A 51,264-nucleotide genomic window follows, 5' to 3' on the forward strand; every position below is an offset into this window, starting at 1 on the left:
GATATAGTTTTGACTTTTATTTAGAGAATTTATTCCGGAAGGTTTATATATATAATACATGTAAATTATATTTATAGAAATTAGAGAAAAGTTGATATTTTGTAATCAAGTCGTAAAAAATTATCGAGTGCTTACATTGCTAAAGCTGGCTAAACCTTACGAGATAGAACAATATAATGCACTGTGGAATTAAATATCTTTAAAAGAACTACAAAAAAGTCGGTCATAGTATATGTATATTTCCTAAGGATAACCCCTAGCAAGGCCGGGTACACGTCAACTAGCATTCAATAATTGCAAAATCACTTTATTGCGTCATTTTAATTGAAAGAAAATAAATAACTTAATTTTGTATTGATTTGTATGTGAAACTTATAATTTTGTACTCTTTTGTATGTGAAACTTATAATTTTGATTATTTTCAATTTTCGTACTGTTTCGTATGTGAAGCTTTTAATATTCATATCAAAATACCAATGTAACATTGTACCTATTAACTCCCATCTATGTATTGTAAGTTCCTCTCGTCCTACAATAAATTTTGTAACTCATCGGGATTGCTCTAACAAGAAATTAAAAAAATGTAAACGCCATACTATTTAATCAAAAGAGATCGACATGCTTCAAAACAATTACTTTCTTCGTGTATATTAATATATAATAAAAATTTGGTGATTTTCATTATAATTAACAAAGAAACCATTGGTTTTCAAACGTATGGGTCCTTTTTGAATAAATATTGGTTACAGTGTTATTTATTTATATTTATTTGAAACAATAACTTAATTTAAATTCAACTATAAATACTTATCAATAAACCTATAAATATATTTAATTTTTAATGATAAACTAATTGTTTTATAATAATAATGTTTTAAGTTTATAAGACGAGGTTTTATTCATAGCACAAAGGACAACAAATTATTATAAGCAATAATAATCAGCCTGAAAAAACATACAATTTGAAAAAAATCTCCCGAGAAAAAATAATTGCCGCTGAGGGTAATTGAACCCGCAGCCTTTTGATTGCCGTTCAGCTGCTTTACCAATATAGATATTATCTATAAAATGCTTTATTTTTTTAGAAAAATTGTCTTACTATTCGGAAAATTTTATGTCATGTGACCATTTTGATAATATGCAGCAAATATAGTTTACGGGACGCTGTTTTTTTTTTTTACAAATTGAATAATTATTGACATTATCAGGCAACTTGGGGCTGTTATCAATGAGTTATTAATTATGAATTGTGACGAAAAAAATACTTACCATGTGACGTATCATAAATAATATCACTGATGTTTTAAAAAAAATAATATTTTAAACATAATATTATGACCGAAAACTGATAGAGCTTCTAGCATGAGGCAACAAATGTATCTGAATTTACAGTGGGACAACACCTTGCATCATTCACACTCATACATATAAAAACTCACGTTATACAGGGATCGGTTCTGTCTCCGACTTTGTTTTTGTTGCACATCAATGACCTTTTGACATGTGCACCGATTCATTGTTACGCGGATGACAGTACAGTTCATGATAGCTTTTTGTTTGACAAGCCCCCAAAGGGCACACAAACTCCAACGTCTCGGAGGGCTTTGAAGCAGAGAATGGACGGTTATCTCGAGAGTATTTCCTCCTGGGGTAAAAATAATCTCGTCGAATTTAATGTTTCAAAGACCCAATCCTGTCTGATTACGTCTAAAAGGGATCCAAATGATAATCTAGTCTCCTTCAACGGAAGCAATCTTCCGAACAGGCCTTCCATTGATATGCTTGGTGTAAATATAAGTGACCAGCTCAGGTACGGGGGCTCCATCGAAGCCAGAGTAAAGTTGGCCTCTCAGAAGCTGGGCGTACTGTACAGGGCCCGCAGATACTTTAATACACAACTGCTGACCCTGTACAAATCGCAAGTGCGCCCTACTGTCGAATTTGGCAGCCATCTCTGGTCCGGAGCCCCTAAATACCTGAAAAAACCCTTGACTCTGTGCAGAAACGGGCGGTCCGTTTGATAGATTCCCCAATCTTAACAATCGGACTGCAATCTTTAGAGCACAGGCGTCAGGTAGGTACGCTGTCCTTGTTCTATCGGTATTACAATGGAAGATGCTTTGAGGAACTAGCGTCATTGATCCCTTCGGCACCGGTGCGTAGTCGGGTGAGAAACATGAGAACGGGTCGCTTCTACGATTCGTTCTTAGGTTCAACAGCTCGGCTGTGGAACGAACTGCCGGCCTCTGTGTTTCCTCCCTCCTACAACTTGGGACTCTTCAAGACCCATGTTCACTCCTTCCTCTCCACAAAAAGACCCTCCACAGAGCATCTCCAAAGATGACATAGGCCCTGAGGGAAATTATTTTCTTCAGGGCCTCCTGTGTGGAGTTAATATTAAAAAAAAACACGGAGAAAAATGAGTCGTATTTTACTAAAAGTATCAGTAAATCAATGAATTGATGAAATGATTTTGTTTTAAACCAATTTATTAATATAAAGTGATACATATAGGTCGACCGGTTTCGGTTGCACTCAACCTTCTTCAGGACAATGGAAATATAAATAGTTTACATTCCAATTTTTCAGTTTATATTTCCATTGTCCTGATGAAGGTTGAGTGCAACCGAAACCGGTCGACCTATATAACTCAAATAAAGTGGTTTAAAACAAAGTTTTTTTCTTTAAATTTTATATAATGTTAAGGCACAAAATGTTTGCTTTCTTTGATAATTTATTAATTCATTCGTTAATTCGTAACCGGATTACCAATAATTTGAAGAGATTTTTAATAAATTAGCATTACTCATTTTTCTCCGTGTACTAACTCTTGAAGTCTAACTCAATTATGATTAATTTGATCGTATTATGTGTTCCTTGGATATGTTTATTGTTATATACCCCAGATACTACATTCTCCGTCCATCTCCTCTACATGTCCAAACCATCTAAGCATCCCTTTCTCAAACTTATTATATTACACTTACAACAACGTGCGTACGTAACGTACGTTATTTTCGTAAGGCTCAAATTGTAAATTGCAAAGCCATAATGTAACTTACAAATTTTCACGAATATCTGATTTCTATAAGTATAAAAAATTAATCTTCCGCATAAAATAGATACTTATAATTTAAAAAAAACACACACATTGTAGCTCTGAGGTCAAGCGGCATTCTTTGGTTTCGTAACAAACCAGAAATATATTTTTTTAATCTCTTAAGAGTCGCGCATAGCAATATTCTTGAACGGGAATACAAAGAAAGGAAAATGGTAATGAAACGGATATGTGAATAACGAACAAGAGTCCCAACAGTTCCCTGATAACTGGAGTCGGTGAGATGATGGCATCCCTAGTTAGGGTATGTTGTATGGTTGTAGGTTATGGGAAAGGGGAAGTGGTAGGCGGGCAAGTACCCGGATATTCAGATCTGGTCACCAAACACGCCTAAAACATTTAGATTCTGAATGGTGTTCTTTCTGACAGATAAGTGGTGATTCTGACAGTATCACCATTCCCGTTTAATTACGTGTCACATGAAATGGATGTAGTTGATTCTGATCGTATCACCACTCAGGTTTACATGCGTGTGACATGGAATGGATTTATTTGATTCTGACAGTATCACCACTCCGGTTTACATGCGTGTGACATGGAATGGATATATTTGATTCTGAAAGTATCACCACTCCGGTTTATATGCGTGTGACATGAAATGGATGTAGTTGATTCTGACAGTATCACCACTCCGGTTTACATGCGTGTGACATGGAATGGATGCAGTTGATTCTGATCGTATCATCACTCCGGTTTACATGCGTGTGACATGGAATGGATTTATTTGATTCTGACAGTATCACCACTCCGGTTTATATGCGTGTGACATGGAATGGATGTAGTTGATTCTGACAGTATCACCACTCCCGTTTACATACGTGTGACATGGAATGGATGTAGTTGATTCTGATAGTATCACCACTCCGGTATACGTGCGTGTGACATGGAATGGACGTAGTTCATGCTGACAGTATCACCACTCCCGTTTACATGCGTGTGACATGGAATGGATGTATTTATTTATTTATTTATTTATTTATTTATTTATTTATTTATTTACGGACAAATAGTCCATTAACAACATATTAATTACACGAATAAGTTTTATAAACAGAGATGACAGTGAAAGGAGAGCATATATAAATGAGGAGCGAAGACAATAACAATGACAATAATAATATAAAAGTAAGAATGGGAGATAATAATAAGTCAAAGCATGAAGATGGTTCAAAGGGCATTAGAAATTAGACATTGCGTATTGACTGTCGAAAGTCATTTAGGCATATACCACAAAATTCAATGCTTTGACTTGACAGTGAGTTGACAAGTCTCGACATTCTGGACAAAGGAGAATGGTATCCATAATTGGTAGAATGTTGATTGACGAACAGCAATTCATTATTTCGAAGTCTACGGGAAGGGATGTTGAATTGGATAAGTTGCAACAAAGCAGGTGAGTCTGTAATACCTTTTGATTGATTTGATTCTGACAGGATTTTATCCAGAATCATAGTAATAATCTGATCATTTTAGAATATCTATTAAACGTGTTTTTTTTGCCGTTACAATTGGCCTCCCAAACCTTCATAAAAAACCACAGCAGTAACGCATTAATGTATTTCTTTATTTTTTAATGAATATTTGATAGCATTACTATTGGAGATTAATATAAAAAAGACAGAGAAAATTCCTTCACTTACGACCACGGCTCCAAAGATAGTGAGCAAAGATAGATGTCATTTTAAAATTGAAAACTGTGGAATTTTTTAAAACATGAAAAAAAATATTTTTTGTAACACACGGAGAAACATAAGAATTGTTGAAAACGGGATTGCACGGGATACTATGATGATTTACGATGTGCGAAAATATTAGAATATATTTATATATATTTATTATTAAAATTTGATTGATTAAAATCCGATTAAAAACGGGATTGCACGCCGTTTCCTATTATTTTTTTTAGTGCATTCCTAATAAATGTCAACACGTGTTCACGCGTCTGCATTAACGCTGATAATATGCAATGTAGCAATGCGAAAGAAATATAATTTTTATGAACACGTGTTCCGACATCACGATAAAATATTCGTATTTTACAAAAAAATTATTAGGAAACCCATCAATTCATTCCTTAAAGGCCTGCAATCCCGTTTTTAACCACACCCTTCGCATGACACACCCAAAGATAACACAGTCCTAATGGTATTTAAAACAGTGTAGGTATGGTGTTAAATTTAAAAAAAATAATAATTTCCCCTGACGTCCGAGAGGTCGCCACGCCACTGGATTTGACCCCGTATTAATAAATACTTTTGATGACATGATAATATGCCTAATAACTAATAACGTACCTATACGCATGATGAAAGAACAGTACGCTTGTTTCCAAGGAATTGGTTTGTTCCGGATTTATGAGTCAAAATAAAGTATAGTTGGTATGTACTTAAAAATGACGAAATATGTTATTTTATTTATTTTTTATTTTTTATAGTGTATACCTCACAAGAGCCCCAACTGCTCCCGTCTGGAGCCAGTGAGACTATGGCATCCCCAATTGGGGGATGTTGTGAGGCTGAAGGTAAGTGGGGAAGGGAAAGAGGAAGGTGGGGAAGTACCTGGCTATTCAGATCTAGTCACTAAACACGGCTAAAGCCATTTGGAGCAACGTTTCAATTCTGAATGGTGGTCTTACACCAGGGCGATACTGGTAGTATCTTCCACTCTGGAACGTGCCGCAAATATACTATATATTATTTTAAATAATTAATTGTGAAATAACACAAATTAATCAAATAAAATTTATTTGCGCACGCCGGGTTCGAACCCGCGACCTTCGGAATGGCAGTCCAATGCTTTACCACTGGACTATGCCGGCCGTCAATGATATATAAATGTATTTTTACTATCAATACGATATCGAGTATGAACTCGTCCGATACGGTAATTCTTCATACACGTAGAATGACGGCCTCTAACTAGCAATCTGTAGGTCGCGGGTTCAAGTCCCGGCGTGCGCAATTAAATATATATAAATTATAATCTCCTATTACCACCACAGTAAGCGTAAAATTTTGCTTGTGTTTTGATGGAAGATTTAGCCAGCCGAGGAATTGAACTCACTACGCCTGGGTGGGAGCCAAACGCGATGTCAAATCAGCCACAGACCGGACAATTTAATTTGATTGATTTGTTTTATCTCATTTAAAATAATATGTAATATATTTATGGCACGTTCCAGAGTGGAAGATACTCTCAGTATCGCCCTGGTGTAAGACCACCATTCGAAATCGAAACGTTGTTTGAAATGGCTTTGGACGTGTTTGGCGACCAGATCTGAATAGTCAGGTCAGCGCACCTTCCTCTTTCCCATCTCCTGTCCTTACTCACATCTCTCAGCCTCACAACATACCCCAGTTGGGGACGCCAATGATAGTCTCACTGGCTCCAGACGTTTGGGAGCAGTTGGGACTCTTGAGCGGTTTCACACATACAAAAAAGATACGGTCTCTTTTATCGTAGGACCGATGTTGCAAGGTCGTTGATATGTATGTAGAAACTTCATACATATATCACTTTTCATTCAGAGATATAACAATATTTATTTATTATTATATGATGCACGTGTTAATTTACAAAAGAGTAGATAATAATTTTCTCTACGCGAGGAGTTGTGGAGAACATTTTTCTCGACTAGATATTTTTAATTATTTTTCTAGATAAAAAAATGTATAAACCGTTAATAAAACAAATATTCACATTTAAACATTATTTTATTACTTTGTGATAATATTAAAAAAAAATATATATATAAATATGAAAATTATGAATAAAATTAGAAGCAGATAATTTTTAAAGTATATTGAAATTATTTTCTGTGCGTAGCAAAGTCCCGTGCTAACTCGACTGTTTTGCATTTCGTCTGTCTATAAATTTGCTAGTGCGTTCCATTTCCCTGTCAAGATGGTGGCTGTTTTAATAATAATAATAATTGGATGACTTGTATAGCGCCGTTTTTGTACAAAATCACCTCAAGGGCGCTGTACAAACTTATAATACATTTATACAGTCATCTATGTTATAACGATTTGGCTGCGACTGACATGACACATTACAACTATTTATACTATCCATAGGAGAGAAAGGGTTCGGTGATGGCCGAATGCATAAATTTTTGCGATAGCATTGCATTCTTTATATATATATTAATATTTGGATGATTTGCAAACGGTGTTTTTGTGCAAAATCACCCCAAAGGCGCTGTACAAATATATAATGCACTTCTACAATGATTTACTAACTATTTATGGAGATAATATACATTACAATACTTACCTGGTAGGTCACTTGAGATTAACACTTAATTAACATTATCTAATTGTTTATTAGCGAAATTTAGATACAGGATTTAGGACATAATTGGAAAATTGAATAAAACTGGACTCTCTCTTAAGAATGGTATATTTAATTTAAGGATACTACAGCTTAAAAAGGTAAGTTTTTAGTTTAGACCTGAATTCTGTGTTTAGAAAAGATTCTTTTTTCAAATTTGAAATCTTCGTGTGTATTTGGACTTTCTTATTCGAAAACTCGTCCTTCAGGGTTAAAATGGCCAAACACTTAAGAAAGGTAGAAATATTTGTGGTTTTTTTGATTTTTGATAATGTTGCTTTGGGCGCTCTAAGTCGAAAACTTGGATTATACATTGGGCCAATATCATAAATAACTCACCAAAAAATCGAAACTGGCGGATACGCAAGGTCTGATGTACATGGTTACTGGACTAATACTGCACCGCCATCTTTATTTATACAGACCGTGCTGCAGAAAATGAACTGACAGTTAGAGACCTATTTCGGACTTTTGCACTGGGTTTAGCAGTTTACTAATCCCTACCTATACTGACTATATTTACTAACCCAGTGCAAAAGTCAGAAAACAGGTCTCTTAACTGTCAGTTCATTTTCTACAGCACATCTTATATCATGTCTGTATTAATAAAACATGACGATAGATAGTGACCTCCGTGTGACCTCACTTCGGACAAATTGATACATAATTTCTTATTTAAAATAAAACGTGTAACATAAAATATATGGATTATAATTAAGTAGGTGGGTGTTTAAGTACCTACTTACAAAGATTTCACAGGAAATTTTTGTTTCGATTTCTTAAATAAGAGAAAATTGAAAACACAAGGTTTACTGTTCACATAACTACTTGTTATATTATAAAATAAGCGTTCACAATTTTTTTTACAGAAACATTTGAATTTTTAAAATGAAAACAAAAATGTAGAATTTGGAAATGGTTGCATAAATTCATGTTTGTATGAACCAAACTATTTTTATTACGTCGCAGAAAAGCTTTTATGGAAAGTAGGTACCTATAGATGCGAGCTTAGTCAAAACCATCTCAACCCAAGCCAGGACACCATTTAAGTTGGTCTTCTAGTTATATAAGATTCTCCTATTTAATTATGTTATATTAAGCCATTTGACCTTATAAAACAAGCTCATAATTTATATACTGGTATAATATATATGTACTAGTCATAATTACTAACTAACGAAACGCCAAAGTTAAGTCGCTCGCTTGGCAGAACAACAGCCGACACCGGGTAAATTGTTAATAGTGTTTGTAAATCCCGCACCCTTTTCAAATCTCGCGGGATTTCGGGATGTAATTTAGAAGTCTCGCGGGATTTGAGTGTGTTAAATTATAAAATAATTCTTACAATTTAGGAGGCGGGTATTGGTGTCGCCACCCCGAGAACCATTTATTGGATAACTAGCACCCCTGCCATAGGTCACTCTAACTGGTTTACTACTTTTGGGTTTGCCCACCTACTGCGTGGTGGGCCGGATGGGAAGAGACTGGTTGAGGGAGACCTTTTGACCTCCCCAGCCGGACCCATCACCTAGCACTGCAGTAAGAGGGATGGATTCATACGTCCGTCACACCTGAAGACATCGACCCCAGAATCCTACCACCCTCATACCTTTCTTCTTCTTTAAACATATTCTCCTTCCTTTCCCTAAAAAAACCTCCATACACCATCCCCAAAGATGACATAGGTTCTGAGGGAATTTTTATCAGTTTTTTTTTTATTATTCTGTATCAATCATCTTTGTTTGGTACCAGTAAAATTATTAAAAAACATTGAAGGGGTAAATAAGATGAATTAGATTAAAAAAAGATAATAAATACCATACACTATGGAGAGTCTTGCCACCAAATTTGTTCAAAAAGCCTAGTACTGCAAAACGCTTCAAAAGCTGGTGGGACTTTTTTATGTGAAACCGCATAAGAGTCCCAACAGCTTCCAATCGTCTGGAGCCAGGAGACTGTGGCATCCCCAATTGGGGAATGTTGTGATGTGGTAGGGGAAGAAGATGGGGAAGTGCCTGGCTATTCAGATCTGGTCACCAAACACGGCCAAAGCCATTTCAAGCCACGTTTCAATTCTGAATGGTGGTCTAACACCAGCGAGATACTGAGAGTATCTTTCACTCTGGAACTTGCCACAAGTATACTACATATTATTTTATTAAATTAGTAATTTACTTATTTATTTCTAATTTCACGCCCGGCTGAACTTTTACATGTTATTTTTTTATTTATTACAAAGAACATCTAAATAAGCACAACAAAATCAAAGCAAAATCAAAAAAACAAAATCTAAAAGAAAATAGAAGACAAAATAAAATACAACCTCTATAACAACAATCCACCACACAAGATGGAAAAATATAATACTAGGAAAATTACAAAACATTGGTAAGATAAACAGAGCTACGTAGTTTCTATAGTTAAATTATATTAAATTTGATGTTCTTCGTTCTGAAATAAATTGAGTAATAACTTTTTTATATTTGGTGAATGGTGTGTTGAATATATCAACAACATCTTATTATAGTCACTACCCAAATTTTGTATACGGTGAACGGGGGTATAGAATTGTGATTCTTTGTTGGAGTTGTCACAATAGAACGGTAGATAATGCCCCGATGTTGGTTTGCGATGTATATGTAAAGAAATCAAGTATAAAAATGAAATAACACAAATTAATCAAATAAAATTTACTTGCGCCCGCCGGGATTTTAACCTTCAAGAGCCTTACCCCTTGACCTCGGAGACCGTCAAAGATCAGAGGCAGAGCAGACAAAAAGCTGTGAGATATCTCCCACTGATAGCTCCATTCTCAAAATGGCCAACTCTTTCTTCAAAATACATTCCATGCTCTTTTTCCTAGCACTATTATATACACTGCTATTATTGTTAATCGTAAGCACGTGTAAATCAAAACAGCATGTTTTGGTGAGAAATCAGCTTTTTCAATCTTGCAAATCCACGAGATCGAATATTGCTGTAATCCCGCGAGTTTGCGGGATGCGGGATTGCGGGATTGCAAACCCTAATCGTAATAACTTCTAGTTACCATCGATGTTAACATTATCGTTTGTTTGTCACCCCTGAGCTGTCGATTAGGAAATGGAGAACCCGCTAATGCCAACAGTGACGAGGTATCTTCTTTCAGTAAGACCTAGGATCGCCTATCGTTCGCCCGTCCGCTCGAATAAGGCTTCAGTCACAAAGTAGTAAAGTTTGAGTGAATAGTTTCGGTCGATCTTTCACTGCTGAATAGCGCATGCGTGCGAATAGTTCGATTTCACTCGAGATTTAATCGACTCGGCGCGAGGAGATTCGCGAATTTTGATAAAGAGTCGGGATTTCGATAAAATGGCGTGTCCAATGAGGTGAGTTCAACGCTTGATATAAAATTATTTTAATTTAAAATGTGGTCTTGTTACTTAGAGCTACATTTTACCTCGCCTTTTCGTTATGCGCCCTTTATGAGAATGTGGGAAAGGTTACAACGGAAATACACATCTTTTTATTAATTAACTGAAATCACAGGATGCATTCCATAATTATTGTACGATTTGTGAAACTGAAAGTATTTAGGTATAAACAATTTGCCTTAAGAACCATTGCCTTTCAGAAACAAATATCTTCCATTTTGTTTATAATTATAATTATAATTTTTTTGTCGAATAATTAGAGAGACGGTCAGAAATTTATCTTTTGAATTAACACCTTCATAAAATCTAGTAAATAACGCTTTATTGAAAATTGAAAAGTGCAGACCCTTGAAAAATCATTCAAATTAAAAAAAAAGAAATACGCATTTCAGATATAGAATAATTTTTTTAAATCATTTTTTGGGAAAAACACTATGTTATAGACATGAACTTGTTTGAATTCTTCACACAATTAATTCAAATTTTGAAAATAACCATTAACGCATATACAGCCACAATTATTATGTTTGATGGTTGTTGGAAACTTATTAGGTAACCCATTTCGCTCAACCTGTATTTAAAGTAGACCAGCTTAAAAAATATTTGGTGACAAATTTTTCATTTTGAAGATTTACCCATCAATTTAATGTAATATATCATTGAAGAAGATGCTAATACTAATAAATTTAAACGAAACATGAAAAAGAACAAGACACAGAAAAATAAAAGAGAACGGTCACAACTAGGAATCGAACCCAAGATCTCTTGTCTTGCACAGGCGTCTTGAGAACCCGCATACCCAATTTCTACAGATTTAAAAGAAGTTTCTCGAAGTAACTCTTTTTGTTTTTAAGTTTTACAAAAAATATATGTTACTTTTGAAGATAATATCTATACATTTGACTACCGTAATACGGACATGTGTCTAGTGTGGTAGTCGAAAAGCATGTAAAAAACTCTTTTACAAATATATTTTACGAATAAAGAAAAAAAAAATTGTTTTGCCGAAACATTAATTATATGAAATTGCCTCGATAGAAAAACATCGCAAATTAAGGTCCGAAAATTATTTATAACACGTTTTTTTCTGTTATTTAATATGGTATAGGCATTAAAAAAATCACAGTGTATCTTAAAATGCTACTAAAGAATTTGTGTAGAGATTTTTGCTCTATTTCAAACGAGTTGTATTTTATTACATATTTTCACCATTTTCGCTTAAATATTATCATTTTTTTAATATTACCCCGCTCCCTCTAACATTCGTATTTCCATATCTCCCTTTCAAACCATCTTTGAACGCTTACTACGGGGCCTTAGCTACTCAATCATTGGGACCTATTTTTTAAGCGTCATATTTGTCGATATAATATTTCAAATTCAGAATAAACAATATCATCTTGCAACTAATTCCCATATTTTTGCAGCACCTCTTATATATGGTTACAAAGTTTCTAATAAAAGTGGTTTATAACCTAGACAGTGTCTCGGATAAACGTATCCGATTTTTATTTGTATGATTTTTTTGGGTTCGATTCCTAACTGTGACCATTAAATTTTTATTTTTCTGTGTATTGTTATTTTTCATTTATAAGTATTCTATTCTTCTTCAATAATATTTTATTTCTTCATAGATCAATTGAAAAAGATTCAACTAAAATGTGGTAATTTTTATAATGAAATAACAGTACCTACACAATAATTGTATAAAACTAAGAGCTCTGGAAGTGGCGGCATGTGAATTTTAAGTTTTGACGAAGAAAAATATTATTTTTGATTACCTGAAAACCTAAACCTGAAACGATGTTCCCAAAACCCAAATGATGGTAATCAAACCATACGGTCAAATAAAATTTGTGACGAAAAATAAATAAATCATTTATGTCAAATGATGCAACATTATGGTTAAACATGCTTTTACAATAGAGAACCATTTAGAGTTCCGAAGTGCTGAATAATTTAATTGGGGATACCATAGTTCTACTGGCTACGGTTAGTTCATGTGCGTTAGTAAAAAACAAAAAAAATATGTCTTTAAGAGCCTGCTTTATGTCCAGAAAGAATGATGATTGAAAATGTTGCTCGCATCGAGATTTTACCAAAAAACATCTCTTACGCAATATGCAAATGAAGTGAATATTTTTTCTTGTTTTCTTGTGATGGGTTATAATTGAGTTATTTATCACAAACCGGTCGATTATTTGAATAATTCAAACATTTCTAATCGTTAAATAATACATTACTTCAATCGAATCTATTAGAAATGGAAATTATTTGTGGAGCGCTTCCACTATACAAATATCAATCGATTATTTAAAAATTTTTATTTATCTTAAGTTCAATCACACATAATTATGTGGTTTAATTTATAATCTCGTGTGTAAATAAGTTAGTATTTACTGCTTAAAACAATCTCCTTTTAATCTACAAGTTTTATTTATTGGCTAATTTCTATTGGCGTATAACTATAAAACAGCGGGGTCCGCAACATACGTGATTTACTGGGGCGAATTATTATTTTTTTTTTTAAATTTGTTGTTCCGTGTCAGCGAATAAAAAAAAACACATGTATTTTATTATAATACTCTCAAGTTTGTTTACACAACATTAAAAACAAATTTATGTTGCGTTTATGTTTTGCAAATATAGTACATACCTATACACGGTGTCCGGAAACTCGTAGTGAAAGCGGGAAACTGATCAATCTATCATCACATGTAGATTCACCAGTTTTCACCACATCGTAATTTGGGAGGTGGTTTTGGGTACCGCTGCACCCGGGAACCATTAAATTGGATAACCAACACATATGTCATAGGTCACACCGAGTGGTTCGTTACGTTTGGTGATTTAGCAGGGATGCCCGGGTTCATCGGTTGAGATATGAGGCGTGGCGTACCAGATCGGGAAAGGGTGGTTTAGGGAGACCCTTTGACCTCTCCAACTGCTCTTACGCCGGAGCGAGAGGGGTATATTCATTCGTCCGTCACTCCTGGACACACTGATCTCTAGAATCCTACCCACCCCTCATACCTTTTTCCTTCCCAGAACTTCCTCTCCTTCTCTCCATTAAAAGACCCTCTACAAAGCATCCCCAAGATGACATAGGCTCCGTAAATTATTTACCTCAGGGTCTCCTGTGTGGGGTTAAAGTAAAATAAAAACACCCAAAAAACATTTTTTCGATACATTTTTTTCCATTTTCCTTCTGCGGGTCTGAGCTGGGTCTACGCTTCAAAACATTTTAAAAGACATTAAACAGCTGATATTAACCTCTATTAAAAAAAATGCATCTTATGACTCGATTTACTCGAAAACAAAATCTCAAATAGATACCAACCAATTTTGACAATCGATTCCAAATGTGATGTAGATTCACCAGTTTTCGGCTTGCGCTAGTTTTTGGAAGTTTTATAAGTGAGTTACTACTCGTGGCTCTACCCTACCGACTTTCTTTTGGGTATGCTCAGAATGAACTATCTACGGGTCAGGAGGGATGTACACATTGCTACACATTTCTTCAGTCTGATTTGTGGATGATTATGATTTTGGTATATCGCCGACAGGATAGACTGTTCTCCCAGCATGTAGAACTAACTTGCCAATGGTAATGCCTGTGACGAGAGCTATCTTGCTGTTGAACAGAATCAATTCGGATATCGACATTTTTAGAACAATGAAGCTACCTTTAAAAGGCAAACATTCTCATTACTAGTGTAGTTGGTATAAATAATGCATATATTTATTTTTTTCAAATGTGTTACACATGCAGTTGTTGAGGGTGGAAAACACCAACAGAGGCAGGAAATGTGAAGAGGATGAAGAGACTCCAATTCACCTTTGGTGCCAATGTCCCGCTCTGTTGGGAACAAAGCTCAGATACCTGGGAAGACACACTGTAGAATCAGAAGACATAGCCACATATACAGTGACAACCCTAGTGAAGTTTATAAAACGGACCGGATTACTGTTAAAATAATGAGGTAAAATGGAAGATAACACAATGGGTATATGGCCCAAGTGTTTATGGGAACTTTACGTCAACCGTCTTCTATATAAAAAAAATGTTACGTTTTCATCAAGACCCTAAACACACTGAAAATACCTACTCAATATAAATGAAATGACATACCTACTCAATATAAATGACATTTCCCTTCCTCCTACACAATTAAATCCCTTGTTAATCCACCTCACAACTTCGCCCAATGAGATTACTAAAGCTACTCAGTAGTGTCCTACGTGATGGAAGTCTCGTAGGACGGGTCGTTGCCGGGTTCCGGGTGCTGGGTGTCGGGTGTCGGGAGGTGTGGGGGGTGTCGAGTGGGTGATACCACTCGTTAGGCAGTGAACCGAGGCTTGGGGATCGCTTACACACATTGGCGCACTGCCACAGGGGCAAACTGTGGCAGCAAACATTCAGTCAAATACATCTTTAGAGAAATCTTAAGGCGACCCATCTCTATGTCGGGCGAAATCAAGAAGATTGAATTCCCGCTAAACACTGGTCGCCTGATATAAACAACATCAAAACTAGTACAGCGTTTTCCAATAAGAGGTGTTATTTTGAATAGCCCGCTATTTCGGTAGATGTTACTTTTGAAGCTGTCATTTTTTGACATTTGACAAGTAGAAACTACGCCATTAATAAAAATGGAACGATACACGCTTTAATAATGCATTGAAATTATTAAAATTCACTTGAGTGAATAAAATGCAAATCATTTTGAGTGATGAGGCCCATTTCCACCTCGGTGGCTTCGTCAAAATTATCGCATTGGGGCTCGGAATTACCCAAGAGTTATTGTTAAAAAGCCTCTCTATTTTGAACGTGTGACTGTTTGGTGCGGTTTATGGCCCGGCGGAGTCATTGGACCTTACTTTTTCGAAAATGAGGCTGGAGCAACAGTTACGGTGAATGGATTGCGCTATCGAGAAATGATTAATGATTTTTTATGGCCGGAATTGGATGGTATTGATCTGGACAACGTTTAATTTCAACAAGACGGCAATACGTGCCACACAAGCAACGAAACCAATGATCTTTTACGATTGACCATCAAAATAACACCTCTTATTGGAAAACCCTGTAGATGATGTACAACGTGGATATAAAACAGAACGCAAACCAAGATGGTGATAATGTGTCAGATTTTTACATGGCCGAAGTAACCAAAAGAATATAGATTGTTGGAATAAATCATAAAGGAGATTGACCTAATAAACTTAATGTCGTTTCTTTGGATTTACAAGTAGGAGTGTTGGTAAAAAGTGTGTTAGTTTAGTTTGTTTTGTAAAGCTGATAAAATAAAACATTGTTTTTTACAGAGCAACAAAAATATTTTATTAAGTAATCAATTGAAAGGAATTGCAGTACTATATTATATATATTTCGTGACACCGGTAGGTACGCATAGAGAATTTTTGTTGCTTTGTGCAGTTTTTTTGTTTTGGAGTTGATTTCGTTGAATTATTGTTAGGTATTCAAAGACGTTACTTTAATGATTTTGCATTTTTATTTATGTATTAAACGGATAAATATATTTCATTTATTTGACAGATAATTATGGAAACGCCATTGTAATCTGACAATACTTTTTTTGGCTTAATTCCGGCCGAAACATCTTGATAACTTCATGACCTAAAAGTTCAAAGCCCGAGAGTTTTTTTTTATGATTTCAAACAAACGACCATCTATTTTATTGTTAAGATAAGAAAAAATATTCATAAACAGAGTAATGGCTTTCCATAAAAGATACTTCTAGAAGCTTTAAGTATCCATTGCACAAACGATCAAAATACTGATACAGATTTTTAGCCTCTCAGGCTAATTTGTTCGCATTGGGGAACAGCTCATATGGGTCCCATAGAAATCGTTGTCTCCCTTGCTGTCATAAATATAATCTATACTGTGTTTAAAGAGAAAACACCACGCTTTATATTCAAATCTAAAAGTTGAACACAGAAGAATTAAAATATACACCTCCATGAAACCAAAGATTTCGATCGCAATTTGGAAAGATATATGAAACTTTAACGTTTGTAATACATTTGTCTAATAAAATGTGTGTGCATTTTTTTTTCATTATAAGTACCTAATTTTAAATAAACAAATGTAAAGTGAACCATTTTTAAACCTTTTTATTTTTGTATTCAGAATTTTTGTATTTTAAAAATAATATGTTTATTTCTAACAATAAAATTAGATAGCATATTTTATCACCTTTTAAAAACAGTTTTTAGTTTTCTGATTCATTGTATAGAAATTCTATATATATATATATATATTATTGCGAAGCGGGAATATTCCGACCAGAATTTATTAGAGGCCCGAGAGGTTAAAATGTAGATTATGTAATTATTTCTGATTCGACTCTGTAATCGCGCGAGCTTTTTTCCAATAGGCTGCGCAGAAAATAATAAGGATTGCATAACGCTATGTATTAATATTCATTTGATATAATAACAGATGAAGGTATGAAATATATAAACATTTTATTAAATATATAATTATATAAATATGATAATATATTTTATATAATATAGGTATGCTAATTTAAATTTATATTTTTGTTAAAAAACATCAATTGATTTGCTACTTTACCGCGTTCAAATAATTGCTTCATACTATCATTCCCGGCGTGCGCAAGTAAATTTTATTTGATTAATTTATTTTAGTTTACAAATCACTCATAGTAAATAACATTCAGTATACTTGCAGAACGTTGCAGAGTGCATGGAGAAAGCTTTCTGATATGAAATGCTGTTAACTTATTAAAAATCTATCAAATTATGACTGTGGGCCTATAACGAATGAATTGTAAGAGTTCTTAACAAAGTATCAGTCAAACGCGAAAGTTTTATGAGGACGTAACAAGTGTTCATACAAATACTGACATACCTATATTGTAGCATTCCGTCAAGATATATATTAGGAAAAAAACACGTGTTCTTGATATTATTCTGAGTAACGAATATTTTATCAGGAAGTTCGCATGCTGTCACTTTCTTAACATGATCATTTTTCTTCTTGTGGAAGATTCTCTCAGTATCGCCCTGACCACAATTCAGAAATGAAACGTTAAGGCGATGCACTAGGTGGTGTAATATTTTAAATTGAGCCGCTATCAATAACAACCCTTACGTAGATGGCGATAAGGTTTAAATTCCCACTTAACACCATCCAGCTGTTTTGATTTATGCAAGAAAAAAACATGACCAAAAAGTGCCTTTTATTTTATTTTGTGGATATTCTGGCATAAATATTTAATTTTTTTTCGATCATTTTATAAATAACTTACTTTTCCACATTATACAATAAAATTATAACCGCAAATGGGTTCGTAAGTAGGAGATTTTGAACTTTAAAGCAGTTTTCATAGGCCTTTACATTTTTTTTTCTGGGCTTATAAAAAGACTTATCTAAAAAACACTCGATTGTTTCAAAGGCCAAGGATGTATTCTACTCGCAGTATTTAATTAAAGCATCTGAAACATTTCAAACCAAAAACACATGATTTTGCATTACTACGTATGGCATCGCCTTAATAGAAATGCCTTTCGCCGTGTTTGGTGAACAGATTCTTCCAAACTTCCTCTTTCCTATCTCCTTCCCTCCTCAATACTTTCGGCCTCACAACATACTCAACATGGTGATGCCATAGTCTCACTCGCTGTAGACGGTTGGGAGCAGTTGGGACTTCTGAAACAAAAAAAAAGCTAATCCTCCCGATATTTTTAATTTTTACCACTAACCCAAGATATAAATTTATATTGTAATATCTCAATCGTTTTAATTTGTGATAAAGGACATAGCTTCCTTTTACAGTAGTAAATTGCAATACGCAAAGCAGTGCGAAAAGCTCGCCTGACATTATTTTAGCGGAGCAAAGTCCCGTTTTAACTCGACCATTTGGCATTTCATTTGTCTGTAAATTTATTTGTTACGTTCCTGTTTCGTTTTAAGTAGGCAAACTTGTTGGATATTCCCTTTATATCCCACCAGAGTTTACGCACGAGCCGTCCAATCGGAATAATCAATATTATGGTACTGGCCTAAAGAAAGTTAGAAAAAAGCATTGGATGGAAAGATATCTCAGGACAAATTGTATAATTCCCTAAGTGAAAAACAAATTAAGTGGATATGTATTTAAGTATCTACTTATACATCTTATGACGTGAGAGGAAATTGTGGTTTCGTTTTATTAAACAAGATGAAATAGCAAAGTATCCTGTTCACAGAACAACCATATGGGGTAAAACTAGGCTTTTTTTCTCCGCATTTTGGTTATATGAGATTTATATGAATGGAATTTTTTTTCTCATACCTATATCGGGGGCAAAATGCACAAAATTCAGGATGTGATCTACATGATGATAACCCACCTAAGCCTACAGTCAACTGGTTTGGACAAGGGGCGCCAAAACCAGACTCTGTTTGGATTAGGGCCGGCCGTGATCGTATCGCAATCTAGTCGTAATTCTATTAGCGAAATTTAACATAAAACTGTGTTAAAATCACATTATGAGCGGAAAATACATAACCAACCAATGATTCGTCATTAAAAGTGATGGCATTAAATCCTTGTCATCTATGCGTCTTGAGTGTTCACTCTGCATGTTTCGGAGTAAACAATCAAACATCAAGGAATCAAAACAAACATAGACAGTAGAGCCAGTTTAATTTCCAACAAAAGCTAGGGAAATGTTTTCCGAAAAAAACCTTAGAAGTAAAAAGCCTATACCCGCGTCGAGGATTCAGATTCTTAATAAATGTACGCCAAGACAATCTTAATTCGCCTCTTTAAAAACAAATTTGAGTAAATATTCCGAAAATACTCAAAAACTCGAAACACGCAACTAAAAACAAAAAATATCTACCGAAGTTCAAACAAATTTGGACTACATTTGAACAAAGAAAGTTCAGTGTTTTGCTTCTAAACTATACAAATTACCTTCCCGGTGAAACAAGACAAATACAAAGTTTGAATTAATTTAAAATCCTCCCAGTAAAAAATAAGGTTTAGCTAAATCATTTTAATTTGTTTTTAAGGAAATTTGACGCAGCGATGGGCATAAAACATTGTTCGTCGTTTTTTTTGTCAATTGGTCGCTTCAAAAACGGTAGATAGAGGTTTCACTGTATTTAATTATATTTTTCATTGTAGTTCATGGCACAGAAGCACTTTAGAGAAAACTACCACTGAGCCTGGTAGAAGGAAATGATTGAATGCACGTGTTTGGTAGTGTCAGACACCTTGAGGCAGTTATTACGTATTACGCATTCAAAATACTATCGCTTGTATATCTTAATGTCTCATGGACATCTGCCTATGCTTGTCCTCGTGAATGGACCTCCATGAGTTGTATAATAACTTATTTACTTAAATGCTAACGTGTTGGAATTTAAATACGTAAAAACGAGTATGCTACAAGTTAGTAGTGAGTCCGATGAATGAGCTATCATCACGTAACACGTACGGATATTAGTGGTCAGAATGAACCAGGGTCGTATTTAGGCCTTGGCAACCTAAGCAACATTCTAGGGCGGACATTTCAAGGGGCGCTTGTACCTCTTTTTACGTCAAAATATTTTTTCTACTGCGCTACAACTACAAAATTTTTATTTAAATGCTCCATAGTAAGCCTTCAAAAAGTAGAAGATTACTGGAAATGATTTATTTATTTATAAAATACAGGGTATTTAATTGACATTTACAAGACATTTATACATTGAATCAGCAAACTAGGCAACAACCTGTTTCACGGTGACCAATTTATTATAGTATTTTGTATGAAGTGTAAACAATATAATCTAAGATTTTGGGCCTTATTAATAAACGTGTCTCAAACCCTACACAATTGATAACCAACTCATATTGTAGAGTAATGATTGTTTCTCAGCTGCACAAAATCTAAAACACAGGCCTTGAGGGGGTAAAAACATACACATGAGTTTTGAAAGGAAGATGTGTAAATACGAATGGTAGATGTAGAAATTTAACAAAAAAATTGTATAATGTCAATACATTATTATAGTTGTGAAAATATTTAGTAATAAACGACTTATTTAACCCCTCAGTACTTTCAACACTTTTGTTTAGTTTGCAATGTTTTCTGTGTATTTAAAATTCGCTACACAAAATTTTCCAGAAAAAATATTGCTTTAAAATAAACATTACTATTTATAAATAATAAAATTTTAATTTCAAACGTGAAAAATTTTGTCACATTTTTATTTGATTTTTCATTACAATCGTAGAAAAAATAGTAGAACCGATATGTCGAAAACACATTCGTTGTGTTTGAGGAAGTCCTAAGAAAAATGTAGTTTCACTTTTATCTCGTTCATATAATAAAAAAATAATTTTGAAAGATTTTTAACAAGTTTCTCGTTAACTCTAGTTTTTGAATTCCAAATAAAATATTTGTTATTTTTGAATGTCAAAACGTTAATTATATGAAATTCCCTCTGATGTCCGGTCAGGTGCTCTGGTCTACTAAGCTACGTCGGCTTATTCTCAACCCACCAAATAATTCAATAAAATATATATATATATACATACATTTTCGGCTTTCTGTGGTGGTAGTAGGAGATTTTCAAACATTGTTGGGTTATTCGTAACCCGGGAATGTTTGTCTTTCTTTAAAAAAAAAAAAAAAATATATATATATATAATTATATATAATAATAATAATCAGTAACATCAGAAGGTGCGGGTTCAATCCCGTCTGCGGCATTTATTTTTACCCCGCAGATATTTTCAATTTGTATGGATATTTCAGGCGAGTAATTGATGTTTATAATAATTTGTTATCCTTTGTGCAATACATAAAAACCTTGTATTATAAACATTATCACTAAACAAAAAATAATACTTAAATACCTGTCTAAGTACCTACTTAATTATTAACAATATGTTTATTGTATTTTTTTTAAATAAAAATATATTAAACAGTTTATGTAAGAAAGTCATCTAAATGACAATCCTTTATTCAAGCTTGAAGAAAGTTAGGCCGTTAGGTACCACAATATTAACTATTCCGATTTGACAGCTCGTAGTTGGAACCACGACCGTGCGAACTCCGGCAGAATACAAAAGTAGTACCCAACAAGGCCGCCATTTTGAACCGGTAACGGAACGTACAAACTAATTTACAGTCAGATGAAATGCCAAATGGTCGAGTTTAAGGTTGACACAGTTGTGTTAAAGTGTTTGTTTGTTATTTTCAGGGACAACGGCTGTGAGGGGGAGGAGGGTGGGATGCTGTACGCAGAGTACCTGCAGCTGGACCGCGTGCTGGACGCGCAGAGGATGCTCTCGGCGCTTTCGGACCGTCCTGTGCACGACGAGCACCTCTTCATCATCACACATCAAGGTTAACAACCAATATCGTTATTATTTACTCATTCATGTAATAAATCAACACTTCAATTTTATCATTTTTACATCAAACCGAAAATATAACCAAGAAGAAACATAATCACTCAACTTGATCACTCAAATTGATCACCCAACTTGATCACCCAACTTGATTACTCAACTTGATCACTCAACTCGATCACTCAACTTGATCACTCAACTTGATCACTCAACTCGATCACTCAACTTGATCTATCAACTTGATCATTCATTCACAAGAATCACTAAACCCTAGCCTAAATAACAAATTTTTTAAAGTTAGAAAGAGAAATAATAATTATTTCCAGTTTGCCTCTAATATTATCATATATATTTATATTAAAATCATAAAAATAGCCAAAATGGATTATTAATGGATTCCAGTATAAAACCATTTTGGCTATTTTTATGATTTTATACTGGAATCCATTAAAAAAATCTTAAAAATAGCCAAAATGAATAATCCGTATTTCGCGCCGCTATCATCTATCGGCTTAACTTTAAAAAGAATTCTAATTTTTTAATAATAAGATTAAAGTTAAGGTACATTTTTCTTACGAATTCCCCAAACAAAACGAACGTGTTTTCGAAATATCGAGTTCTTTCAATTATGGGATAAAACATTTTTCATGTTTGATATTAAAATTTTATTATTTAGAAATAGTAATATTTGTTTACTTATTAGTTTCTAAAACAGCATTTGCTTATACGGAAAATTAAATATATAAGTATAGCAGATGAAATACACAGAAAACATCGCAAGTACTGAAGGGTTAATAATGTAATACATATATCATTAAAAATATATACATAAGTTTTATTTTATATAATTATGCGTAGAATTAATAAATCATTTAAAAATGATTAAAACCGTAAGTGACTTAAACGCTCTGTGGTTGGTCGGCGGGTTCTGAAAGAACTTACGCCGTTTCGTCACGCGTACCCCCTCAGATTTTGATCGTTTTGTGACAAAAAAGTACTGGAATTATAGATTTCCTCCTTGTGTTCTACTAGAAATTTCTACTAGAAATGAATAGAATGATCAGAACGGAAGTATAAAGAACAGAAACCATTATATTATAATATAATAAGAAGACAAATAAAATTCATAACAGAATTATAGACGGTTTTCGGGAACTCGAAGTACAAGCGGAAAACTGGTGAATCTATATTACATTTGGAGTCGATTTTATGGTATAATTTGAGCTTCGTTTTCGAATAAATTGTAATTTTTTAAATGGCTAGGAGGTTTATGTCTTTTAAAATTCGTAAACCGTTAGTTGCCAAAAAATAAGTTTAAAAGAAAGTTTTTTTGGGTTCTACATGATATAGATTCAACAGTTTCCGGCTTGAATTACGAGTTTGCGGACACCGTTTATAAACAACAACAGAAAATTTACTCATAACATGTCAGAAAAACACTCTCACAAATCATTATTATTACTCAGCACGCAATTGAAAATGTCCACATTTATAGTATCAATATTATCACGTTATCGTGATTAATGGTCTATTCAAGCAAGAATTTCGTTTACAGTTTGTTTCGCATTGATCCACTTTGAATAGAACAGAAGAGCGTGTGGAGCGCGCAGTATTATATATTTATTTCATTCTTACCAACCTTACTCTTCCTCATCTCTCAATATACCTTAATTAAGGTATCATATTCGCAATCACTCCGACAGTTGTGGACTTTTATTTATTATGCGCATAAGAAAAAACTGGATTAGAAATTTAAAAAAATGTAGACATGTATGTTAAAAGTGTTTCTGTTCCTCTACCCAAGTTTTCACTAAAATATGCCTACACACCCATGTGCACCAACACACAGCATTTCCGAAGATGAAATGCTAATCAGTGAAATGATTGTCTTCAGTGCCTCTTGTGGGAAGTTACCAAAGTTATTAGCGTAATTCTGCGCCTAACCCTAAGATATTAAGATAGTTTTTGCCTTGATTATATTGTTGAAGTTCTGCAGTACCAATATTTTTAAAGCTCTTCCTGGACGCATCAATAAACCATGAAAAAATTACATTTCAGCCTACGAGTTATGGTTCAAGCAAATCATCTTCGAATTGGACTCAATCAGGGTGCTATTTGACGTTGAAGTCCTGGATGAAAGTCACACCATGGAAGTCCTCAAGAGACTCAACAGAATTGTACTCATTCTAAAGGTAAGAACAGAAATCAACTTTCATTTTGTTTCCCTCGTCTTTCCCCTTTCCAAAGCAAATTAAATACTAGTTAGCATAAGCAGCTTTCTGGAAAACCGTCCAAAATGAATATGACAAGCTAATGATTCATTATTAATTAGGTATTCTTTAAAATATGTTTATTTTTATATGAATTTATTATTCATGTTAATACGTCATAGGACCAGATTTTCTAATGCAACACGATAATCTATACGTATAAATAAAATTGTTAGGACAAAATTGTTTTCAAAGTTAATTTTCAAGTTCTGTGAAAGTTTTTAACAAGTTTTGTTATTATTTCAGTTCTGTCAAGCAACTAGCCTATGATGATACAACAACAGAACGTGAATAAGACTTTCATAGAACCCGAAAATGAACTTTGAAATTTGAACAATTCATCAAATTTCAACGTTCATTTTCAAGTTCTGTGGAAGATTTTTTCGAGTTCTGTTTTTATTTCAGTTCTATCAAGCAACTAGCCTATAATGATATAAAAACTGAACTTGAATAGGACTTTCACAGAACCCTAAAATGAACGATGAAATTTGATGAATTGTTCAAATTCTCCGAAACAACCCGTCCTAAGTGTTCGTTTGTTCAAAATCTTAAATCTCCGAAAGTTTTTCAAAGATTTCTTTACGATTCTATTTCGATCCGATTTCGAATACGCGTGTGTTTTTATATACATATATTATATAGATGTAACCTATGACAGGTAGTTTTTAAAACTACGCCATCTATTGGACAAACATGCTTTTTTTAAATAGCGCCATCTGTTGGACGTAAAAGCAACACGCGCTATTATTTCTCTATCTGCACAGACAGACTGAGCCACAGAAACGCGTGGCGGGGTACAGCTAGTATTAAATAAACATTTAATTATAAGCATTAGGAAATTATAGGAGAAGTGTCAAATCTCAAGTGACCTACCAGGTAAGTATTGTACTATATATTTTCTCCATAAATAGTTAAGTAATAACATAGATCACTGTAGAAATGTATTATAAGTTTGTACAGCGCCCTTGAGGTGTTTTTGCACAAAAACGGCGCTATACAAGTCATCCAAGTATTATTATTATTATTAAGTGTCTCGTAAAAACAGACAATGCATATTTTAAAATTATAAATACATTTATTCCAGATCAGCAAATAAGTCGTAAACAAAGATTTTAGCTTACTTTCGATTTTCTTATTTCAAAGATAACCTTATGAAATTGTGTAAACCAATGACCAACCAAGTGCCTACACTACCGAGATGAAACAAATCAGGGGCTTAGAATCACAGCGGCCTAATTACAAAAACTGGTGTTTTCAGTTAAGCTTGGTTTCGGTAATCCCATAATCATATTTATTAGTAACACGAGGCTCTATCTCGTACATACAGTCGTTTAAAATATACAGTTGGGCATACATGAGGGCATATAAGCACTCCAATCTTTAATTGCATTTATCTCAATGTTTTCGTAGATAGGCCTCTGTGATCCTAAACCACCGAAATGCAAAGTAAAATGAATAAATAACGTAGTGCGTACCCAAACTTATGGCAGGGTAAATCAGTACTATTTTAAGCCCAACTTGGTTGGAATGTCGAGTTTAGAGCGGCTTGGAACATAATCCGTATTCGGGTCGTAAGTCTAGATATCACCAATATCCCAATTAGGTACTGTCTATGATTTTAATAGAGGAATGTGTTTCTTTTTTCTTTGTACAACAAAACTACTGTCTACGTGAGTGGTATATCTAGGCTCTCTACTGTCATCGGGAGACCGAGAGCTTTCAAAATGTCATTTACGTGTTGACTTTTGATAAAGTTCCCCACTTCAATCAGAATGGCGCCATATTCGAGGATACATATTTTAAATAGCATCTGTTTTGCTGGACTCTTCATGAAATTAATGAATAGAAATTAATCGAACTAACCGTTGAAAAAAAACTGTCTGACATTAATTGAATGACATTTTAAAAATCTTTTACCTTCCAGACTATTTTAGATTGATCGTCAATGAATAATATCGACAATCCTCATCGCTCGATGAATATAATAGCCCTTAGTCATTAATTCCCCGGCGGGATTGATGAGCTTAAATTTGAGCGAGGAATGTCAGGGACTTCAGCCAGTTGCTTGTAATTTCGTGACAGTTAGCAATTGCATTTTACTGAGAATGAATCAAGATTGCTTCTCACATTGCTTCATTATTAAAAAAATATTTATTCATTCACACTTGCCTTAGGCACTTTGCTGTAAAGGCCCCCTAAGAATAGTGCAATGCAATGTGCAAGTATCTGAAGTAATAATATGATTTTCGTAGAACCCCACGTAAGTTACGATGTTGATATTTATTAATATTGGCGCAAAGTCGGGGAAGCGAAGGATCTTCTGTCGCTAAGTCCCACTAAACTAGAAGGGATCAGTTGACAACACTCGGCCAGTGAAAGGGGAGAGGGAAGTGATTGACAACCATTTATTCGTAAACACATTATTATCAGTTAATTTACATTCATACACACTTGTATATGATCCGACTTGTATATGACTCGACTCTTGAGATGACCCGACTCAAATACTAGATGCACTCGATCGTTGATTGGCGCCTGAGACGTTTCACACTCACTATGCGCGTTACTATATTTTCAAAATTATTTTTCTTTTTTATACATCACATTGTATTTATGTCACTATATTTTCATCATTATTTATGTGTTTTATACATCACATTGTATTTATGTCACTGTATTTTCATCATTATTTATGTGTTTTATACATCACATTGTATTTATGTCACTATATTTTCATCATTATTTATGTGTTTTATACATCACATTGTATTTATGTCACTATATTTTCATCATTATTTATGTGTTTTATACATCGCATTGTATTTATGTCACTATATTTTCATCATTATTTATGTGTTTTATACATCACATTGTATTTATGTCACTATATTTTCATTATTATTTATGTGTTTTATACATCACATTGTATTTATGTCACTATATTTTCATCATTATTTATATGTTTTATACATCACATTGTATTTATGTCACTATATTTTCATCATTATTTATGTGTTTTATACATAGCATTGTATGTTTATTATATTCCTTTATGTCACTATATTTGCATTATTATTTATGTGCTTTATATATCACATTGTACTTATGTCACTATATTTTCATCATTATTTATGTGCTTTATACATCACATTGTATTTATGTCACTATATTTTCATCATTATTTATATGTTTTATACATCACATTGTATTTATGTCACTATATTTTCATCATTATATTTTCCAAGACCGACTAGAGTACAGGTCTGGGCGCCTGATTTTGAAGTGTCACGTGATTAAATCAGTGCCATCTATCAATGACAGTTTGAAAATGACGGCGATTATAATTTTTTTTTTCGAAGTAAGACTAACGTTCCCGGGTTACGAATTACCTGCCAATATTTAAAAAAAATCTCTTATGATGGATGAAATTAAACAACGAATTGAACTTACAACGCCTGGGTGGGACCCAGACGCGATACCAACTCATCCACTGACCAGTCGAATCGAAATTTATTTAGATTTTGAAAAAGTTGTTACTACTGATTTACGTATTGTTTCATCATGCTTACGGTTAATTATTATATAAACAGAGTGATTAGATTATTTTAAACAGTGAAGTTTGCTTAGCGAAAGCACTGACTTTGTAATTTGGCAGTCACGCGCCCAGGACTGTACTCTATTCGGCCTCGATATTTTCCCGAAACTCCACCCATTTGTTCTACATGTCCATTCCAGCTTGTGTTGAATTCCTTCTCTAATTCGTAGAGGTTGTACGCCCCAGAGATCTCATTTCTTGTGTATACAGGGTGTATCGGCACGTACCCGACAAACTTTAACCAGCTATTCCTTAGCACATTTAGAGTAAAAAATGTTATGCGCACTTTGCTGTGCGGTAACGTTTTTTTTAATAAAAAATTTATTATTCATATTTTCACCACATGTCACCAATGTTTTATTCTTTGTCAAAGTTTGAAAACCCGTCTGGCAATATTTTGTTCGAGTTTCGTTGAATAATGTACGTACGTACCTACGTTGGCGCGCTTTTACAATCACAACGAAATGGCACGGCACCATTCGTCTCATTTTTAACTATTATTATTTAGTGTGTACGAAAGAGCGAGGACACTTTTTGACACACTTGCTAATAACAGCTGTTGAACACGAGAAACAATGCAAATGACAGTGACGGAGTGTGGATTTTTTTATTTATTTTTTGTTTTTAATGGAAAAAAATGTTACCGGACAGCAAAGCGCCATTAACATTTTTTACTCCAAATGTGCTGAGGAATAGCTGGTTAAAGTTTGTCGGGTACTTGCCGATACACCCTGAAAACAAATAACAAAAATACTTTTGGCCGTGAAAATCTTAAATCATGTATTATTTCGCTTAATGATTAGCACGCAACACTAATTTAAAACACATGTTGCGTTATAGACAATTAATCCAAATGAAAATAAGATAACCATAGTAGTTCAATATATCGATGAACATAACCAATGTTTATGTGGTCATTGCGCGTGAACCGTGAACTGTTTTGTGGGAAGATAAGAAATGTTTTTAAATTTTCCTCAAATATCAAATTAATTAAAGTGATTGACGTATTTGCTTTTTAAAAAATATATTTATTTATACTTACTGCGTTTGTGCAGAAGATATTCTCGCTTACGCAGGGATAAAAATTAGTATTGCCGATTTACTAAAATCCTGTGAAAAACGGGATAACGTGCCGTTTCCTAATATTTTTTAGTGCGTTTATAATATATCTAAACGCTTGTTAATGCACCTGCGTTTGTACTGATAATACACAATGAAGAAATGCGAAGAATTTGTACACGGACACGCTCGTGTTTGACTGAAAGTTTATTAGGAAACCTGTCAATTCGAATACGAATAATTTGAAGAGATTCTTGATAAATTAATAATATTAAGATAAATTTATAAAATATTCGAGTAGAACACATCATTGCCTAATTTCAGGGATATTTTTTTATATACGTATAGTTTTACATAAAATTGTCGGATTTTCTAATTACGATTTATTTTTTCAGATGGTTTACTACGAACCCATCTAAAAACAATATAAGACGCGCGTCACGGCGTAATGGACAGATCTACGGTCGACTTTGCCTTAGCAGGTCTAGAAAATTAATCTTTCCGTGGGGTTTTTATTTTAATTATTTCTGATGAACGTTTTACTAAAATCTCAAATTTTTCTAGAGGGATCCCGCAGGAATTTACAAAGTCATCACATAAAAAATAGAATCCGGTGCTTACCGCAATTTTATAAATGAAAAACGTTCTATAAAATTTTTAAACCATCTACATAAAATATTTTAATCATAAGGTCCTGTTTTTATTAAACTTAAATATAAATAACTTACGTCCGTGGGGATCCCTCTATATAGAAACATTTGAGATTTTAGTAATAGGTTCACCAGAAATAATCAAAATGTAAGCGTCGAGCAAGCCCCCATTATTAGAGTCTTGTCGCCATATTTTTTTCATTTAAAATATGTAGATAATACACACATCCGTAGAACTGTCGTCTTTTTTATCGTCATCAATGATAAAAAAGACGTTGCTGTTGCTTTAAATAATTACTTCATTTGGTACCAAATGTCAACACATAGCAAGATTGTCGAGTTTTTTGCCTAATTATAGTAAGGCGGTTGTCGTGATCCGGTAATTTCAACCGTATAGCGAACAGCGTAAGGACGTAATTTAAAATTTGCCTCAGCTTAATGTAAGTGTTTTTCTATTGGCATCTACGAGTAGTAGCATTAACACACTTTTCACGCATAATTTAATAGTGCTGTCACTAAGCCGGTAGCTCGGTTCATTGCTCCTGAAAAACCAGCGGCAATAGCACTAAAAAGGTTTAGGAGGAATGTATCGGATATCAGGTTACTAGTTGTTACCTACATAAAAGTGTTGGCTGCGACTGACATGACACATTACAACTATTTATACTATCCATAGGAGAGAAAGGGTTTGGTGATGGCCGGCTGCATAAAATTTTGCGATTGCATTGCATTCTTTGTATCATTTCATTTATCTATAGTAATAATAATATTTGGATGATTTGTATAGCGCCGTTTTTGTGCAAAATCACCTCAAGGGCGCTGTGCAAATATATAATACATTTCTACAATGATCTATGTAATTACTAACTATATATGGAGATAATATACAGTACAATACTTACCTGGTGGGTCACTAGAGATTAACGCTTAATTAACATTAACTAATTGTTTATTAGCGAAATTTAGATACAGGATTTAGGACATAGTTGGAAAATTGGATATAATTGGACTTTCTCTTAAGAATGGTATATTTAATTTAAGGGTATGACAGCTTAAGAAGGTAAGATTTTAGTTTAGACCTGAATTCTGTTGGACTTGTTATGGATCTTAGTTCCTGAGGAAGTTTATTCCAAGCCTTCGGCCCAGATACTCCGAAAGCGTGATCACCAAACTTAGTATTTGGCTTGCGCTTAGGTTCCATCAGTCTGCCTACAGCTGCTGATGTTGCTGATCTAAGAGTTGACTGCCTCAGACCAGTGTTTTCCGGGACGCATAGTTCAGAGATGTAGGGTGGGGCCAATTCATTGATCGATTTAAACACCATCCAGCACAATTTGTACTGGATTCTTTCAGGGCACTTGAGCCAGTGAAGGTTACGAAGTTGTTCTCTATTCTCGAAGATTATGAGCCGTGCTGCTGCATTAAACACTAATTGAAGTTTGTCAATTTGATATTTTGGAAGGCTGGCATAAATGCCGTTGCTGTAATCGAGACGTGAGACTATGTAAGCTGTCACTTTCAACAGGCGTAATTTGCCGTTTTTATTTCAACGTGGATTTAATTAAAAATATTATTGCGATGTCCAAAGTATAACTTTCGCTCGCCCTTATGCTACTTATACATCAGCGAGCCGAACTGCCGAACTGAACCTCAACTTATGGGAAAGAAAATAAGCAACCGCAAATGTATACATACGTAGCAGTTGATTACGGTTCGAGTTTCGATTCGCAAATGTATACATACCCTCAGAGAGCGAAATATTAAGCTTCGTCTTATCGTTGTTTCTATGCGAGCTCAAGCGATACCATATTCTTGCTTTGATTGAAACTTTTGTCAAACGGTTATACTAATCGGGGTGGAGGGGTCCTCATAGATAAAATGAATGATAAGATGAATCTTGTCATTACCCTTGTACCGACTATAACAGTTGAGTGACCTCATATTTTCCCCATAAAATTTTGCAGCGGTTGTTGTCGCTCTTTTGTTTGGTTTATCCTTTTTGCTTAACAAATAATGACTGACACGACCTTATTGGAAGAGCAGAACAGAATAGTCGCCAGGCCGGTGGCGGCATGCCGACCTTACCAAGGCCTAACGACTGCAATGTGCTATAATAGGTATAGGCGAACCGTTGATAGCTCAATTATAATCTCTCGTTCTTTCTCACAAACGATGCGTGTAACAGAAAGAGAGGCTACAATGGATTGATTATTATTATCATTACTGTTGGAGGGACCCGCGTGTGAGAGTTCACCTCAATCGTGCGGTGAAAAGTGAAGTATTCTATGTAACCTGAGATGGCCTAGTACTGTACATTGTACACTATACTGTACTGCCAGTATTGACTATTTCCTGACCGCATCCGCCTTAAAGGCGAAGAGCTTCTGACTTCTTTGAACAAGTTCTTATTCTAGTGCAATAATAAAACTTACAAAAACATTATGAAGTGATTTGATTTTACATTAAATGTAGGTACGGGATGCGTTTTATGTTCCGGGTCGATTTTGTTGGGCCGCCATTTTGGTTTGGTTGATATTTGTTTGTTTGCATTTGACAGTCAGTAAACAATTTATTTAAATAATTGTGAATACGCCTAGAAAATTTTAATCATTTTTTTTGTGCATCACAGATTGATTCAATCCTATTACAATACACATGAAATATACGAAGCTTTAAATGAAACATTTTACAATAACCGACACTTTAGAATTCTTGCCTAAATTGACTTTTGAAATCTTTAAGGCCAATGTTGAAAATGTCAAGAGACCTAGAGATATCATTTAGCAGCACCATACCTCTTGTCATGCTATGCTGGGCTATAACGTTCGTTCTTCCGTGTGGAATACAGAGCAAGTCGTGGCGTCGCCCTGACGGTAGTTGTTCGGTACAAACAATTTATAGCATTCCAAGAGGCTGTCAATGTAATAGTTCATGATTTTAAAAGCTGTTACTTGAAGGGTCCTATTTCTCCTAGATTGGAGACTTTCGTAGTGCGTTTCGAAGAGCAAATATATGTGATGCATAAATCGTGGGTATTCACCATGCGTTCCAATATAAAGATATCTTACAAATTTAATGTAAATAAATAAAATCATGTGCGGAGAAGGTTAATAATTCAGCGTGTAATGAATAATTTTAAAATTTTACCCCTCCCGATTTCTTCCTATGGGGTACTTGAAGGAAAAGGTGTACACCAATTAACCAACCACAAACTCGATACTAATGACAAAATTCGAAACGAAAATGATGAAATAAGCCAGAAGTCTGCGAAAATATTATGAACAATTTGTTTAAAAGAGCTCGCCTTTGCGCCATGGCCAGAGGCGGCCACTTGACCGACAACAATATACTTCATAATGTTAGACCATATAATCAATCAATAAAAAAAAAATATTAAATTGTATTTCATTCGGGTGTAATTTAAAAAAACATCGATCTGGAACACCAAACGCACGCTGTACTTTCAGATTTTTCCATCCGTCAGAAATTATTAACAATGATATTTCAAGGCAGATTAAACAAACATCGACGAAATTCTATCAAGAGTCTAGAAGAGAGACTTAAGACTTTTCAAATGATTTAGCGTTTTTTAGAACCATATCCACTAAGAGCTTTTCTATGCAAGTGCGAAAATTCTCATCGATATTTTGTCGCTCGAGTGACTGACGTTTCCAGTCATTATTCTGACGGATAGTCTATAAGTAGAGCTAGTCAACTGTCAGATATGCTTAGGATATTGCCTTTGTGATGGCCAGCCAACTTAGTGAGCTGGTCACAAGACACAAGACCACAGGCGAAAGACCGCAATCCACATACCTACTACAGACCACATACCACCGTAGTAATTCAGTTCCCAGATGACCAAATATTAAAAATATTTTTTGAAGTGAAACTTCTTTACGCGCGTTATGCAATTTCGAGGACAGGAGTAAAACCAACTCATGACCGTCATGAAAAACCGTGATCATTTCGCTATAGGAGCCTAGCCAATATTATATACCTTTTTTAGGTCACTCTCCAAACTCAGCTTCGCGGTCTAGAGGCAGAGCGCGCGACTCTCGTCGTGAAGAACCGAGGTTCGATCCTCGCTTAAACTATTTTTTTTTCTTTTTGTGATTTTTTTAATAATAATTTTTTTTAAAGTGATAAAATGCTCTCGTGCTACGACTTTTAGATATTTTGACTATATGATATTTTGGTCGAATACGTAATAACCGCGGTCTAGAGGCAGAGCGTTCGACACTCGTTATGCAGGACCCGGGTTCGAATCCCATATTTTTATAACTTTTAATTTTTTTTATCACATGCTACTTATAAATATGTCAATAGACAGAAAAAAAGAGAGAATGAAATGAAAAGAGAGAGAGAAGAATACTAAAAGTTTCACTTCCGTCGTGCGTAGGCTTGTCACACACTGTATTTTTTTTTCTTTTAGTAACACTATTTTCTACTACGGGAGGCCTGAGGAAAATTAGTATCTATGTCATCTAAGGGGATGCTTTGAAGGGGATCCTTAAGCTATATAATAAGTATTAGCCATAGAGCTACAATGTTTCACTATTACCGACCGGATTCGGTGGTTTTAGTTAGAGCCTTCGGAGAGTTGGAGATCAGTTCTAGGTAAAAAAACGGAACCCATTTTTTCGCTTCATGTCTCATCTAAATATAATACATCAATGGTATTAGTTGTGTTCTAAATTATTACCGCTTTATATTGTCTAATATTTTTCTGAGCGAAGTCAAGTAAGCTTTACTTTAACGTATAATAGATGGATAACTTTAACTAGGTGACTAACTTTGACTGGGCTTTTCAATATTACCGTGTCTACCTTTCTGAATAACGTCTGAAAAAAAAATTGTAAAATTTTTGGTTTTCATTTTGAAAGATGAGAACATTAGAAACATACGAATTACGGTTACGAATAACCTGATAATATTTGAAAATCTCCTACTATCACCACAGTAAGAGGAAAATGTTGCTTGTGTTGTTATGGAGGACTTAGCCAGCCGAGGAATTGAACATACTACGCCTGGGTTGGATCCAGACGCGATATCAACTCAGCCACCGACCGGTCATATATTTAGTATTTTTGGTGGCTCTGGCTGTTTTTTGCAGAACGCATATTTCACATAGGTCAGACAGTTGATTGCGGAGCTTACATTCACTAACATGTATTCTACGGAAAATAATAAGACCAGAAAAAACACCATTATCTCAAAAAATCTACACAAATCCACTTTAAATTCATAAGGAATTGGTATCTACATATTATAAATAACTTTTTGAAGTAAGAAAATATTCTGTATTTTGTATATTTGATTATTCAATCTTTAGAGAAAATTGCCTTTATCATCTTGTGGCTGGCTGCTTTCTGCATAACTACATTAATTTATAGTATCTTCACAAAGCGGGCCCTTTGTAGTGCGGGCCCCGTGGGCTGCAGCTTTGGTAGCCTGCGCGTAAATACGGTCCTATACTTATGCATTAAATTATAATCGTACCTACGCGTTACTTCGGTTCGTTTTTCTTATAAATTCTGAAATGTTGTCATTTTTTAAAATTATTATTCCTATGATATACACATTCTCAAAGTGGCGTCACGCGTCTAATGCTATTACAATGCACGCACTGTGCGCTTAAGGCAATGCCATACATAGTAATGCAAAATCATGTGTTTTTGGTTTGAAAATTTGATCGCCTAGAAATGTTTCAGATACTTTAATTAAATACTGCGAGTAGAATACATCTTGGCCTTTGAAATAATCGAGTACTTTTTGGATTAGTCTTTTTATAAGCCCAGAAAAAAATAATGTATAAGGCCCATGAAAACTGCTTTAAAGTTCAAAATCTCCTACTGACAAACCCATTTTCTGTTATAATTTTATTGTATAACGTGGCAAATTAAATTATTTATAAAATGATCGAGAAAAAATTAAATATTTATGCCTGAACATATACAAAATAAAATAAAAGGCACTTTTTGGCCATGTTTTTTTCTTGCATAAATCAAAACTGGCGGATGGTGTTAAGCCGGAATTTAAACCTTATCGCCATCTACGTAAGGGTTGTTATTGATAGCGGCTCAATTTAAAATATTACATGACGTAGTGCATCGCCTTAAACAATTTGCTCCAGGGAAAACAATTTCCTCAACAGTCGCCTGAACATTTTGTTTCACGTAGGCAACTACACCATCGTTTTGCAAATAGTTATTATTTGTGTTGTAAACTGTGTATCCGGGGATGCTAGGTATACTGGTCAAATTTTTTAGCCAAGCTTCTGTAAAAACTAATACCTCAGGACGATGTTCTATGCCATCAAGCATAGTTATGGTTTCGTCAAAGTTTTTACTTAAACTTCTAATGTTCAAACAAAGTAAAGAAAAGTTTGAATGTTTCAAAAAATTGTTGCAAGTAAGTGAATCTTTAATTGTTAAATTATGTTCTGTATTGTCATCCAAATCAATGTTTTTTCCTAAATCGATATACATTTTTAATACATTAAATATTGTCGGTGCCTTTTACCATTCAACTTCTATATTCTATTGAGGTCATCTTCGTGTTTTATTTCTCTCTTTAATTTATAGTATTAATTAATTAACTCTCATTAATTTATAGTATCTTCACAACGCGGACCCCTTTGTAGTGCGGGTCCCGTAGGCTGCAGCTTTGGTAGCCTGCGCGTAAATGTGGTCCTGTACTAATGTATAAAATTATAATCGGACGCGATACTTCGGTTCGTTTTTCTTATAAATTCTGAAATGTTATCATTTTTTTAAATTATTATTTCTATAATATACACATTCTCAAAGTGGCGTCACGCGTATAATGCTATTACAATGCACGCACTGTGATATAATGTGACATTGAATGGAGCTCGCCCCATACGAGACACAGAGAACTTCCTCGTGGTGCGGAATATAGGAGTGTAGAGACGAGTGATAATGAAGTCGATGAGGCGTATATTTTAAGCCGCCGAGTATGGCCTCTGCGATGTTGTATCCAAATGGTGTACATTTCACGCCGGCCTTCGAATTATTACGGAATTTCGACAATTATTGGCCTTTACCTTGTGCTGCGGAAGCAATATTAAAATGGAACATAAAGTCAATGACCCGACGTAAAAAAGTGACTTTAATTTTTCAATCATTGATACCCTTTATTCAACAGCTTATTCATTGCTACCGCAGTCTGTCCTCAACTGTGTTTGTTTGGGGAAGGAGAAGCTACAGCCCATTTAGCCCCTAGTTTGCTAACCCGTTTTGATGAACCAAAATGTTTTCTGAGTGGCCGATAGTTTTTTTTTGTTTCTTTATTCATAAAAATTTAAATGATTACAGTTTTTTGTTTTCTACAGCCACTATACTAGCCACATGCCCGTATTATGGTTGCCATATTTATTTAGATTACAATGTTAAGATGTTAGGATATACAGAAATAAAAGAGAGAAAAAAAGATATAAAAATAAGAAGAAAACATATGAATATAATGGAATAAAAGAGCAGTTAATTTAATTTAATGACACGATACATTCTTTGCAATATTTCCCTCCCTTTACCAATAGCCAATTCTGAATATTTTTTATATAAAGATGTTCAGTTTCCGATTTTCTGGTGGAATTAAATATCTTGGGAGCAATATAGGAAAATTGTCGCTGGGCAAATGCTGTTTTTGGTTGGTCTGTCCATTTTAAAAACTTGCCATTGACGATTCCATACAAATAATTAACTGGTGTTTTACCTGGTCTGAAAGACAGAAATGATCATAATTTCATCTTAAGATATTATTCTCAAAAATATTCAATTCCGTTTGACTGTTTTTCGTGATAGATCTTTGACTCACAGCTTAACACTAATCTGGTGGGCGTTTTAAAGCGAATTGATTTACTTCTTATTGAGTGGAGTTAATTAAAAATGGTGACAACCGAAAATGTAAGGCCTGAAAATATTTTTAAATCAAGATTACGTACATATTTTAACAAATTTCAGTGAACTGCGTATATCTTCGCGTGTGTATGCGTGATTGCCACCAAAAGTTGATAGAATGCATCGTCATCGACAACGAGTCTATCTGCTGAGTTTTAGCTCAATCGGATGTCGGAAAGTAGGTTAATTTCCACTTTAAAGATTCCATTTCATTCATTTATTCATTTACTCATTCAATCAAGAAAACAAAAAAAATCAAAATTCAAAAAATGTATTTTTTAAAATAGTTCGTTTGAGGGGAGGTTTTAGAGGAACAACATTTGTTAAGGCGATGCAATACGTAGTAATGCAAAATCATGTTTTTCGGTTTGAAAATTTGGTCGCCTATAAATGTTACAGATGCTTTAATTAAATACTGCGAGTAGAATACATCTTGGCCTTTGAAATAATCGAGTATTTTTTAGATAAGTCTTTTTATAAGCCCAGAAAAAAATAATGTTAAGGCCTATGAAAACTGCTTTAAAATCCAAAATCTCTTCTTACGAACCCATTTTCGGTTATGATTTTATTGTATAATGTGGCGAATTAAGTTATTTATAAAGTGATCAAAAACCTTTAAATATTTGTGCCTGAACATCCACAAAATAAAATAAAAGGCACTTTTTGGCCATGTTTTTTCTTGCATAAATCAAAACAGATGGATGGTGTTAAGGGGGAATTTAAACCTTATCGCCATGTACGTAAGGTGTGTTATTGATAGCGGCTCGATTCAAAATATTACACGATGTAGTGCATCGCCTTAAGATTACCTTCAAGTATAAAATCTGGCTACTAACTATTAATAGATACGTTTTGCTAATAAATTATACAATTTCACAAGACATTCGAAGGGTAAAATACATGAACTAAGTTAACGCGGGAATGGCAGTTTATTTTTTATATGTGTTGCTGTACAACGCACCTACTAAGTATCAAATTACATTGACAACTTTACTGTCTATCTATCTTGCTTACCTGTGTGTTAGCCAGCTATTGTCACATTCGTTTCGTTATTTCAGCTAATAATTACCTGTAAATATCGGCTGCCCCGCGCCCGCAGCTCGCACAAATTGTTGGCGTGGCGTTTACACACAGGAGTTTGAGATTTAGTTAGACATTTTAGAGTTTGTTATATAAATTGTGTTCCATGGCATTCGCCTTTGACATCGTATATTGAAAGAAGAGGCCTATAGTGGGGTTAATTCTTACATACTAATTCAGTTGATGTTAACGTTACATAACATACCGGTAATATCGGATTGTGGTATGTGTTACCTGGTGTAGGATTCATTATTCCTTATTTACATAATTAATTAACTGATTTAACTTGATTAACGCATTTACTTGTAGGCATTTCAAAATATATTAAAATTTGAATTTAAAAAAAATTTGGTGGGTTCGGAACGAACAATGTACTTACTAATCAGAAGATATGTGTACGTCACACCTGTACCTATACAGGGTGTATCGGCACTAACCCGACAAACTTTAACCAGCTATTCCTTAGCACATTTGGAGTAAAAAATGTTATGGGCACTTTGCTGTCCGGTAGCATTTTTTTTTCAATTAAAAACAAAAAAAATAAAAATTTCCACACTCAATCACTGTCATTGGCATTGCTTTTCGTGTTCAACAGCTGTTATAAGCAAGTATGTCGAAAAGCGTCTTCGCTCCTTCGCACACACTAAATAATAATAGTTAAAAATGAGACAAATGGTGCCGTGCCATTTCGTTGTGATTGTAAAAGCGCGCCAATATAGGTACACACGTACATTATTCAACGGAATTCGAATAAAATATTGCCAGACGGGTTTTCAAACTTAAAAGGATAAAACAGTGATGACATGTGGTGAAAATATGAATGGTAAATTTTTTATTAAAAAAAAACGTTACCGGACAGCAAAGTGCAAATAAGATTTTTTACTCCAAATATGCCAAGGAATAGCTGGTTAAAGTTTGTCGGGTACGTGCCGATACACCTGTATACTTTACGCATTTACATGTAGGTATTTTTAAAATATGATTATTGGAATTTAAAAAAAATGTTTTTAAAACGAATTTCTAACTTTGTAAATTAAGGTGGGTTATCAACGAACTATTTACGAATCAGTATGTCATCTTTTAGGATGCTGTGTGGAAGGTATTTTTTAAGGAAAGGAAGAAGAGGAAATTCTGGGAAACTAAAGGTATGAGGGTTGGGTAGGAATTTATGGATCAGTGTGTCCAGGAATGACGGACATATGAATATATCACTCTCACTGCGGCGCAAGGCGATGTGTCGAGAGACCAGTTGGAGAGGTCAAAGGGTCTCCCCAAACTAGCCTCTCCCGATCTGGCACGCCACGCAGCTGGCTAAATCACCTATGGCAGATGTGTTGGTTATCCATTAAATGGTTTCCGTGGCGACGGTACCCACACCCACCTCCCAAATTGTAAAGTACAGTATACAAATGTACTAATAATGTACATTAGACATTCAGTAGAATCATTTTAAAGAGATTCTGCTTGTATAGTGGTGTATCGTAGGACTACTGCGGGGTAAGAGGGGACTGCGGGCGACTGTTTCCAATATATTCAAACTTTTAAAATGATTTGCCTGTCCCTACTTTGCAACCTACTTTGTCTCCCTGTGTAAGGAATTTTTTTTTCTAATAAGGCCTATCCAAATATAAAAGCCCCTACTCACCATCCGATTTGCAGGACAACTTGCAGGACAGCATGCTGAGGTTCTGGATGGATTCTAATTGGATGGTGCGTAGGCAAAATCGCCAGCAGAATTATTCCGTTGGAACGACAAAGGGAATATTAATAATTCGGCTGGCGGTTTTGCCTACCCACGAGCCATCCAATTTGCACCATCCAATTTGCAGCACCCCAGCATACTGTCCTGTGCTGCGTAGGAAAAACAGCCAGCCGATTTATTATTATTCCGTCGGCCCGACAAAGAAATAATAATAATTCGGCTGGCGGTGTTGCCTACATACGCACCATCGAATTTGCAGAACTCAGTATGCTGTCCTGTATGTTGTTCTGCAAATCGGATTGTGAATAGGGGCTATAAGCGATATTTGCTGCCACTGTGGGTACAAAAAACATCAAACAGGATACATGATGTAAATAGGTATTTCTTTAAAAACAATTAACTTAAATGGAATCTTTTATGGGTAATTTAAAAAAGAATATGCGAAAACTGCACAAGAGTCCCAACTGCTCCAAACCTTTTGGAGCGAGTGGGACCGTGGCGTCTCCAATTGGGGTACGTTGTGTGACTGAGGGTGGTGGGGAGAGGAGGGAGATGGAAAAGAGCAAGATGGGAGAAGTACCTAGGTGTATCTGGTCACAAAACAAAACTAGTTCACCAAGATGATGCTGAGAGTATCTTCTACTCTGAAATATAGATTATACCCACAAAGATTGTGCGTAGGAAGGTACCAGAGGTATGCAAATTAATGCAAAGCCTACCAGAATCATGTATGACAGTGTTAACATAATTGTTTGATTTCAGTTGCTGGTGGACCAGGTGATGATCTTGGAGACCATGACTCCCCTGGACTTCATGGACTTCCGAGAGTACCTGTGCCCCGCTTCCGGTTTCCAGAGCTTGCAGTTCCGGCTCATAGAGAACAAAGTAGGCCCGGAAAACCCAAATTTATTTATTTATTTCACGCCTATTAAGGCTTTTACACACATATATATAAAAAATATTTACGAAATTATACATGAAAATAGTGCAGGAAACTACTATTTAAAACAATTGCTGAAAATTAAATATAAAGTCAAAATACCACTACTGTTGTAGGCATTGTGCTAACATAAGTTTTACTGTATGTGAAGATCAACCCGCTTTCCGACATCCGATCGAGCTGAAATTCGGCAGACAGACTTGCTGCCGATGACAATACATTCCATAAACTTGTGGTGGCACTCATGCACACACGCATTTTTCTTAAATTAAATGACATTATATTTAAAAATTTACGGCAGTATACGAAATAAATGTTAGTACTATCCAGTTAGGAATTGGCTTAGATGTTAGCGGTGTTGACTCTATTCCCTGGGGAGAAAGGTTCAATCCTTTTTGCTATCAATCATTTTTTTAAGTTTTAAAAAGAATTTTAACTTTTGACCAGTTTAGTCCTGCATGGGTGCAAATGAAATTTGTTCCTGGTGTAGTCCTCTATCGAGCCTTTCTTCTGTTTTGACTTGCCCAGACAATGACTATGCTTCAACAGATTAGGCCATTTGGCGTTAGTGATAATATTAAATTTGTAGTTTATCATTAAATATTATGATATAGTATTGTACAACAGCTGATGTCTAGTGTGACTTTATTGTGAGATTGTAACTACTGTTTAATTTAATCGGTGATTACGCAAGCCGCGATAAGAGATCATTATTCTGGTCCATATTTGAGTTCGTTGAACATTTTGAAACATTTATAGTAAATATTGTTTTGTGTTGCCGATAAATTTGTCTAAGAAAGGCTAAAATCGTAAAATGCAAACTTCTCGTAGGATAGCCATGGGCTGTACTACCTGGTTGTATTACTTAACTATTAGAATAATATGTAACAACTTAATTGACAAGTCTCCCATCGTCGCCACTATTAAATTCCATGCACCCAATAGAAATACAAGACAAAATGTAACATTTTTCTGCAACACGTACACAACCAACTATCAGACACACTTACTAACCTGTATGATGCATGATCTACGCGAAATGTTGAGGGTACTTTTGATATATTTACTGATTATTTTTATAAAATTAAGTGTAATATTTTATTTTATTCATTTCAAAAACATTACAAAATTGTTGATTTCAATGCGTTTTTAAAATATTTTTATAATAAGAATTCTTAGATTAATATTAACAGTGTGTATATCAACTATACCAGTGATAGAGCTTGCCTTTTAAAAGAAGCTTCATTGATGCAAAACATGTCGATATCCGAATTGATTCTGTTCAACAGCAAGATTGCTCTCCCCACAGGCATGACCAATATGACCATTGGCAAGTTAGTTCTACAGACCGGGAGATAAAATAGTATATGTTGTCGGTGACGTAGATAGCCATCGGGAACATAGAAATGAATGCTCTCCATGATGACCGAGTTTTCAAACCATCCACGAATCAGTCTAAAGAAATGTGTAGCAATGCGCACATCTCTCCTGACCCGTAAGTAGTTCATTCCGAGCATACCCAAAAGAAAGTCAATGGGATAGAGCCACGGGTAGTGCAGCAGCACTTTGCCGAATCCTACAAATTCTAGTAGCGTTGGTAATGTAGTTTTAGTGATTTGTCTAACAGTACGTTTAAGTTTCTATTTTATTTCATTGTTTTAACAATTTAGTTTACCAGTTTTGCGTCACAGCATGCTTTACAAACTGTTTGTACCTACAATTTTCGATAGCTCATTAGGTATATTCTGTTTTATTTTATTTTTATTTATTTTATTTATTTGGGAAAATCAACAGATTATTTACATATATAAGAATAAACTAAATAATAAAGATAAAATCCAATAACAGATTTTCACTTAAAATTATAATAATAATAAAAAATATTAAAACAAGAAACTAAGGGTTCTGTACCCGTGGCCTGAGAAATTTACAAAAAATACAAAATTGTAAATAATAAATAAAAAATAATAACAGATCTAGGAACACAAATAATATACTAATAACCAGCTAAATTTCAAAAATTTTAATTTAACTGATACACTAATAACCAACTAAAATTCAAAACAAAATGTATTGTAAAATTTCAACACAGCAGCAATCAATAACACTACACAATAGCAATAATAATGACGGCCGGCATAGTCCAGTGGTAACGCATTGGACTGCCATTCCGAAGGTCGCGGGTTCGAACCCGGCGTGCGCAAATAAATTTTATTTGATTAATTTGTGTTATTTCACAATTAATTAATTAAAATAATATATAGTATATTTGCGGCACGTTCCAGAGTGGAAGATACTACCAGTATCGCCCTGGTGTAAGACCACCATTCAGAATTGAAACGTTGCTCCAAATGGCTTTAGCCGTGTTTAGTGACTAGATCTGAATAGCCAGGTACTTCCCCACCTTCCTCTTTCCCTTCCCCACTTACCTTCAGCCTCACAACATCCCCCAATTGGGGATGCCATAGTCTCACTGGCTCCAGACGGGAACAGTTGGGACTCTTGTGAGGTATTCACTATAAAAAAAAAAGTGGGTGTGTCAAGCCTACGCAAGACAGAAGTGAAACTTCTAGTATTCCTCTCTCTCTATTTTCATTTCATCATCTCTATTTTCTCTCTTAGGTTAGTTTGAAAATTAGAGGTTAAATAATTCAACGACGAAGCATGGATTTGCTTTTTCTAATATTTTCTTATAGATGAATGACGTTCGATTAATGTATAGTTCCAAAAATTTTCAATTTATTCACAAGTATACAATATTACATAAATAACAATATTACAATTAAAAATTACAAAGAAATTACAATGACAATTTACCAATCATGTGCCATTTTCATTGTCAATTTCATGAATATCATTTCCTAATGTCGTGATAATTGGGTTATGGTAACTAAAGTGCGAGATATATACATGAGCACTTAAATCCTTAATGAATCGTGCAAAAACTGCATCGATTGTTGTCCCGTGTCTAGTCGTGCTAGTGTTCCTATCATTAACAATATCCAAATTGAGGGTGTTTTTGAAAAAGTTCAATAACTCTACAGATTCTTCCCTCGCAAAATTAACATTAAAATCTCCCGAAATTGCTTTGATTGTAACGACATTCCTACATCATATTTCACTGTTAATATAATCTCGCCAATATATTAAACAATCCTATTCCAACAATACTACTATATTGTGAAATATTTATCAACTCTTATAGGTTATATTTACCTTATGTTAATGTCATCACTGTGTGAATCAGACTCTCCTCTTCTTTGGTGATTCTCAGGGGATATTTCCTCTTGTGCCACTGATGTGTTCATCACCTCTATCTCGTCACTACTCATTTTTAACACTGAAATTCTGTACCAAACCGTATGAACCACAATCAATTACGTATTTCACTCGTATTACACTCACGACGCAGTATACTAACCAAGCAGCTGATGCTTGGCGTGGCGCAGTTCGCTGGTGTCTGAGAGAGAGGAAAGAAGAGAAGAGAGAGAACGTTCGTGAGCGGCTCCCCCACCTCAACAAGCGCATATGGTGAGAGAGGGACAGTGAACGGTGAGCGGTGGTGGGGGTACCCGCATTTTCGTGTCGATCCTGACTCGGTTTTACTCCGTCCCCGAAAATCCATTACGCGCCTAAAGAAGTTTCACTTCAATAAATAAATAAAAATAATAACAATATAATAAATGTATACCTACAACTAAATTGAACACATGAGTATAAATTGGAAGGTAAGTAACTGGAAAGGATTCAAAGCAATAACATGATAACTTCAAGTAGAATATTTAAAATTATTTAATGTTAGTTATTACATATCTTTTAAAGGTTCCTAAATTACTTGAGAATATGTCCATATCATTAAAATTCTTATTAAATATACTACAGGCTCTGAATATAAACGCATTTTGTCTTATATTAGTAGAACATTTATGGAGATGAAAAAGTGATTTTTCTCTAGTTCTAACGCTCGGAACTCTAAAATTAATCTGTTCTTATAATCTATGCAAAAGTCCAGTTTGGCGTAAATTAAAAAAGATTTGCTTGCTTCCAGCTCGGAGTGAAACGTGAGAACCGCTCCAAGTACAACCAGCGCTATTCTGCAGTATTCGGCAGCGACCCCGCGGCCACAGGAGCCATCGGCCGCTCGGAAGTTGAACCTTCGCTCCTGGCGCTGGTGGAGAAGTGGCTTGAGAGGACCCCGGGCTTAGAAGACGAGGGCTTCGACTTCTGGGGCAAGTTCAAGGCGGCGGTTGACAAGATGATAGGCGACCAGTTGAACGATGCTCAGGTAAACGGACATATTATATTTTCAGATCTAATTATTGACACGAAAGCAAGTAGATTGGGTTTTCTGCTATTCTATTCTTGACTTTCTTCTTGAGTCGTTGCCTCACTGCAGAGGATCGTGACCCCCACTCCAATTGCCCCGCTCAACCAGAGTCCGGAACCGCGGAGACCGACGTTCTGGAAACCTATTCTTTACATAGGTGCGGTATTTGAAATACCTAATAAGTATTATTGCACTGTACCGAATTTGGTGTTCGAAATGTTGTACTTACCTACTTCAATGAATAGTAAACTAGCAGACCCAACTTTGTTTTCTTTTACTGTTTGGACCTGTGGGCCCAGTAACTTTAAAACATGCGTTTCATCCTAGAGTTTTGGAGTTCCCCACGGACCCGCTCTGGGGACTATTCTATTCATTTTCTGCACAAATTGTCTTGAACACCTTATTCATTTGGTTGGCTTTGAAACGCAGGACTATGTAGAATATTGTAGTATTTTCACATCTTGCTTCCAGAATGAAAAACAAATTTATTATACAGTTTTAAGTTGGTTGTTCCTTTTTGTTTGAGTTCTTCTCCTTTGATAGTTCGAAGGATAATTGGACGAAAGAAGATGTTAAAATGTTAATAGATCTTTATTATAAAAAAATGTTCTTTTTTCAGGATGATTCAACAGAAAGACAAAAAAGCAAGATGGCGGATGTCGAGAACCGGAAAGAAGTGTACCGATCTATTTTTGAAACGGAAGCTCACGAAGCTCTTGTATCTCGCGGAGAAAGGAGGTTTGTAATAATATTTAAATACAATATAATATTTAACCAAATGCCACTCAAATTACCACGCGCGCATCACTGAACTAGGCAATAAGAATTCATTATGTTGGTTTTCAGATTCACCCACCAAGCTCTGCAAGGAGCCATTATGATCACCTTCTACAGAGACGAACCGAGGTTTTCACAGCCGCATCAAATACTGATGCTGCTCATGGATATAGACTCCTTGATAACTAAGTGGAGATGTAAGTTTAAAATAATTCAGTCTCATGATAATAGTATATTATATTTTGAGAGAGATTTCATTGTCCCATAAATAAAGCATTGAACTGTTTGCAAACAATCACTGCCTATATATTATAGAGAGATATAGTGAAAATGTATAAAACTGTTTGCAGACAATCACTGCCTACATATTATAGAAAGATATAATGAAAATGTATAAAACTGTTTGCAGACAATCACTGCCTACATATTATTGAGAGATATAATTAATAACCTATAAAACTGTTTGCAGACAATCACGTCATCATGGTACAGAGGATGATTGGCTCCCAACAACTGGGAACTGGTGGGTCATCAGGTTACCAGTATCTCCGATCTACCTTGAGGTAAGCTCTCCAGGAGATTACTCAGTAGGTGCTCGTACTTATATACTTAATTCAAATATTGAAGACGGTAGAACATGAAATACACCGAATCAGTCCTTGTTAATGTGGGCTAAAGTGACCACTTCCTTTGAGTGTTTCCCAAAATAATGGTTGTAACAATAAAAATGTCTTATTCCATTCAAATTATGCACAAATGTCAATACAAAATAACAATCTGTTAAATATTATTGATATATTTGATGCAACTTTAGGTACGTTGTATCAAAGAATTCCAGAAACATTGTCATCAAATGGCCAATCAGCGCCATTTTGTTTTTGACATTATTTAAAAGATCCCCTTTAAACGCCGATTACAGTCCATTACAGCTTTTGAACAAATTGTAATTAACAGAAAAGCACAACTATCATGCTTGTCTGCTGAAGCGGCCATAGAATCAGTGTTTAAAGAAGACCTTTCAAATGGAAAAAAAAAAAAAAAACAAAATGACGCTGAGTAGTCATTTGATGACAATGTAAGATATGAATTTTTATGAAATACCTCAAATGAGTACCTACCCAATTGAGCGTATGATATCATAATAAGATTGTGGGTTTATCTTGCAGCGATCGTTACAAGGTGTTTATCGACCTGTTCAACCTGTCGACGTTTTTGATCCCGCGCCATCTCATCCCCCCACTGGACCCCGCCATGCGACACTGCCTCAGTCTGGCATGGGGCTCCCGCGCCGAGCGCACCTCACGCACCGCCGACCAGACCAACGGATTCTCCAATCACATCGGGAACGGCAACGGTCACACCGAAGAACAATCAATATGATAGACTTCAACCGAAACCAATCCTTATTATCTTGCCATTGAGAGCTCCATTGAAATGTCTCCCTCTATTTCATAAACAATGTTAATGTTAAGTAATGACTGCATTTAGCTAGTGCTCCCTTGTAACCTCTATTATACCAGGTTAGATGCGTTAGGGTATGTATACATTTGTGAACCAAAACGCGAACCGTACCACGAATTACAGGAAAGGAACGAATCAACTGCAAGCGGCGTTGCTTCGTTTCTTTCCCATATGTTGAGGTTCAGTTCGGCTCGCGGATGTATACGTAGCATTATGAGAAAGAAGGAAAGATTACAATTTATAATGAGTGATGATGACAGTTACTTAGGAACCTTTAATGTGATGGACTTGACCAACAGAAACTGAGCTTTATGCTCCTGCGACGAGAGCTCTGTTGTAACTTGTAACCTTTCTCTCTTTCTTATAAATGACACATGTAACAGAAAGGTAAGATCCATCAATGGTATATGTCCTTATCTTCAATTCACACTATGAACTAGCGCAGACCCGTGAAAATTCACAAGATATTATAATTCTAGGATTTGCGTTGCTGAAAGTATATATAAAAAAAATATTTGCCTTTTTAAAAGACAATCAGAAATTTGTCTTCCAAATGTTAGTAAATTTGAAAAATTTTATTCGACATCTGTCAAACATTTAAACAAAAGAAATACTCATTTCTAAAATAGAATTTATAAGTTAATTTTGATACACACAATCATTTCCAATTATTTAAAAAAAAACAAAGCAAATCCCAGTTCTAGACGTTTTGAACTGGAGTTACTCAGAGACACACCGACGAAATTATTAGTTTTGATTACACACATATGAAAGTGCGTTTCTTTTACAAAATTAAAAGAATAGACGCAAGAATTTTTTTGTTATGTATTTATTTTAAAACTTTATAATATGAAGAGAAATTTCCATATTTATTTAGGTTATTTTCCTTGTAATTTTCAATCTTACTGCATTTCATATGAAAAAAAAACAATTCATCTTTGGAACAGTACAAAGTATTATAAATTTTCTTTCCATCACTAATAATTATTCTTGAAATCTCTAAAAATTAATCGATTCAGAAGAAAAACATATTTACTAGATAAGACTGAATTACAGATACAATCTTAACTACTTAAAAACCGATATCTTAACTATAAAGCAGAAATCTGATTGTCTGAAACAGCAAAATCCTGTGGTGTGAAGAAACTTTATAAATTTTCTGTGCTGAATTCCTAAGTCAATTCAATAATTTTTAGCTTTCAATGTCATTTCCACAAAAAGTTGTGAAATATCCATTTAACTATAAAAAAAGAGACGAAAAGCGATTTTTATACTAGCGGTGTTTTGGCTTAAGGTTTGCTCTAGGCTTACATTTTGAAAATTTTACAAAACGTTTTTCAACCATAAAATTATCAGTAGGCACCAGATTTTATTTTTCCAGACGATGAATTAGTAACATTCCGAGGTATTGGTTTAGAAACATCAAAGATTTTAGTAATACGTTTATCAGAATGAATTAAAATAAACCCCATGAAAAGTTTAATTTTTTAGGACTGCTGGAGCAAATTCGACTGTAGGTCCGTCCAATATGCCAATTTTTTTCATGATTTCTTCATTTTTGTCGTTAATATTCCCACTTTATTTTGGAGTATTTGCCAGGGCAAATTCGACCGTAGGTCTGTCCAATACACCAGAGATGCCCGTCGCATATTTGTGTACACAGCTTCTTCACTTGCATTAAGATTCCGACTTTATAGGGTATTGTGTGGTCTTAAAACGTGAACAAAGATTGGCAGTAACTATTACCTAATATAAATACAAATTAGTGAAGTTAGCTTGTCTTACTATATTTACAACAAATTTTTAATTACCTATCTACTTTTTTGTTTCCAACGAAAAGCCAAGAGATTAAAATATTTAATATCTAACTTGTAATAGAATTTGGTTTATGATTTTAGTCATGTGTCCGTTGTTTTAAAGGAAATAGCTCAACAATAGAAATGGTAATTGTCTAATATTGTACAAACTTAGTAATACAATATTATGTTCTTTATTATGTGTTCAACGTTAATTATTAAGAAATTTGTGTCAATTTAAATAACATAGCATTTTGTAGGTTTAGTCATTGTAAGTTCCCATTACTAGAAATAGAACCAATGTATCCGCTTTCGCCAATGAAAACTGAGCAAACGCCAGTGGCGTGCATTACTCTATGACCAAAGGTAGGTTGTGCGCAGTTTTTCAAGTTCGGGTATGAATAATTGTGCAATGAACATTTGGAAATGGTCACTGATTGTTGTGGACAACTAAATAAGTGAGTGTACAATTTTTACTAATTTCTTAGAAGTTGGTTGCATTTATTTTATTAACTTTTACTTTCTATCTACAGTTCCTTGATTTTCTTAAGGTAAGCGCAGTCTTTCAGCATTGATGAACTGCACGCCATTGGCGAACACTAAGCTTAGCAAAAATGTACCACTATCAGAAAACGTAAGGATTACTTCATTCTTTGACATAATTTTGGCAGAGCAAAAAATGTTAAAAATTTAGATTTTTTAGAGACATCATTACGAGGTTAGGAATAATTAACATGACAATATTTGAAAAACTCAACTACTGTCATTATAAGGTGAAAATGTTGCATTATACACTTAACTATTAACCTAACTTAAATCTTCATGCTAATTTTTTCGCTTTTGGGAACAACTCACAGGGTCTCATAGAAACCGTCATATCTCCATTACTGTCATGGTGAGAAATATGATCTATTGAATCTACCTAAATTCAAATACAGAAGTTAACCACAGAAGAAATAAAATGTGCACCTTTATGAAACCAAAGGTTCCAAAAGCAATATGAAAAAAAAATGTATGAAACTTTGTGAATTTTTTATTAATTATATATATATGAAATGACAAAAAGCGAGGTGATAGTAACTTTTGTAATACATTTGTCTAATAAAATGCGCGTGTTTTTAAACATTTTCTCATAATCAGTAATTTTGGATAAAAAAAACGTAAGGTGACCCATTTTTGTTTTATGTTCGCATTCAAAATTTTAATATAGAGAAAATTATATTTTAATTTATAATAATAAAATTTTAAAGTGTATTATATCACCTTTCAAAATCAGTTTTTATTCTTCGGATACACATAGAAATATTCCATTAATTTGGATTTTATTGCAAAGCGGAAATACTCCTATCAAAATACGACATGGGCCTGTCGAGTTATACATACATCAGTTTGATTATAGATTTTTTTTCCTCAGGTTACATACGAGACAAGGTGT

General features: G+C 34.5%; 1 protein-coding gene across 1 annotated transcript; it reads left to right on the forward strand.

Annotated features, from left to right (window-relative positions):
* The first annotated feature begins 10,610 nt into the window (after positions 1-10,610).
* On the forward strand, positions 10,611-48,985 carry v (Tryptophan 2,3-dioxygenase vermilion). The gene is made up of 9 exons (XM_089644672.1): positions 10,611-10,818; positions 22,097-22,242; positions 24,306-24,439; positions 41,291-41,413; positions 45,517-45,753; positions 46,415-46,533; positions 46,642-46,769; positions 47,042-47,135; positions 47,739-48,985. The coding sequence occupies exons 1-9, from the start codon at positions 10,802-10,804 to the stop codon at positions 47,950-47,952; spliced, it is 1,212 nt and encodes a 403-aa protein (XP_089500798.1). The 5' UTR covers positions 10,611-10,801; the 3' UTR covers positions 47,953-48,985.
* The last annotated feature ends 2,279 nt before the right edge of the window (positions 48,986-51,264 follow it).

The sequence above is a fragment of the Hesperophylax consimilis genome, chromosome 21 (assembly GCF_061612785.1).
Source record: "Hesperophylax consimilis isolate HC1 chromosome 21, BYU_Hcon_1.0, whole genome shotgun sequence".
Taxonomy (NCBI): domain Eukaryota; kingdom Metazoa; phylum Arthropoda; class Insecta; order Trichoptera; family Limnephilidae; genus Hesperophylax; species Hesperophylax consimilis.

What these genes read in the sequence shown, in the direction of transcription:
- v (XM_089644672.1), top strand. An exon ending in GAATTGTACTCATTCTAAAG is followed by an intron (nt 24,440 to 41,290) that starts GTAAGAACAGAA and finishes GTTTGATTTCAG; the next exon opens with TTGCTGGTGGACCAGGTGAT. An exon ending in CTTGATAACTAAGTGGAGAT is followed by an intron (nt 46,770 to 47,041) that starts GTAAGTTTAAAA and finishes AACTGTTTGCAG; the next exon opens with ACAATCACGTCATCATGGTA.